Consider the following 72,089-nt stretch of genomic DNA (forward strand, 5'->3'; position numbering starts at 1 on the left):
CAAATACCTTTCTTTCCTTTCTTCATAAATGACTACATCTTCGAAAGGAGAAACTTTAAAATGGCCTTGTATATCTGATATTATCTTTTTGAGTGGCAGAATGACTAATGTTTATCCAAAAGAGCAAAGCTTATGTCATCTCTTTAACTCCAGTTTTTCTCCCCCAGAATTAGCAACTCAACACTCGCTATTGCCCCTGCTACCTGATTGCATCATATTATACACTGCTTTCACTATTTAAACTAGGGCCAAAAAGGGGTCATTAAAAAAAAGCTGAATTCTGAGCTCAGAAATTTGTCCTTCATCAGCAAATCCAAGTCTATTAATGTTTTTACCTACTATACTTTTCTATTAGTTCAAAAAGCTTGCTAGAAAACTGAGTTGATTTTTAAAGTACTCTATGTAGGTACTGTGGTGGTGCACAGAATTCAACAGTATCTGTTATTGATAATTTTTCTTCCTTCCAATTAGTAGAGTTTTCAAGTGAAAGCAAGCCACATTTTCACTGCCTGGCAAAGTGAGTTGTTGGTCCTTGCTACAAATTAAGTGACATAAAACCTTACTAGCTTCTATCTGTCTATGTGTCTTTAGTGCTCTCCTTGATTGCAGCAATACCATACTTAATTAAAATTTTCACATTACCAAAAGTAATGAAACAAGCAAATTGTTATCAGCCATTTTTTATGAAAGAATAAAATAACTTCTAAAAATGGAGGCTTGCAGTAAACACAGACTTTAATTTTAAAGTTATTTTACACATTAAAAAAAATATCCAGCTTGAGTAGTTCATATGGCAACATAAAAAAAAAATCACACAAATAAAATAAAATGACATCAAAAAGCCCGAGTCACCAGACTTTGTGTTCTTCTTTTAGAGGTCCAACTGCTCAAAATAGTTAAGCGAAGCATTTATTTGTTTCTTTATTGTCTTTTTGCTAAGGAAAACAAACTTGAGTAAACATACTACTGCATCTACTTCTTCCTTTCATTTATTTGAGCTCTTTATTGTCTCTCCTTTTTGCTTCCACTCAGGTGTGTCTCCACAAAATAGCAATTTCTCTGTTTATGCTGCATTTGCTTTTTTTATCTGCTGAGAGAGTCTTTCCTTTGATCTTTTAATTTGCTAATTCCAAAAAGTGTAATATATTAAATTAAAAACAAGACCCAACAAAAAAACCAAACACCATTTTGCTGCTACCTGGCTATTATAAGAAATTTTTTGCTCTGATTTGATGAATATTTTCCCCATTAATGAAAGTTTACTTGATTACTTGTATATTTTCATAAGCTTTACAAATAATATTGAGGTTGCTCTAGAGAAGAGTATACAGTGACTGGCAAATTGTGTGCTGCCAGACACAGATACTGAATATCTTACTCCAGAGATTTTATTTAAGTTCTTCCTTATAATGGAGCTTCCTGTTCACCAGGAGATGAATTAAGAATATCTAAAACATGGACAGATTAGTTTGTATCCTGAACTAGATGTTTAACAAGTAATTAATGTCATTGAGGTGTGCTAGAAGCAACCAAGCAACCAAAAACCAAAAATAAACAAAACCCCAAGTCTTTTTGAAGATGTGATCTCAGTCCTCAGACAGAAAAGCCAGGCAGAAGTAAATTGAGGAAAATTTTGAAATTTTGCATTTATGGAAAGGATGATTTTTGGATCTGAATATTTTTGACAATGAAGGAGTAAAAAGAGCTAAATGTGATTACATAAGAGACAAAATGCTCTAAATCAACATCAGATCCTCTATAGTTAGAATATAATTTCCTAAACATTAGGAAAGCAGCTAATATTTTGACAGGTTTTTTGGCCATTCAAATTAAAACAATGATGAAGCATGTATAAAAGCATGTTGTTTCCTGACCCACTGTTGAAGACAGAGGGAACAGAAAGACAGATTACTCTAAGTAGTGATTTGAAAACTTTCTCTCATTGTCTAGAAAGTTCTTAAGTCAGCTGGCCTTATGATACTCATTTCTTCATTATGCTAGCACAAAATAATTTGGGGTTTGAACTAACATAACATAGAGATATCTCAACTTATTTTGTATTATTAAGATATTGAAGTTATAAAATTTTTAAAGCTGCACAGTCAACCAGAAACCCAGATACTGGGATAGAATATTTCAGTTTCTGCTTCTTATTAATTACTTTTCCCTCTCCAGCTTTTTGTCGTTTAGGAGGAAGGGAAAGCCCCATAATTTTTAACAAGTTACATTCTTTTGCTAGCATTCAAATATAGAATAACATTAGAAATATAGAATCTGTACTTTTAGGAAAAAAATATTGCTTCTAAGAAGCCACAGTCTTCTCTTGAGATATGATGCATAATTACAGAAAACCAGCAGACAGCTGGCCATCAAAAAGCTGGAGATATTGCATTAGAGAAATGTTCTCAATTTTTTTTTGTTACTCTTCCATTTTTGAAAACAACCATTAATTGGCTTACAAAATTTCTCTTTAAGACACAAACTTTGACATAAAGATACAGCTTTACTTACAGAGATGCCCTGAGAACATGAACAGTACATTAGTGTTTTCACTTATTTCTTTTAGAGGAAATTGGATGTCAACTTTTCACTACTGTGAAATAGTCCATTAACTCCTGCTTCTCAAATTTCTCATCTTATCCACTTGCTCTGATTTTCACGTTGTGTTTGCAGTTATGAACCTATGTGCAGCACACAATTAAGTCTCTCACATGTTTCCAAAGTTTTCCATTTTGTTGTGGAATTCTCATTGTCCGCAGTCCTTTGTGACACAGTCTGCCTCTTCCATGTCATACACCTTGTAGTTCATTGCTGGTTTTGGGCTACCCTGTCACGGGTTACATTATGAAATGAACCATAGCACACACTATTACCTATATGTTCTTTGCTTCTTCACTATCTCAACACTCTTGGTCGAAGAAGAATCTAGAATTTTTTAAAAATTTCTTTAAAATTCATTCAATCATATAATTGTATTTTTTTCAACTGTAGATCTGAATAAATCTTCTTTATCTTATAAAATTATTTTAAAGACTAATACTTTATCTTATTCTGTGTTCTTATCGCTATCTCTCTCCCTTCTTCCTTTCATCACTTGGTAACTTTAATCTATGTCAATTCTCGAGAACTCAAGAGCAATGTGCAGCTTTTATGTGTCCCAAGTCAGGTCTAAATTAAGAGGAAACATGAAACAGGTCCATTTTCAGAAAATAATGATCAAATACACTTTGAAGGTAAGTCCTTGTAAAGAAAATCAACTAAGAGCCCAAATAATAACAAAATCTAAGTCACTAGTTATCTCCAAAAATCTTATATATTTATATTATTTATTATGCAGCATATATTGATTTAAGTACTGCAATTGTACGCTAACCATATTTTAATTTATATATGTTGATGTCTAAGATGTATTTTCAAAACTGTACTTGGTACTTCTAATAAAAAGATATTTCTTAGAACAATAAGGTGAATATTTTTTAAAATTGGAATTATCAAACCAAATTCCAAACAAAAGTTAAATTTCCTAAAATCATTGTTGGATATTCAATATACAACTCCCTTTTTAAGTTTCCACTTGCTTGTCATCTTAAACAATGATAGTTGTCTATACCAATAATTTTAAAATAATGCAATAAAAAAACATTTCATGCACAATTTTTTTCCCAAATAAGTAATTTAAGGAAAAAAAGTTGAAAGTTATTATGTAATGAGTTTCACAACAATTTCACACATTGATAACAGCCCAGAATATGTTATTTTCTCATCAAGTTTTAGAACAAAATATGGTTTTTTATTATTAATTGGACTGCATTTTCTTTTTTCCTGCATGCTATGCAATTAGAGGTCCACATGGGCAACAATTAATTTTAAAATAATCTCTCAGAACAGGCTATCATATACAAAAACTGCATCAGAGCAGAAAAAATACCTTGGCAACTATTTCCAAGGCCAGCCATTCTACACACGAATATGCCTGCTAATGAAGAAGGAATACCTTATGAATGTTTTGACCCCTTTACTGATTTCAAGCTCCAATAGTCAAGAACTTTCCTTATGGATTTTGAAGACCATTAGGTATGAATTTTGAGCATTTTGTTTATAGTCTTCTTAATAAACTTGTGGTTTGAGCATGAGCTGATGGTTAAGGGTGTAGTTCTTCCTGATTAGTTCTATGAATTCCTTTCCAAATCTTTACATTCATTATTGTACACTTCTTACCTGAGGTCCAGACAATACAGTTAATATTATAAATAGAATATACACCCCTTTGGAGAGCCAAATTGCTGAAGTTAACGCTGTATTTATTATGATTGCCCTCCTATATATGTCTCCTGAGGTCTGGTTGTTTGTAAAGTGTCTGTTCACTGCACAGTAACAAGACTTGTCTGTGTTTGGTGGGTGGCTGTACATCTTCTGCACAGAGGGGCCTTTCTCAGTGTTTCCACCTGTGGTTTTTCCCACTCTTTTTTCTAATCTCACAACACAAGGCCTACTGATCCCTTACTCCTTAAGCCAACCCTTCTGCATTCAGATTTGAATTCCAGTGTTCTGGCTGATTGGACACTGGTTCTGGTTGTCAGTCTTTGTTGTCATTAGAGGGCTTTGCAACAAGCACCTGATTGTCCTGTCCTGCTCTCCCAGCTACACAGCTGGGGCTGTTCCTTGTGTGAACTCATCTAGCCAAATTGTGCTCTTACCCTTCCCTAACAATAATCAGGGCTTTTTCTTTTGCAGGGTGAACAACTCCTCTTTATCCTTGGAAGAGAAAGTAAACCAGATGTCCCCATTCCTATGCTCCAGGCCCAGATGAGGACATTTGCTACAATGACCTCAGATATCAGGATGGCAGCACTTTTCCATCAGAAGTGCAGCTGTTTCATTTTTTTCCAGCAAGCCAGCTCCACTGCTGATCTCTCTGTACTTTTCTGCTCTTATACCAGTATGAAGGAAAAGTAGGATAAAAATCTTACAGTTTACTAAATGAAAAAGTAAATATGAGCTTTGCAGTAGGCTTCACCTCTTCCTAACAGCTGCAGAAGCATTTCTTCATGAAAATGACAATCAGGGAGTTATTTCATCAAAAAATATTATTTTGGAAATGTACATTAGTGAATTAAAACATTGCCTTTTAAATACCTGGATAACACTAGTATCATAGTCCTGCTCAGCATAAATATACACAGTTTAAGAATTATTATAATCATTAGTATAAGTGTTGGAAAAGTATTCTTTACAGACAATCCTGAATCACTCTTATCTGAGACATACAATACGTACATTGTGGACTTTCTTGAATCATAAATCATGCCAGCTTTGTCAAGGGAAACTTGCATGAGGTTATCTTAAGGCAGATGCCTCTGGAATGCTGCTTTGCCTTTTCTCAGCTTGTAGTTGCATAAACTCCTTTGGAAGAAAATGCTTCTGAGTAGAAACATAATACATAATCAGCCCAAATAATTACAACAAAAATGCTAACTTGCTGTTTTCACAACATGGATAATAGGCTTGCTTAAGGGCATGGAATGCAAAATCAGTTTTGCATGTCTTCTTGTATTTCAGAGTCATTAAAATGTGCTACACTCTGAGCACGGAAATAAATGCCTCTGCTGATAACAGAAGTGACTACTGGCACACTGGGAATTCAGCTGTTTCAAAGAGTGGCAGAGCTATCAGCCAGGGAGTAATGTGGATAATTTTCATAGTGTCTATTCTGTTGAAATATTTCAGTTTTAAATTCAGGAGGCATAACATGACAGCACAATATTGAAATTTAGAGATACAGAGAAATGAAACAGGAAAGATATATGCAATCATTGCTTAAATTTATGTTGAACTTGATCATATGAAATCAAGGGATTTCCATTTCAAAGCATTGTAAGAATATTATCTAACAGAATGAATTCTCTCTAAGTGATATTTCAGATATTAGAAGAGTTCCTAACAGTTTCCAAACAAGTTATTCACAGAACTTACACTGGTTTAGACTTGGATGGAATTATTTTTATTCTCAGTAGCTGGTATGAGGTTACATTTTGAATTTGTGATGAAACCAGTGTTGGTGACTCAAGGGTGTTTTTGTTGTTGCAGAACAATGCTTACACAGCGCCAAGGACTTTTCTGTTGCTCGCCCCTCCCGACCAGTGAGGAAGCTGAGGATGCCCAGGGAGCTCAGAGGGGACACAGCCAGGAAAATTGACCTCAACTGACCAAAAGTACACTACATAACATCTGGCATCACACTCAGATGAGAGAGTGCTCAGATGGCATCACACTCAGGGGGAAGAACAAAGTAGGGAAGAATGTTCAGAGTGATCACATTTGTCTTTCCAAGGCACAGTTATGTGTGATGAAGCTCTGCTTTCTTGAGGATAACTGAACACCTGGCTGCCGATGGGAGCTGTTGAATTTCTTCCTTTGCTTTGCTTGCATGAGCTGCTTTTGCTTTCCATATTGGATATATGTTATTGCAACTCATAAGCCTTCTCACTTTTAGACTTTGATTCTCTCCCCGCTCCCACCGAGAGAGAGAATCAGCAGCTTCCTGGTGCTCAGTTGCTGAATTGGGTTAAATCACAAAAGGTTAGTCTTCTACATCCATAATTAGTAAACTCATGTTCAAAGAACATAGGCATTTTGTACTGAAAAAGTGTTATTAAATAATCACAGTACTCTTTTCTATGGAAAAAAATCTGATTTTTTTTTTTTGTAATAGCCGTAACCATGTCTATTCTGCCATCAATTTAGTAAATACTGAATGTGTTGAATCTGGATGTTTGTAAATATTCAATAGAAACAACTCCAATATGCCAAATATGTACACATAAATACTGATGCATACGTATCATCATATATATGAGGTTGTTTGCAACATCTATGAGAAAAGGTATTTACAGAATATTTTCAGTTTCCTGTTCTTATTAAATTTGTCAAAATGCCCCCATACTATTGATGACTAAGCATTAATTAGCATACACTGATGCTCAGGTTATTTGGGCAAAGATTGTAAGGTAGTTCAGTTTCAGTTTAGTTTCCTCTCAATGTATATACTCCTTCTTCTCTACCCAAAAGAAACAGTCACGCTCCCAGACCTGTTTTCTCGTGTCCCAGATGAAGGTAATTCTTTTGCTCTGTTAAAGCACTTCTCCAACTCGTTCCTCTGCTCCTTTAGTTTTTTTGGAAAAATAAGTCAAACCCACTATGTTGTCTTCTTTCTTTCGTCAGTTATCTCTTTTTTATTCTTAGTATATTAAATAGAGTACCTTAGTTAGATAAAATATACAGAAGTGTTTGCAACCAGGATATGGCTCAGAGGGCTTTGCTGTCAGGGGCCTGCACTGAAATGAGGTAACCCAGAAAAGCGTAGCTTAGTAACCCCGAGAGGCAGCTGATATCTCCTTTGCTCAGAGATCCTTCTCTTCTTTAGGACTGGTTTCCCAAATACCAGTTCTTGTCATGTCTCTTCATATATTGCAGCTAAGCTTGTTTGCAGTACACAGGTGTCCAAAATCATCTGTCTGTGAGCTCTTTTTGACCTGACATATATAGGTTTTCACGAGAGTGCAAACTTTTAAACTTATGCAAATTGTCATAGTCCTATTTACTTTGATAGTTTAATCACTCTAAACCACTTGAGAATCTGACCCAAAGCAAGTAGCTCAAGTATTTCTTTACTTGTTGCATGTTGAATTGAATAATTTAGTGATACAACAGGGGTTAGCAACTTTAAAAAGGAAGGAGTCTTTAAAAGATTTCTTTCTTAAGAAGAAATTCTTTACTGTGTGGGTACTGAGGAATTGGAACAGGCTGTCCAGAGAAGTTATGGACAACCCATGCCTGAAAGTGCTCAAGGCCAGGTTGGATGGCACTTGGAACAATCTGGACTAGTAGAAGGAAGCAATCTGGCCCATGACAGAGGGGTTGGCAATAACTTATCTTTAAGGTCCTTTCCAACCTAAACTACTCTATATAAGTCTTTGATAGTAGTCACTCTCAAAAAGTTCTCTAAACCCCTGAAAATTCCTCCAGTGAGATTTGCCACTTGAAAAATTCTCCCGGCTCAGGGTATTGGATGGCATTTTACATTGTATGATATACAGAGGTCATCTTTTTCCTGCTAGGTACTATAATGTAAAATTTCTTCTAGGCTAAATAGGGACTTGTCTAAATTATGATAAGAAAGACTAGAGACAAACATAACATAACCATAGTTCACTGTGTCCTCACTGTAGGACTAAGCTTTTTGGAAAATTATTTAGTTACAAGTATGGTTAATTTAATCTAACATTGTAGAGAAGGTACATTGCAGTGAAGAGTTAGACAGATTTGTCTCTGTGCTGTGTTTATGACTGTAACAGAAGATCAAACCTGGCAAATTCATCAGTCTGAGATTTCTCAGGGTACATTTCACCCAGGCTTGTCAGGACCAATAGAAAGTGCTTACATGAACTGAAGAAAGCTTGATGGCTGAGATTTCCCTGCTGTAATTGGAACCTTGGAAATATAGAATCCTCTGTGTATTTCAAGAGCATAATTGTAGAGTAGCTCCAATGGAATTGTAGCTGCACTGTAGTACAGCTATAATGCAAATGCAAACAAGCTTAAGGTAGACAAGGACGTAAATACTTTTACAAGTGTCATCCTAAATTTTAGGACAGCAGCTACATTTTATGGTTGCTGAAATGTTAAAAAGAGACTGATTAGAATTTTAAATAAAATTTTGACAAAAATTTGCCAAGGTCCTGAGGATCAAAAATTCCTCCCAGAAAACACACAAGGCCAATAGATATGTTACAAGAGGAGGAGATAAGGCCACAGGAAAAACTACTTTTCCCACCCCTGCATGCATATATTTCAGGATGGGCTGGGGAGATTCCCATGGCAGAAACGTGTATCTAGCTCCTGAAACACTGAATAATTTTCCATCTTCTATTGTCAATGGGTTGGCAAGTCCTGTATAATTTGCCATATTTCAATTACTAATCTCTTCCAGCCTGTGTTCTCCCCTCAGTACTCATAGCCACCAATGTATTTCACTTGGATAATTAGTCACTTGATTCAAAGGCCCTATCTATAAATAGGTATTCTTACTTTTTATTTTTGCCAGATGTGGAATTTTTTTTACCCTTGTAATAGGAATTTTTATAAGCACATTTGTTTGATGCAAATGCAGTTGATATAATAGGATAAGTATGATATTCTTCAGACTGATCTCTTTATGGTGGCATTCAGATGCAGGAATTTGAAAATACAATTTTTAATGTTATGTAGAAAGATCACACTTCCTTTTTCTAATACGAAAGTGTTATATTATTTATTTATAGGAATCCTCTGTCATTTGCATTTCCTGCTTCTTAATTACCTGATATTTTATTCTGTTAGGCTCTGTGTTGCGAAAAGGAGAGATTTTCTCAAGCACTTTGTGTTTGATCAGTCTGTCAGCACCCCAGGAAAGCCAAGACCCTTGTGCCAAATAGACTGTCAGTATAACATTATAAAAACCCTTCAGTGAACTGTCCCACTAGGTTAGAGGGCAGTTCAAATGTCATGTTCAGGGTCACATACCAAACAGAAAAACCCCTCCTGGGTCTCCACACCTTTATCCCCTGCCAGTGACTGCCAGCGCCCTTGAAATACCCACATTAACACTTTACAGGGTAAGACTCGTTATTAGAGAAATTGTGAGAATTTAAAGTCCAAGAATTGCCAGTGATAATATCTGACTGCAAATATATATTCAAAGTAATACTAATTCAAAGCAGTATACTAACAAACTCTACTCCCCAATAAAAGCTGACCAAAGAGAATCATTCAGCATGCAAAGAACATATTTTTTTACCCAAAAAGAATCTCTGTGGGGGAGAAGACAGGTTCAGCCTCTCAACTGATCCCAGAAATTTTGCTGGAATCTTCCCCCACTTCTCCCCATTTTTAGCCTGCTTTTACACTATTTCTTTACATTTAGGTGGAGCTTGGGTATGTATGGCTTGTATGACTTTAGTCATACATGTTACTAGTGAGTGGTGGTCATATCTTGGGGATGGATATCTCAGGATAGTACCTGAAATAACCTTGGGATGGGGACATTTTCCTTCACCTCCCTTGGTTTTCAGCTGCTGCGTGGTTTATCAGCTGGCAAGTACCACTGAGTTGTCTCCTCTGCAAGGTTTTGGCAGAGCCTGGCCGTGTTGGTTCCACTCTGCTCCACCATCAGTTTAGTCCTCCTTGGACTGTATTGTGTGGGGGAGGTCAGACACACTGACTGCATTCCATACGGGGAGTAGCAGCTGCATGCTTCCCAAGAACTTCCATACCTTTATCTTTCTACCCTCAGTCATCTTCCCACACTGGTTAGGCTTTCCTTTTAAACAAGTAATAGTGTTTTAGAAACAGCCTATTCACTGTGTTCTGCAAAACCTCTGTATACTCACTGAATTTTGGGACAGAGAGTAGATGCCAATTGAGGGGAACGCAGGGCAGCCCAAAAGATGTCTTTCATTATACATGACTTGTTAATCACGATCCATATAACATTATTGCATCTGTGGTTGTATGTAGAACATGAAATTGAAATGTACAAATAAAACATTGAAGAGTGTCTATAGTAACAGAGTGGATATGTTTGTTTTTATACAATAAAGAAAGCTCTGGAAGAAACCTTTTCCTTGCTATTCAAAATAGCCAGCATTTATTTTTTTTCCCAGTAGAATTACATACTGGGCTTCTGATTACGTTCAGTCAAGCTATACTTAATTATCTTTATCTTGAAAACTAAGTAGCATATTTAGGCTTTCTATTGAGGACTTTAAGGAAATTTAGAACTCAGAAATATTAAAATGTTAATGAAATATTTTATTTTAAAAAAAGAAAAACTACAAGCTATATAGAGAAAAAAAAGAAAACTGCTATATATCTAATCTGAATAGTTTTGAGTGACATGTTAATTATATATGAAAAATAAGACAGCAAAAGGAAAATGGCTGTAGTAGTCAGAAACATACTTGGTCTCTGAGACTTTCTAATCATAGGAAAACTTAGTCCAATTACTGTGTTTGCTCACCAAAAGTAAAATGAATTTTACCTAGAAAATTACTATTTTTTTTCTCTGCCTACTGAAACAGTGAACAGTAAACTACTGCAATATTTATACATTGCAATTCAAAATTTCTCTGCCCCATGTTAATAAAAAAATACAAGGAGATTTAACAAACCTCACGTTTCACAACATTTCCCTTGAAATGTAACATATCAACCCAAAATTTCATTTGGAGATTTTGAGTTAAGCACCAAGTAAGAAGTAAATTAACAGGAAAAATTTGAACAGAGTTCATCCAACATAGAAGATGAAATATAAGTTGCTTAAAGATTCAGTCAATGTTCACTAATGCAAAATATACTATTCTGTCTCCAAAGCTTACTTTTACTTCGAAATCAATTTTTCAATTGGAATACATTCGCTGAATTCCTATTTAAGTGGATTTTGCACTGGTATTTGAAGACTCATTCTTTTCTCCTTTGACTTAACATGAATACAACAGAAAACAACAGGGAAAAAAGGTACACAAACACTTCTCATCCTGGAAGGTCAACTGAAATATTTCCTACAAACATTCATGCTGGATTATAACACTGATACACTTTCTGAAACATCACAAATTTTGAAAGCTTGCTTACAGCACGCATTTAAAAGTAAGTGTACATTCTTCCTTTCCTTGGGCTCAGTGTGCCAAAAGTTGTTTGATAGAGAAATGTTAGTTGACCTGACATAGTCCTACATATCCCTTAGTCTATCTAATACCTTTGGGAAAAAATAAATATCCAATTCTTTGTCTTCAGAGAGAGAACACTCTCTGGCAAGGTGATACTGGCAAGTAACCTAGAGATTATACAGAATAGTTTCAGTAATCAAAGTGCATAGGAAAGTTTAATGTACTGTAAAATATTTTAGACCTGAAAAGAAAAAAGGACAGAAGAAGCTGAGAGAACCTTAAGGGGTCATTTAATCTATCCTTCTGTCCCAAAAGAGAATCAGGCATTGCTACATCACTTCTGTCAGATACTCACCATCTGTTCTAAAAGGCTTTAATGACAGAGAAATCCACAGCCTCCCCAGGCAATTTATTACATTTCTTGCTATCCTTAGTGATAGAAAAATTTCTCTAGTGTCTAACCAGACATCCTGGCTGCAATTTATCCAGTTTTTCTTGTTCTATACCTCACAGAAAATGGAAAAAAACCCAAAAACCTACTCCATTTTGCTTGGTAAAACTGCTAAAAAAGTGATTAAGTCGGTCTTCCCTTTCTCCTGCTCTAGACTCTCCCTATCTATCCAAATCTTTCTGAACTTTGCCACTAAGCAATGCCCTTGGAGAAATTTTAGTCGTGTTGAGTACATCAGAAGGATAATGTTAGCAAATATTACTGCCTATTCTTCTATTCGTGCAACAAAATGAGACATAGTACTGTTTTACGCATTACTGTGGTTTTGATTCATGCATCAATTTCTGCAGAACTGCTACACAGTCGTTCATTTACTTTATAGTCTGAGCACAGTTTAATATTCCTCCATTCATATGGTGTAGCTGTCCCAAGTGAAATAAGGGAGTTTTTGGTTTGCTTGTTTGTTTTGAACCTATCTCTGATACAATTTTTTTAAGATTGTGGATTTCTAACCTTCTATTTCAGCCCATAAAAAATGTCCCAAAGTTTGATATCATCCAAATTTAGTCCAGAATTCTATTCTATTGGCCAGATTATTTAAGAAATTATCTATTACCTGATTAAGAACCAACCCATCAATCCCTCTGCTTTTCTGAATCTCTAGTAAATCTTTCAATATGGTTCCAAAGACCTGCACTATAGTTTCTATTAAATGGCTCTCAAACTTACTACCTGAATATGAAAAATTGTATTCAAGACAAGACTGGGCATCCATTGCTTCTCTTTGACATACAAGGCCAGCGGAAATGTAAAAAATTAATTAAACTTATTTGTCAAAAACTGTTCCTGACAGATCTGAGTACTATTATTTTTCTGTTTTCTTCCACTTGCTTTTCAAATACTCTGGTTTTTTAATGTTTTTCATTTTCCGTTTTCATTTTCTGTCACCTGTTTTTTTGCATAATATGTAAAACTATAAATTCACATGAAAATTTAATAAAATGAAGATACATGTATGAAACTACTTACAATAAAGCCAATAGAATACCTAGGAAAATGAATGGAAGGTTTAATATTTGTGCATTTTGTAATTGTATCATTCTGCATTTTACTTGCTCTATGTTTGGGCGGGGGTTATAAATTAGCTAGATGTTTGCTTTATTTAGATATTGGAATTATGTCTTGCAAAATCTGAGAAAGAAAGTCCAATAAAAGTTCAAGACTTTTTTTTGCAGTCATTCAAATACCATGTGAATTAATTTCTATCAAGTTCAAAGAGAAGCAAATAGCTTTTGAAGTCACATGAATTTTCTTTCTAGTTCCTTTTCTGAATTCCTGAGCAATATGCCAATCCATTACCTTATAGACAGGACTTTCCTCTCCTTATGAAAATGCTGATTTCTTTCTTTTTTTTTTTTTAACCTCCGTTTTAGACATTTATTCTGATTTGGAGAAGTTAAATTTGAAAATATTTCATCCACTAGCATTCTTTCTGTTCGCCATGAAATTTTCATATGTAGGTTGATAAAACATGACAAAGCACAGAGAGTATATGTTTTTTTATAGACAGGTAACAGGTACATGTGTGGGTATTCTGTTCATGAAAAAAAATCTGTATTTTTATGAATATATTGTACAAGAAAAAGAATAATAGTAAAGAATAATAGTAAAACCTGAACACAGTGGATTTGATTAAGAAAGAGAGAGACAAAAGGTAAGATTTTTACATTATTACATTTTCTAGTGGCAGGCTTATCACTTCAGTGAAAAATGTTTCTTTATCCTTGCTTTTTTTTTTTTTTTATTATCTCATAGTTCCTCTTCTCTGCTACTGAATATATAAAAAAATAACAAAAAAGCAAAACCAAAAAAACCCCCAAAACCCCAAAATTAAAAAACCCCAAACATATAATCTTGACCATAGTGATTATGAATAAATAGCACTACTAAATATACATCTCTTGTAGGAACCTATGAAAAGATACATGAATCAATTGAATATTAAAAGGAAAATGAATCAATAAATATGAAAAAAGGAAAATAATTATTTTTACCTAATTACTTTGACACTACCAAAGTAGTGTAGATTTTTATTCTGTGGACTTTATTTTAGTGAAAATCCGATGAAAGTGAAGCTCAAACTACAAAAGGAAATCAGCGAAGTCAGTAGAACAGTATTTGGCTTTATGATTCTGGATAAGAGATCAGCCCAATTTAGTAGTGGGAGTTTACACTTAAATTTAATTTCCAGGTGTTCTATCCAGTTTTTAGGGAAAGGAGAGAGGGAAATAATAATTTCAGATGTGTATAAGGGACTTTGTTTTCAACATTCTTTTACTCCTATGTGTCTCTGAAATGCTGTGAGACTGTATTTCATGTGTAATTTGTCCATAAATCAAAAAGAGCTGCTATTATATGATTGCAATGACTAAAAGAAGTCACTAGAGGTAGTGTCAAAACTGCTGCTTATCCTAGTAAACAAAAACCCCACAAATAACAAACCCCCTAAAACCTTTTAAAAGACCTTTAATATAATTTCTAAATATCAAATTTTTTAATGTGTTCTCATTGCACTCTCTCATTTTTGATATGTGCATATTTTAGACACTAAAAAGCCAGATATTCTCAGAGCCTGCGTGAGCATATTATAAAACTAGTCATCTAACTTCCTCACATACACTATTATTACTGATAATTTTCAGACTTGGACACTAAAATGTCTATGTCTCAAGTTAATTTTGCTCGTGGAAATGTTGCCATTTCTCTCTTGCCCCATCCTGATATACATAATCATGGTGTCTCTTCAGTTATGATATGCTGTTTAAAGGATTATTATCTTAGGTGTTTATAAATTCTCTGTGGTCAGTTAGATGAACTTGGTACCTAGGCTTGCACTGCATTGAATCAGAGGTATCCCAAGTCAGTCAAAATTAGAAGATAAACCTGTCAATAAGAAATACAGCAGTGTTGTGTAAGGTAAATTAAATGCCAGCCTACATGGGGAAGAAATAGAGACATTATCTCCTATTTTCATACAGGAGTGGCCCAAGCTCTTGGGTGGAAATAGCTACCAATAGTCCTTGAGGTGCATATAACAAACTTTACTCCTCTTTAACAACTCAGGGACTTGAGTTTGAACATTCCCTCTGCGTCAGATGGGCAAATATACTTTGAACTCAAAAAAATCTTGCTTCAGGCTCCCAGAGGACTACTTTTACATTCCTGCCTGCTTCAGTCTACAGTGAAGATGCTCCAATATTCACGTGCTTGCTGGCTCATAAGGAAACATTACCTTCCCCTTCAAATTCCTCACCTCAAGTAGAATAAAACAGTAGAAATATTTTTTATTTTGGAGATGCTGTAAATAAAGTATAAACAACTAATATTTAATAATTTAAAATTCTTTGCCTAACAAGTTTGTTTAAGATGAGAGAGAATAATTCTTATAATTCTATCAACAGAGTTATAATTTTGAATCACTGTTTAGAATCTCTGCTTTAGGAAGTAAAGGGTAAAGGTGGTTTTGTGAATCTGTAATCCTCTGCACAGGTGTTTTTAATGTATGCAATATGTTTGAAAATAAGCTAAAAAAGTGAAATTGTATCTGGGGATTTATCTTGGGAGTAGCTAACTAATAGGAAAAGGTACAGTTCAAATTTTGCTCTGGAAATATTTTAATATTTGCAGAACATTTTACAGAATTGCCATACGGAAAATTTCTTCAGTTTATCTTCCATTTCAGTTGTTATCTGAAATCATATTTTGACGTGTTGGAGCTTCAAGAAAAATGAACTATCACCTCATCTCATCCTTTGTCTGTGTTTTAAAAATAGCATTAGACAAAAAAAAATTAAGAATATTAATTACCAAAGAATCAATTCTGTAACAGAATGAAAGACACTATTAATTTTTAATGGAAAGGGAAATGAAAATTTGATGCTGTTAAAATCAATAAGTTAATTTGATTATTTTATATCCAAAAGATTTATTGAAAGCTTAGTTTTATTGTATTTTAGGAAATACTTTATGATCAATCATTACACAGATCTACTTGGAATACATGAGATGTCTCTTTCTCAATTTTTGGTTGTTTATTTAATGCAATGATAGTTCTGGGTGAATACAGACGCTTTATGAAACTCATATAATAGCTACTAAATATATCAAAGAAGACATAATCAAATTTCTTACTCTTCAGTGTTCTTTCTGAAAAGTTGAGGTAAAAATGTATATTAAATTTTTGACATTTTATTGTACATTTAGACACTATCCAAGGGATACAGTGAATTGTGACTTGTATAAAAAATTCATAAAACAATCACTAATGTCAATTTATAAATGAATTTCAATTATGCACTAATAGATCTAGGAACTGCAGCTTCACTGGAAGCTACAAATGAGAAGTTTTCTGAAAGAGGATAAGAGCACCTAATTTTTCTTTCATTTAAGCACCTTCATATTCACAAAAGAGTAATAGAAATAAAAGAAAAAAATGCACAAAGTGAATTGGATTAAAGAATGTAAATTACTCGAGGCAATCAGTCTACAGGGAGTTCTCATTATTTTTCTGTGACATTAAAACAAGCAATACTAGAGTAAATTAAGTCTTGCTAGGAGATACAGTGATTGAAAATACTGGCCCATGGCAGGGCTTTCCTAGAAGTTTGTTTTGTTTTAATGAATGCAGATCTGTCTAAATTAAGTCTTGTGCCTCAGTGAAGTTCAAGTCTCTTGTGCTTTTGCTTGTCTTTCTTCCTTTTAGAAGATCCTATATTTTTCTTCTTTGTCCCATTCTACCCTTTCACCATAACCTTTAACATCTTCTTACATTTACAGTGCTGCTATAAATCTGTAAATATTCTTTGCATGCAAGCCACTAGGAGCTCTGATTAAACCCATCACTAAAAAACTAATTTGAAAAGAGTGACATCTTACAGTGTTTGGTCTTTCTGTATAAGTTTTATAGAAAACAAGGCAGTGGATTTTTTTGCATTTCAATCTAAACCACATTAGTTGAAATATGTCTTCCATATTAATTTTAGGGAAATCCATGTTGTCTTTGAGAACTCATTAACAGAGAGCCCTTTCGGATCTTTCCAGAGGGCTAGCTTTAAGTGAAGTAGTTTTGTTGTTGATATCAGTTCAGTTATACATGCTTCCATAAAAGAAGAAATCCAGACATGTCAGAGTCTGGACCAAGAAGGACCATAAGCAGGGGCAAGCATAAGCTGTGACTGAACTGGCAACTTGTATTTTGATGAGGTATCCCAGGCAGAGACTCAAGGTGAAATGCTCAACTGAAAAGGGACTTCTCAACCCATGGATAGGAGACCCCAGTGCTGGGGTGGGTGAAGACCCCAGGTGAGACAGGTCAGGGCCATTAAGGTCTGTTCAAGCACTTGAGACCCTCACAGTTCTAATGGAGATTCCCTTTATTAAATAATGCAGAATATTTCACAAGTATTTTATCGTCTATCTAATTTTAAATCAAATCTATTCAGCTCCATACTTTCCTGCAAAATTTATATTTTGCAAAGTATTAGTGGTGCTTGTTAATTTTTTGCGCCATTGAATATCCTGTTACTGTGCTCCAAGAAAGAGAACAAAACCTTTCAGATTATTCTTTCTGTGTGACATATTTCAATGTGACCTTTCATTTGCTCCAGACATTGGAGTGTTTAATCTGTTCACCTGTCACCTAAAGATGTTTAGGTTCACCTAGTTAGTTTCTACCAGGACTCCAAACTTTAATCGTTGTAGTTTCCAGGAATCAAAATGTCCTGGTTTTTTTGGCAAGAAACCAAGGCTATGAGAGATAGAGTGAAATGTTCAAAAGGTGGAATTTTAAATGCTCAGTACAGGGAGTGTGCTCTCATTTTCCTTAGATATCACAGTAGTTCACAGAAGAGCAAAATACACTTGAGCATGCATAAAAATAATATAGTAAACAGAGAACAGTCTAATTTGACTAGTTAGAAAATATAATAAAATGTGATAAGTACCTTCTCAGAATTCACCCATATACAACAACAGCATTGAAGAGATCCAGGTCAAGCCCATTGGAAGATATTTTGGCCCATCTTCCACATGCTAGTAGTAAACTAATTTGAAAAACAAGATAGCACATAGAGGATCTAAGTTTAAATTCCTCCTCTCCCAAAAGTACTTTGAGATCCTGGGTCATTACTTTCCAGGAGATTCAGCAAAACATTGAGTTTTAGGATATTTATTAGGGACTTCCTATCTCACATTTAAATTATTTTGCTTTTATTGGAGCAATTTATATTATTTTATCTTGGTAAATAAAGACTCATTTTTGAGGTTAAGGCAGATTCACTAGGCGAGAGTCAAGCTCTATCTAGTGAACATATAAGTCTCATAACAGAAGCACACCAGTGTTTAAAAAACATCTTTCAAAGGACACAGATTATGAACCAGTAAGAGCTGAATATTTACCAAAACTACTAACAGGAGCTGAGTTCTGTGTTTAGAACATGATTATATGTAATTATTTCTACTTTCTTGGCAGAAAATTATATGCAGTATGGAATGGCACAGCAGAGTGCATGAGGCAATAGCGTAGAGGATAAAGAGCAGAATTATAGTTTGAATTCCTGGATTGACGTTTCTAGACTGTTGACTTCACTGCATAATTGTCTGATGAGTGTTAAACAAGTCATGTTTCCTACTGCTTTACAACACAAAAACAAACACCAAAGCTTGAAGATCAAACTCAGCATCGAGCCAACTTTCATGCTGGCAAAAACATAAGTGGCTTTAGTTCTTCAAAAATTCAGGAACAGGAACAGACAGTGGAAGCTTCTGAATCCTGTTTGCCAATAGTGAAGCAGGGGTCTACGGAGATACAAAAGCACATGAATCATCAAAAGCAGATTCAAGCAGGAACTGAGATTAAGAGCAACCGAAATACATAAAAAATACTTTATTTTAAGGCTGTAGTGATCTAAATTCCAACTTCACACTCTTGGAAATGATCATGCTTTTGATGGGTGTCTTTTCCATATGTTTATTTAGAGAATATATTGTTCTCCTACTCTCTTTTCAGACTTGTTTTACAGTTTCTGTGTCACTGGGGTGTGCTTTCTTTTCAATCTTGACAATTTTGAGTATTTTTTAAAAGCAAAAAGAAGTATGAGAGAGACAAATTCTTTATGTTTTTGACACAATGCCATTTACAGAAATAAGACCAACTTTATATCTGTCTTTTCAAAGAATCAAGGAAATATTTTTCTCTTTTTTTTCATAATTATATTCAGAGTTCATGATAAGGGAGCTACCTCTGACATCCTCACAATTTTTTTTTATATTTTAGCATGAATACTGGAAGACTGCTTGCATTCTTGGTTCACATTGTACTACACTGCATATGACTGTGTTGGAAATATGTTGTCTTACTATCTCTTAATTATAGAAAATTCTGCAAGAATATTTTATTTTATTTGTAAATTATTGTCTCACCAATCATCAGCAATTGATTCACACCAGCAATTGATATAATTAGATGGCTGACAATGATTTCTACTCTTTTGCATGTTCCTGTCAAGAAAAAAAAAAGACCTCTCTTTGCCTCTCCCCATCTTTTTAATTTCCCTACCTCACATTTATTTTTAAATAAAATCCATATTATTGACTGAAGCATATGAATTCATTTGAACCTTAATTTGGACAGAAGCATCCCTAAATAATAGGGTCTTAACAACCTCATAAACAATTTCTTGGTTTACACTTAATTGGAAAGCTTCTACTCTTTGTCTACTTTGTATCTCTTCACCACATTGACCAAAGACATTTGCAAATTCTTGTCCATCACAAAGCCGAATCTGTCTTCTTCAAGCTGCTTTAGAATTGGGTGTTAGCAATATCTATATCCCTTACACAGAATATGTCATTAAGGCACAATCTCTAGGGGGGAAAACAGCCCTCTTAGATTCCGGGCAAGGCATTCCAGGCTGTTACTTGGTTGGGGTGACCCTTTCTCCTATTTTAGCATTAATTTGTAGCTTTATTTTTCCTCAGAAATGTAGATGAAGATTCACTTGTTTAGTTAAACATCTTTGTTCAACAAGTTGCAGCAAGAAATTGGTTTCTCTTTGAAAAATCCAACATCCCTATTACCTATCCTCTGTATACACATTTAGACATGGTAAAGAACAAGAGAAATTAAGAGAAATCTGTTGGCCTCAAAGAACTTCGACCTATAGACTTCAAAATATTGGATAGGTTGAACTGAAGATTGATGCCAGAGAATCAGTTACGTTAAGTCTCATTTTCTGTAAGAATCAATTTAGGCTGATTGATATACAGATAATTCTTCTTTCATTTTCTAAATATTGGAACTACAGCAGAATTTTGGAATATCACCATTTTTCAAGAGTTATAGGAGGCACAGAATCATAGAACATTCTGAGTTGGAAGGGATCCACAGGTATCATCAAAGTCTAACTCCTGGCTCTGCACAGGTCAGTCCCAAGAAACCCAACCTTTGCCTAAGAGCATTGCCCAAAAGCTTCTCTAAATGCCCCTTGAACTCCAGTGCTGTGATTCCTCCTCATTCCTGCATAGCACCTGTAATTTTCTGAACTATCTTCAGCTATGGTCTACCTGTGGAAGTGCAGTATCCCTACAGTCCTTGTGTTTGCTTAATCCAGAATTTGCTATCTGTCTCTAATGAGATTTTCCCGGATATTAGTTGCAAAATCTTACATCCTGGAATAACAGAGGTATAGCCCAATCAGTAGCAAACATCCAGAAGGACACAGAAATACAACTTTCACCCTGCACCATGTTTGCGTTTGTGTATTTGTGTTCATGTCACAGCCTAACAAACTGAAGGTAACTCAGTGCAAAACATACAGGGTTTTCTCCAGAAAAAGTTTTATCTTTTATTATATATACACAGATAAACATTTAAACACAGTAAGGTAAAAATATGCAGTTCCCAGTATCCTCTTCTACAAACTTCAATTTAAAAATCTCTAACAAAGGACACTTTTCTTCTTCTGGTCTCTCATGGTCCACCCCTGGGTGACCTGATTGAGACTTTTAATGCCTTTTTTACTAATCAGGACAAAGCAAAGCTCTACTCTTAGTTTTCCTCAATGTTTTATAGCATTGGATCTTTTAACTGGTTTTGAGTTGCTGCCCAAGAAAAATTAGTCTTCTCACTAAAACCTAACGAACAACAAAAGAGAAGCAAAATCTTGTTGAGCAAATGTCTTATCAGCATGTTCCTGACAATGCTGCTGTACTTCAGTAGATGGTGTCCAGGCCCAGGCTGAGCCACCAGAGGTCCAGAGCAGCTGCAGGCCCCCCCTTGGGAACATAAGCCTCATGCCTTTTGCACTGAGTTCAGCAACCCACCTCACTGCCTCCCTATTAATTACAGCTGGAAAAGGTAGGATTTCCTTTTATAAAGTGTGTTTCTCCATCCTGTTTTGTTAAGACTTTACAAAGTGACTGAAATTTTTTTAGATGAAGAGTATTTTATCCAGGTGTTTTGATGGGTATTATTAGTGGGACATGCAGGTGTGGATTTTGGTGTTCGATTTCTGTTTTTTTTTCCCCAGTGCACTATCTGCAGAACAAAGTATTCCTATTAATTATGGAAGGTGGGGAAGTAAGTTTTTGCTGTCACCCTGGACGACACAGCCAAGGAAAGTCCAAATTCTTGTGCTGAAATGCTCTAACAGAGCACCTCTGAAAACGTCACAGCCTTTTCCTCTGGATGGCACCCAGAGTCAGGTCTGAATAGGTAAGAGCTGCTGTCATGGGTACCTGCCTTCCTCATGTTTTTATTAATGGATTATAACGAGTTGTGACTGAGAGAACAATAGACACAATCCCTGGGTAGAATGAACCAGGTCCAACAGTGCAAGAAAAGAAAGAACAGACTATGGTGAGCCTAGATACTGGCCACAGATCAACAAGTGGCTAAAGAATGATGCCTTAGCATTTTGGAATCATATACTATTTGTGTTGACACCCAGTAGTAAAAATTGGCGGAATATCATTGCTTGGCCATTCAGCACCATGTAGAAGTAAATTGCCTGAGGTAACTTCACACTGGTGCCAAGCCACTGTCTAGAGCCTGACTCTGAGGCTGGCTGCAGCAAGTGTTGCAGTTTCCCTAGATTCAACAATGTCAAGTCATTGGAGAGACCTATAGAGCAGTTCTCAGTTCTCAGTTAAAGATTTTTCCTGACACAGGTGGTCACTTGGACCATTTAATAAATTCAGCTTAACAGTGTAACATTTGCCTGATGTTCATGTTTCTCTTTAGTTAGTTTTACTATATTTGCTCAGGAAAAAAGTATTTTTTAAAATCTTTTCATGTTCCCTTTAAAAATAACCTCCTGTGATAGAGATGGTGTCTTGTAAGGTCCAAGTTGGGGACAAAATTACTATTGTTCTTCATTGTTTGCTTGTTTGCTGTTTCAAGGTTTCTTTGTAAACTTAGGTCACCTTTTCAATATACTGATATTTTATGTCATCATCCTTTCCACTATCTTCATCAAGTCATAGATACTTATGATTTGTGATTCCTGAGGAAGATATAGACAAAATCCCTAGCATCTAAAAATAAATTTCAATGGAAGCTACACGCTCAGTATTCTTTCTGTTTAGTCTATTGGGAACTGTGTAGTTATTAAGACTTGAAAACATATATCAACAAATGGCTAAATCATCTCTGTGTATCTTTTTTTTTAATTAATTCAGGTATCAACAAAAGTTGGGGGAAGAAAAATTTCCTTTCTAGACATTCTGATGGTAATTTTTCCAATTTTAAGAAATATTTCCAATTAAATTTTCTCCTCTTTAGAATCCCCTCTTAACTGCAACAAAACAAACAGTAAAATTCTCTTGGGAAAATCAGAGCTGCATCATAAATCCTGAATGAGTTGGAAGGAATGGAACTCCTTTTCACTCTAGACATGCTCTACGTCAGCACACTGCAAAAGATATTTTTACATCATAAAATTTGTACCTGAAAGGCCTTGTCTCGAAAATTTGTGGAGAACAGTTTTTCAAGTGGTAGACAGTTTCATCTTTTCTGAGACTTGTAAATGTGTCTCCCTGGATTTGCAAATTCCTTTACCTCAAAGGAACTTATGTGAGGAAAAGGAAAAAGTATTTGAAATTAAATTTGGTAAATTACTGAGGGTAATGAGAGTTCATTGTTTGTCTCAAATGGAAAGCAAAAGCTTTATATAATCTTGATCATCTCCCAGACAGTAAAAAAATTGCTAGAAGGTTAGCAACTGAATAGTGAAAGGTAGTAGGTACAATTTTATGGTGCTTTCTTGGAGGAATAGCCCAGTTTTGCAATAGTTTTTTAACTCTCTGGTCTAGTTACCACACATTTAATAATCTTCTCCACATGCTTCACAGAAAGAAAGCCTGCTCAATCATTTCTGAAACCAGCTTAGTCAGGCACAGAGTCTGTGATTCTCAGCATTGTCCTGTGCAAGTCTAGGAGCTGGAGTCAATGGTCCTTTTAAGTCTTTTCCAACATAGGATATTCTATGATTCTGTGTTTGTCAATGCCACTAGTGAGTTCATAAACCTGTTCAATAATCTTAATTTTTGTTTCAAATTTTTGGCTTAAAGCCTATTTAGTTATTCTTCCCAGACATTCCATACAGCTGATGACATTTACCACCCCTCTGCCATTTGCTATTTTACCTGTAGCTGGTTCCTTAACAGGGAAGAGAAAAAATAAATAAACCAAATGAGTTTATGGGAAATATTGCATATACAACATATCCCATGAAATCAAGAAAGCACAACAGTAAAAATGAAGACACAAGTTCTAGATATTGAAATCAGGTTTTTCCAAATAAATAAAATTATTTATTGCTATTTCTTATTTGCAATATAAGCTTATATTCTTAAGTTTAGCATTGGACTCCAGAGTGCACAGGTATCAAAACTACTTTTAGAGCAGAGTATCAAATCAATTCCTCAAAGATGCTTTTTATACAATATGAACCTCAAATTATTTTTTTCCTATCACTTCTTAACTCTTACATTATTAATGCATGTTAGACTATCGAAGATATGCAGTGGTACAAAAATAATATTAGCCCTTACTCTTATTAGTATTATTGATTTATTAGTTTTTCTTTATTTATTAGTATTATTTTGATTTACATTTTATTGTAGCTTACTAAACCAAAAATAAAACTAGTAGCAACACTAATACTCTATCTTTTTTCCCTTCTTTCTGACAGTAGCTTACTGTAGGTTCCTGGGTAAAACTGGAAGCTTTATACTTAGTATAATTTACTTACCTTACACAAGATTCTTTTCTAGATTTTGTTTTGCATATCTGAAGGTCTAAAATATAGTGGAGACCATCTTCTTAAATCACACACACCCTAATAACTGGTAGCTGGACTGAGGAAAGCACCTAAATGCAAGGTTACTGGAAAGACAGGTCTGTACTAATGAGATAGCTCAGGATCTACTGTTCTGGAAAGGATGGGCTTAGGAAACATGACCAGATATTCATATTTTGGAACCCATTACTTTCACAACACGCTAATTTCTCATTCAATTAGAACATTACTGAAAAACGTTACAACTTCAAGGCCATTTTGAATCAGTTACTTATATTCCTTCCTGAATGTTCAGGTGTTCCCAGGTACCACTGAGCCAGGCTTACCACAGTAGTGAATACCTTACAAGTTAGTACAAGTACTGAACTGGAACCTTGGAGCAACTGTAGCTTATGACATGGTACTTTCTGCTGAAAACCAAATTAGCATTTCTATCCAAGGGTATTAGGTTAGGCTGCCACATGCTGGATTAAGAGATCTTCTTAAACGTGGCCAATGTTAGACTTTGAAAGTTTTTCAGAAGAGGTACAGTTTTATTAGCTAATAAAACACAAATAGCAAGAGATAGCCCAAAGCTTCTATAAAGTGAAAACAATAGATCTGCTCATGTTGTGTTAATGGTGTTTGTTGATGATAAGATAGAGGAATCAAACCATGAAACCATGAAAGATTCATGGATTCAGTGATTACCAGCAAGAGCAAAAGCTCCCCCTTGTCTCCATTCATAACTAAACAAATAAATGGTGTTTGTTACTTTCACTTTTGCAGAAGTGTTAAGTATTGATCCCAGCTATTGATCCCAGAAGTAGGGCATCAGAAAAGATGTGATGAATGGCATTAGACCATTTAGTCTATATAACTCATGGTAGTAGTAAGTTTTGCCTCTTAGGTTTCAGTATTAGACTAAGACTTTGAAGATATTTCCCTGACATCAGGGTGGCCTCCAAACCATGTGGGCTCACCTCATGATTTACTTTCTGCCATTTCAGTAGTTCAAGATGCTGGCAGCTTCTTTGCCCCGCACACCTTAGGTTTGGGTTTTGTTTCATTTTTTTTTTTTTTTTTTTTTTTTATTATTCGTCCTGCATCACCTGAAAACTCCTAATTTTAATATGTGTTTGCTGCCACTACCAAACTAGATTTATTGTTCTATTGTACTTAGGTCTGCTGAATATCTGAGATTATTTTACAGGTAGGATTCAAGCGTCAATCTTTCCTTGAGAAATGGTTTATTAAAGGGCAATGACAAAAGCTTTTCCAACAAGAGGAGAAATGGCAAATGGTAATAAAAGATGAAGCTTTTAACTACACCAAAACTGAATGGAAAACGAATGCACTATCACATATGGAGAATAGGCTGTGAACATGAAAAGATAAAGTAGATCCTGAACTGGAAAGCAATGCTATACAGCTGAATTCCAAAGGGATGGAGCTTTTACTGGTGGATTTAACAGAAAACTCAGGAGAATTAGATGGATGTAAACAGGTAACAGTTGTTTTTAGACCTCCTGTTTTATGGCAAAGCAAAAAGACGTAATGGTGGCAGTTAAAACGTTTGGATATTAAATTTCAAGCAGAGTCAAAGAGTACTTTGTGGTGAAGGCAGTCAGCAAGGGAAATCAGAATTATAGAAGGGCTGGAGAGATGCAACATTTAACAAATTAGTTCAATAAAATTGCTGTCCACTATACAGTGAGGATTTCTTGGACTTCTGATTATGACATCAGTCTTTAAAGAAGAAACAAGTTTGGAATGGCACTTCATTTATAAAAAGCCCCAAACAACTTAGAAAGCTCTGTAGAGGTAGGAGTGGGAAGGAATCATGAGACAATATTATCTGTCCCACTGTGTACAAAGAAGAGAGGAGAACATCTATCAAAAGAAAAGGATGTGTTATTGCCATGCTTTATTGGGCAGTTGAAATAGACTGTTTCCCAGGAGTTTTAGGATTCGATAAGATCTGTTATATATTCTCCTTCAGGGATTCTTTAAGTACAAATTAACATTTTAGAGATTAAGAGACTTAACTTCTACTTGGAAGCTTGATTTTCTGTTTCAGCAATCTTATTCGGATACTTTCTAGGTACTTCTCATGAAGGGGGGTCGATTAGACTATGCTCACTGACCATGTAGTTCACGTCTTTCAGAATTATATGTGCTGTTCTTTTGACAAATATAAGAATCTATGATATACAATCTAAAGTTAGAAACCCTAAAGGTCTTCTTATTTCTTGTACTGTAGAACACAAAAGCATTAATGAAAAATAAAAGTGCTGTTGCACTAAACAAAACAGAGGCAAAGTAATGACCTCTCAAATTTAGAAATAAAATTAATACGTGGAGAAAAGTATCTTTGTCCTCCAAATTCTCATTAAACATTGTGAGGCTTAGAAGAAATGTAGATTTAAGGAAAAATAAAGAACAGAAGTTGTAGCCTAAATATTTTTCTAACCTTCATAAGGAGATCTGCCCTGAGTTCAATTACATATTTGCCAAGACAGACTTGAAGCCAGCCTTTCCACCACTGCAATGCTGTTACAACAACATCATGCCTCTATTCATGGAAACACTCTAAATATTTGCATTTTTAGGCTGTATTGAGACTGTTTTCCAATGAATTTTATTCCTTTCTCCTTCACAAGCCTGATTTCTCTAAAAACACATTAAATTCTACAAAGAGGTTTTTTTAATCTAAAACATTTCCATTTCTGTCATTTAAGTAAAGAATGGAAACTACATGGTTTGGAGCCAAACATTAACTTTTTCAATGATAATATTATAATAAAAATATATTTTAGCATCATTATGTTAATTTGATAATTTTATATACTCCAAATTATAGTTTCCTACAAGCAATCATGAACACAAAGCTTGTTTTATTTTCGAAACACAGCATTTTATTCCGAAGTATCAAGCAGGCTCAACAATTCCTTGGGGAATTATTCTCTGAAGGGAAGGTAGCAGAAGTAGTGATGTAAAGAATGTAAAAAAGTGGGGAAAAGCAAAAGAATGCAAATTGGATGTGTAAGAGAGATGTAAGCTGCTCCATAAATAACCACATGGAAAAAAAAATACACAATGAAAAACTGCGGTTTTTAAACCGAGCAAAAGCAAAAGGTCTTAAAAAGTGGTGTAAGACTAAAATGGGAAATGAGGCTGATGAAGAACTGTTCATGAGAAAAGATCCAGGCAGAATCTTGGCAATTAAGGTTAAGGCATTTCAAAAAATGTGCTGTAAAAGCACAAGCTAAATGCTGAAGGTATAAAAATCCCTGCTGTGACTGTAGGCTAATGGACTTTGGACTTATTTTGCGGAGAAAATAAATGTTGTATGCCATATTCATTACTGAGTCCCACTTAATTAACTATGAACTTAATCATTAAGTAGCTTCCAGACTGTATGCCCATTATATAACATATGTGCACACATACAGCTATGTTTTGACTTAGGATTAACAGCTTTCCATTTAATTCTTCTCCACTTCCTTCAAAATAGGTGCTAGAATAATGCACTACTGCATGAAAAAAACGTTAGCAAGAACCAGTGACTCCAAGTTTATATGTGTACATATATAGTACATATAGAGTGCATTTCTAAAACAATTAATTATTCTAATAGCTTAAGGCCAACTTGGAACTTATTTTCTTTGTTTCAAAATAAGTTTTAATACTACTAAACACCTGATTTCAAACATTTTTTTTATATTTCTGTCGTGACAATTTCAACCTAACCTCAAATTGAAAAAAAAATCTGTCCATTTAAACAGGAAGAAAAATCGGAATGTGTTTGCCTTAATCAATGGCAATTCAAATCAGTGTACTATAAGAAAATACTAATTTTCATCCACATACTGTTTTGCAATTTAAGAAGAATGACAAGGAAATACTAATTTCATGTTACCTATATGGTATCATCACACATAAAACAAGACTTTCTTAGTCTCAAAGAACAAAATGATAGTTAACAAATAGCTATACTATAATGATAAAAAGTGAAAGGTGATCATGACTACCATGATAACACTTTTAATTTCTGGTCACACTTCTTCTCTTGAATGAAGTTTAAAAATAATTTCTTTAACTTGTGAAAGCATGGCAGACTCCCTGAAATACTTCTTTTGGTGTGTTTTCACACATTAAAATATTCTAAGGCAAAAAATCATTTTAACTTAAAAGGAAAAGAGGTAAAAGGCCTAGATTTCTATCTCTAATCCCATTCTTCCTGTCAGCCTTGACTGTGAGATGAAATTTCTGTTTGTTTCCAAAACACGTCCAATATTCATTGGAAATAAAGTTGTTTGACAATGGTTGATACCTGGATTCCTACTCCACAACTAAAATATACAAAGAATTGTGAGTGTCTGTTCTCCAGCTGTACAGTTAGGAAAGTGAACATATGTAGTTTGCTATTAAATAGAATTCACAGGTCTTCTTCCTCTTAGTGACACCAGTTATTTCTAGCAATTTCCTTTTGAAGAAGCAAGTACTTACATGTTGTATAAACAGGTCATAGACTACAAAAATGAAAAGCCATTCAGAACAGAAAAAAAACTGACAAAAAGGAAATACAAGAACACTTCAAAGATTCTTCTGTTTAATTTTTTTCTCCCATTGAAAAATGTGTCAACTGAGCAGATATGTTGCTTTGAAAAATATGTAATCTATATCTATTCCTTTCATTTTTCTTTTCTACTACTTTAGGAAAAAAATCATCTCTTTTTGATCATCCCATTTGACTCTTTAAGCACCTATAAATACCATTTAATGGCAAGTCAAAGATTACCCCTCTATATGTGGAACTGATTTTCCTTATTCATCTTATGATTTTGTTTGTTTTGAACTTTTTATTCCCCTTTGCTTATAAGAGGAAATCTAGGGAATTGTTATTTTCCCTTGATATGACTAAGAAAAGGTTAAGGACGTATTCTTCTGTATATTTGTGCAGATGAGTCTTGGTTGAAGTTTATCTCCAATGTAACTGATTTGAATTAAATGAGATTTTTTTTCTTTCTGCACCAAAGACCTGACATTTTATCTATGTGCACAGTGGGTTTAATGCACATTTTTCTTTTATAACCACTCAGATCCTGTGTTTTCCCAATGATATAAACTTTGTTTCTTTTTCAGTCTCAGTTACAGGGAAGTAAAACTTTACTATCAGTCACATTCTTACAGAAAAACTACAACAAAGACAAAACTCTCCCAACACAGCAGAAACTCCCACAGAAGAAAGCCCCTCTCAACTCTTACATGAGCACCTGTAATATCATTGGTCCACTAGAAAGCTTGGGGCTCCAACTGATAACCTGGCATCCACACATTTCTGTGTCCAATGCAGAGCTTCCAGCCTCTGACAACTAACTGAGAATTTTTAGTATGTCAATGAACAGTATTGTGCTATCATGAAATACTAATACTAATAAATACTAATACTAATACTAATACTTAGTACTAATACTACTGCTACTAATACCGATACCACTAATAATATCAATATAAAGTTCTATTATATAAAATTGGCTTTATGGTGAGTAGCTGTGTCTTAATGGAACGAATGATAATGGAAGTGCTTATCTTTTGCTCATCATCCAATTTACTTAATCTGTCATACTAGAGAGAACTACTTGTTTTTACATTTTTTGTAGCTTTGCTCAACCTTTGCATTTGGAGTAAAAAGGGAGGTGTCTCTCATTATTGTTTTGACTAGCCTGACACTTTGGGCAACCTTCTCATGACTAATTTGCAACAGAAATGGCAAATAAAAATGATCTGCAATAGTCACTCTAAAGAAAAATCTTGATGTGAAGCTGGCCACTCATGTTAATGTCCTACTAAAAACCTGAAAAAAGTCAGTGAAGTTGCCATAGTAATAAATAAACCTGAACTTTTGCATAGAAAAATAGTGTATGTGAGCTGGATATTTGATTTTAGGCATAAGAGATAAGTGTAGTCTAAGAGGGGTGGACCTAGAAGAGAAATTCTGAAGACTCATTTAAATCAGTGAGGAATGGATTATGAGAATAATTGTTGACATTTGCTTTAATTTTTCTATATTCATTGGCTGTAGCAAATATTTGAGAGGATTCCTCTAGAGGCTCACAATTGCTCTTTTTCCTAGGTTTGGCTGAGAAAGCTTAAGAGAAGTAAGTTCAGAGACACGCCAGGAGGGGTCAAATAGAAAAAAAAAGGGGTCAGAAGGTAAAAGAAAAAACAACTGGGAACCAGTGCAGAGTAGTTACCCCTGCACTTTGGGTAGCTTTTATAGAGTTTGTTGCAACGCAGCCACTGAGACCTCTGACAGTCTGAATGCAAGGGCACACTTGAAGAAATGTTCATGAACTTTATCTTACTGGTACTCGTCTGGTATAGTTTATTTGAGATTTCTCTGCTTAGAATCTTAAAATACCCTAGTTTGGATTCCAAGTCAAGCTATTTTACTTGGAAAATTTTCTGCCTTGTTTTGAGATGCTTAGTGTGAGGAAAGTAGTCAGATAAACCTCAACTCTGAGCTAATAGTAATAGTATTAGGTATTGACAAAACACCAGCAGAGGCAATCATCTGCTGCATAGGTGGTGATACACATTTGAAACACATTACTAAACATTTTATCATATATAAATTATAGATGACCTATTTTTCTAGTTTCTACAACTGTTCTTTTTTTGGTGTGGAATCACCCTAGGAACCCAAAATCAGTAAGGAATTTATGCATAAGTAACCTACAGATAAAATATTTAGAAGTCACTGGTGACAATCAAAGAATATAGCTGCAAAACACGCAGAGTACCAAAATTTGTCTTTATGACTGGTTCAAGCTGTGTTCACTGCAAATAAACCCAATGTCACTATAGTCCTTCAAGATGATTAAAAAAAAATTAAGTTGATGTTACTAACCAATTGAATATAATGAGAATTCTAGTAACCATTTAGTAAAACTTACAAGAATGTATGGCTGATCTTTGAGTGTTATATTTCTTCACTGAGTATGCTCTGTGGTATTTTACAAAGAGGTTTGGTCAGTCTAACATATAAATTACTATAGCTCATATATGCAACATTTATTTAAATGTTAATTTATTTTGAAATGAAGTTAACATAGTATAATGTTTATAAACTAAATTAAAAATCACCTTTCAGTAATTTCACATAATAAATGCTTGGTAAAAACTGTAAAATTTTTTGGAAGTATTTCAAAAAACCAAGCAACTTCTATATTTGACTTAATTTATCACAGCTTATTTTAATATAGAATCAGTTTTAATGTCTGCTATGTCAAAATAATTAAGCCTCTTTTTCTTAGATATTATGCTGAGAGTTCATTGTGAAAAATTCCAATTTTCAAACTCTTTTACCCATTTCTTGAACTGTGGTTTGGATTCAATCAAAATGCATGTAGGGAAATTTAAATTAATTTATTTTCATTACTTTTGCTATATGGTGCAAAACCTGGAAAAGCCTATTCTTATGTAGGAATTGTGCTCATGGACAAAAGGAGGAAGTTGTTTTATATGAAGGTTCATTGGTAGCCAAAAATCAATTAGATTTGATTCTTGCATGCCTAATTTTACTGCTTTCACTGAACCAGACTGTGTTTTCTTTGAGGTGAGAGGGAATATTTGAGAACTTTAATGTGAAGCAGAATTGTTACATGAAAGCAAAGAAAACCAAATTCACTTGTACAGGAGTACTGATTTTACAGGCAACATGAATGCACATAGTAAATACTTAACTGTGTGCATATCTCTTCAATATATCATAGTTAATTTAATTGTGGTCTATAAAGTGCCTTCTCTCCAGTTAAAAAATAAAAAGGAGAAAAAAAGGTATGAGGGGGCAGTTTAAAAAAACTTACTTGCTTTAAGACATTTAAAAAAACATGACAGCTCTCAGAGGGAACATTTAGCTTACATGTTAAAAGAAAATTATTCTTTTTAGTCACATTAATGCAAAAGAAACCTGAGTGGTTTACATAGGACTCTTCTTACAGTTCTCTGGTTCAAAGAAGTGTAGTGATTTCTAATAATTGATGAGATATGCAGCAGCTCCCTGGTGCAAACAAACAGATACAATGCTGAGGAGCTAACATTCTTTCTCACTTTTTCCTGGAAAATTATTTCCACCACAGACAACAACAGAATTTTCAACCTTTTTTAGGATCTGGGGAAAGCTTGTTAGTTCTAAGTCACCACAGAATCAGCAGGGATATCTCCATATTACTTTTATAAAGTTTGAATTGTAGGAGTCTGAAGTCTCTTTTGGTCCATAAGTGTTTTAAATTTGCATATAAATAAGTGATTTTATAAAAAAAAATACTTTGAGTCAAGCTGTAAGCTACAAAAGTTAAAAAACAAATGCTAAAGATTTTTTTTGATTGTATATTTTAAACTAGTATATTTACATTTGGAAATATACAGTAGAAAATATATAGTAAATGCCCTGTAAGTTATCACCAGTATTTCAAAGTAGATAGACATTTTAAAATGTTTAACATCCAATTCCCAGGGGCAGTTTTCTCAAAATAAAAACAGATGAAAGACTGATTTTTACACCCCAAAATTTTGGTAACATTCAAAAGTTCAAAAATTGATTTTTCCTCATGTGAATTCAAAGTCTGTCAACTTACATAGACAACTTCTTGTTCATTATTATTTACTTAATTGTCTAAATTGGAAGTTCTTGCCTGTCACAGTGTAGAAAACAATAAAACACTAATGAAGCAGCTTCCATTTCTCAAAGGTCTTGCACTGATCAATATCAGTTTCATATTTCTGAGGAGGAATATTTTGTGGTTCCAAAATAGCTGGAGTGTGAATAAGGTTTAGCTTATCTGAAACCTGAGGATATCTTTCATATAGGTTTTGATTAAAGAATTCCTCAGACCAATTTAAATAATATCTTTTCTCCAAGCCCCATACTTTCTTTTTGCTATTTTTAGTAATTATTGCAGTTGATGCTACTGCAATGACATCCAATAAACAAGTTCCCTATCAATGTTTTCTTGAATTATCTGCATTTTATCTGGCCAAAGTCAATTTTCTAGGCAGGGGTTCCAACTTGTTCAGTGTCTTGCCAGCATTAGTCAGCAGTGGGCAATATCCAGCACTACAATGGTTACTGCAAATGCAACACACTCCAAGAAATGAAGTGCAGTCAGAAACTGTTTTTGAGACCATTGGGTTTGGCACTAATTCAGTTATAAGAATTCAAGCAGTAGCTGAATAGAGGCAGCAAACTCATATCTCAAAACGTGGCATGAGGCAATATTGAAAGTTCTCAAATAAAGATGGAGATAACCTATCAGTTCTCAGGCTCTTTGTTAAGCTGGAGGGATTCTATGAAGCATTCAAGTATCAGAGCTCTTGTTCTGTATTGCATAAAATGATTCAGCATTCAAGAAAGTGATTGAGATTAGAGAGTTTTCCAGTAGTGAAGATTAAAGGCTGTTTTCTGTAGATTTAAATACTTTAGTAGTACTCCATTTAAGATCTGTCACAGTTTTTAACTGAGTTTTGAAAGAAACTACAATTTCATTTTCACTGCTGTCTGAAAATGGTGTGGGAGAAAATTGAAACCAAATATGGGTATTCACATAACAGCTACAAGTTACACAATGAAGAAGCAAGAGTCCATTTAATCTTAGTCTTCAGGTTTTGGGGTGGGGGAAATATTCACATTTCACTTTGAAAATTTTCATTGCCTTTCTATTACTCTTATTTTTGAGATATTTAACAAAATAGTATTGAACCCTTCTATCGTCTCATTCATTTTCTTGATTTAACTAGCTCATCAACATTATTTTTCAGTAATCCAAAATGGATGGCACTGTTTTACTGTTTGTAGTTTCCTCTTATCTTACTCTTGATCATTTCTTCATCTATGATGTACCACTGAGACAAATGTTATATATAATTTTAAAACTGGCAAGTAAATTTTAGACAACCCTTTGATATATTTGTCAGAAATTAGTATTTTAGTAGATTTTATTTTAAATAAATCAGGTTCTGAAAACAGGTTCCTACCTTCATGAACTTTGGACTTGAATATTTCACTAACTGCAACTACAAAATATTTCCCATAATTTCATAATTTCAAGTATTTTACTGTATCAACAAGAAATTAAAATGACCATTTGTTAGCTAAAAAAAATTCCTAAAATTCCCACTTAGTATTAAAAATGTGGGTACTTTAGAAAAAGTATACTATTATTATTCTTACATTGTGTTTAATGGAATTTTATGAAAAGTACTGGCGCCTGTTAATCTTTATTATTATTATTATTTCTGGAAAAGAAAAATGAAATCCAAGTTGTATAATTATACTCTCACCACTACCGGAAAAAAATGAAGAATAAATCCATTACGGTTACTGATAATGTCTAGAGTGGGAGCACATTAATTCAGTTGAAAAAATATATTTGAAAGAACTCTGAAAAGAGTAGTCTAAAACTGGTGTTGGTAGATTGATAGTTAAAATCACTGTTTACTTCAGCCTAGAGATAACATATGTACATACAACTAAATTAAAACAGATTAAATATTAGAGTGAAGACCTTGTTGAAGGCATGGGGTTGGAACTAGATGATATTCAAGGTCCCCTTCCAACCCAAATAATTCTATAATTCTATTATTCATTCTATGGATCTATGGCCAGAGATTAAATAAGTGGGGTGCAGTTAGGCCTCTCTATTCTCATTTTATTAGTTTACATTAAAACCTGGGTTCTCTGGAGCTTGGAAATGGATGTCCCTGCAAGGGGGCAGAAGCCTCAGTGTCCAGCTGCCTACCTGGCCAGCAGCTGGCCAGGGCCCTGCCTCTGTGACTCATCTGACATGCATGGGAAGGAGATCTGAAGCAAAACATTCTCCTTTCTGTTCTCTGCACGATTTTTATTGACTTTGTTATATGCAGAATTTGCTGGACATTTAAGACTAATGGTTCTAAATTTTAGATGACTGCATTTGCAAAATCTCATTATACAGAATGAACATCATGCCCTGATGCAAAAGAAAGTGACAGATCAAGACAACTAGTTCTGCATCAAGAAGAAGGGCTATATGGAATTATGAAATCCTTGGGAAAGGAGTATGTTTCAAGGAGGTAGAAAGACATGTTTCCTGAGTATGAGCTTCTTATCTGAAGATATTATGTTAAAAATTATTCCTTTCAGTAAAATATTTTAAAACATTCACTAGCTTCTCCAGAAATGTAAACAGGTATTACTGAAGCTGATTTTAATTTGAAGAAAAAAAAAAATCAATGAATTGTCATTTCTAGTTTATTGTTCTCATTTTTGAAAAGAATTCTCTATCCTTACCCTGTTAAGGTAAAAACTTTCTTTGCTTTATTGCCTGCCTTATAAGATAAATGTCATATTTTTAATAAGCTCAGTAAACATAGTACTCTATTTTGGCTAATAGCATTGGTCTAAAACTCTTCATGGAAATGCAAGCCTCTTATTTCATTCTGAAATAATGTAATTTGGCTGAATCTCACTCAGGTTTAAGCCTAAAGAAATATATATAATTATATATAAATATATAATGTCTGATGTTGAAAATCTGTGATAGATATTAGCAAGGTAAAAACTAAATCTCTTCTGCATGCTTTATTTACTGAAAGACAGATATTCAGCATATTTTTAAATCTTAAATTTCAATTTCAATTGTCATATTTCTTATCAGCAGATAGCTACCATTAATGGAAATGATAAGGTACTCATAATAAAGTAAATTAAATTAGATGGTATTTATAACTTTAGTCAATGTTCCAGAACACAGAAACCAAATGATCTTAGCCCCAGTGTGCTTTACATCAGAATTCTAGATTCTAGGATGTGAGAGGAAATGATATTAGCCTGTTTTTATGATATTAACCCTAATGGTTGTTTATGATTCACAAGGAGCCTTGATTACACAGAAACTGAAGGTTTGGTAGTTTTTTGGGAGGTTCCATTCTCTTAGCAGTCCATGCCAATTTCTCTTTAATTACTGAAGAGCTTAAAACAACAAAATCTGACAGACTGTTAGCTGAACTCAGCCCAGACAGATGGCACCATTCTATTCAAGCCAGTTTTGTGAAAGTTCTGCTGCACCATATGCTAGAACCAGTTCAACAGCTAATTAGTGATTTTTACAAGACAACCACTCTCCCAAGGAAATTTCTTATGGACTGGTCACAAATAGAGAGTGAGAAACCCTGAACTGCATACTGTTCACCGGCTTGTCTGCTCCAGTCATAAATAAAGGTTAGCAGAGTAAGGCATCTTGAATAACCTTTCGGCTCAATCCCAGTAGTACTGACATTCCTAGGCTGTATTTGGAAAATAAATATTGAATGCTGTAGTGACTTAGAGCTTTGTCCTTCCTTTTTCTTAACAGCTGTGTGGTAAAAAAATTGGTATAAAGTTGATTACGCAACTGAGTTACCATCTATTAAAACAGTCTAATTAAAAGAAAAGAAATTGCAACAGAGAGTTATAAAAGTTTGGAACCACCAGCTCAAGAAGAAAAGTGATTATTATAATCATGAAGCACAGCTTACTTAGACATTAACTTTAGTTTACCAAAAAAAATCCAACACCAAACCAGAATGCCAATATTTTCCTAGGGCAAAAGCAAGAGGAGGGTGAAGAAAGATGAGATGACATGGTAATATTATACTATCTGCTACCCCCTTTCTTCATATGATTTAATACGGTTCTCTGAAGTCAGATTTTTTAAGACTTATCTGTTGAATCAGTGTGTTGAGGTTCAGGCTTTACAATTTCACTCTCTGAGGCATGTCTTCTGCATAACTAAACTGATATGCAAAACACTTCAGTAGTCCTGATGTTCAGAGAAAATGTTAGAATGAGAAGTCTGTAATTACACAGCCTGGGAAGAAAAAGAATTTTATGTGCAACAGATGTAGAAGAGACCTATTAGAATGATAGGAAGAGAAAGTTAGTTATTACAGGAACAAGTATCTATCTGTGGTATTTCATAGGCATTTATGAGCAAGCTCTCTTTGCACATTTTGTGTGATTGTAAACTATGCTATGATGCTATGTAAATAAAACTGTTTATACCCCAGATTGTTCATGCCAAGAAGAAAAAAAAAGCAGCTGCCTCAGGAAGAATTTACTTTTTATTAGAGATGACAAAGAGGGAAGTTTTAAAACAGCTGAACATCTGTCTGATGGAACATCAGAGCCAAAAACTATAAATTTTTAAGAGAAATTTCATCACCTTTTCAAAAGAATTTCTTGAGAAGATAAGTAATTTGTTTAATATTTTGTGTGTTTTTTTGGTTTTTATTCATAATCTGGTTTCCTCAAACATCCTATTATGGCTTTCTAGAATACATCACAGGGTTTTTTCTATTTGGTAATTCTAGACATATATTAAGGTGATTTTTAAGTACAGTTCATTATGAGTTGGAAAATTTCTTTAGATGCTCAACTGTGACCAGATCAAGTAGACCTCAAATAATAGGGTCTACTACTGCTTAAGCTACCTCTGTTCAACCAAGAAAAGCACTTAATTTCCCTGAGCAAATGAAAAAAAACTCCTACTCTCTCAAAAAACTGCTTCTGGCAACATATTTGAATGCATTGCACCTCTGCAGTAAATCTCATGGTTCAGAAAACCAAATGAATGTTTACAAGCATGCATCTTGAAGAATATGCACCATGGGATCTCTGCATGTACATTTATGTTCAAGTCCTTCTTGGAATATTAGCCACACTTGGGATACAGGTGTTTTTCCAAAAGGCTGCCTCCTGCTGGGAAAATACCAGTCAAGAGCTACCTACCATTGGAACAAACAGTATAGCTGACTTCCATCTTTCAGAACCATTTTCTTACCTTGTGTTTGATGAATTTCTTTGTTTATAAGGAATTTTGTTTTGAACTGTTGCCATTCCCAAACCCACCCCTTATTTAAATAACTCGAAATGCATCAGTAAAATGTGGAAGACAAGAGAAAATTTTGCTGCTATAGGAATGATTCAGTGGTTTATTTTATACTTATGAACACTCTGAGACCAGATGTCTCAGGTTAATCTATGCATATGCCACCAGAAGAATATGCAACTTGATTTATAATAAACTCGAATTAGCATTGTTGACCTTGGCTAAGGTTTGAATTCCCATCCAGACACTCTCTCATTCTCCCTCCCCAACAGGACAGAAAGAGAAAGTAGGATGAAAAACCTTCTCGGCTGAGATAAAGACAAAATCGCTTACCAATTACTGTCTTTGGCAAAACAGGCTTTCTAGATTTGGGGAAAAATATTTTAACTTGTAAATAAAAATAGATTTGGGAAGTAAATTCTAGTTGTTGATGTGCTGGTGTGAAAGGGGGACTTCAGTGAAACCAGAGAGAAGTAGGAGCACAAAAGCTATGAAGGGTAACTATACAACTCTTTTATGAGTGATTATAGACAGCAGGTATTCTCTTCAGTGCTTCTCCTCACTTCACAATCATCGCTAGAATTCTCAGCTGGTCTCTCCATCAAAAAAGAAAAATCCAGCTCTGTTGACTTACAAGGGTTTTTTTTACTTTTTTTTAAAGGAAGAGGGAAGAAAAAGATGGAAGGAATATTCCTCCAGTAAGTATGTTGCAGGAGGTTAGATATCTGTAGCTATGGGGAAAACAGGCAGTGAAAAGTAAGCCCTTCACCAAATATGCCTGTTTGATAGCACAGCCTGGCAATGGGGTTGAAATACTTTGCATGGCAGTTGTTGTCAGCAAATAGCAGCAAATCACCACATAGAAGAGAGTTGCAGGTTTTAGTAAAGAATGTTTATGACAACTAAGTATATTTTTGCATGTATATTTGCTTTTCTACATGAAAAATGTACATGAACTACTTTCCAAACTGATCCATACATAGTCTTGGCAGGAGGTTTCTGTGGGTGTGCAACTTTTGCTAGTTGTCCCAGGGCATTGTCATGCACACCAACATAAGGAACACCTGCCAGCACTTTGGAAGTCATGCTATCTTCTCAGTCCTCCAGGGATATGGTCCTCAAAAGAATGAGTTGCCATCCCACCTGCTCTGCAAGCTGTCATCTTGTGATGCCTGTGAAAAAGATGTGTGTGGGAGAAGTGCATTGCATTACGTGTTCACCAGACACTGCACTGTATAGATGACTTGATTCTTTTTCTTTTGCAGCATGTCTAAAGGGGGCAGTCTGAGATGCTGCCATCAGCCTTGGGACCACGGTGTGAATAAACCATAACATTACAAAATAAGCCCAGGAGTGCTACCCACAGGACAAGGAACTTAAACTTCAGTACCAGGGGACAGAATCTGTCCTAACTTGCAAGCATGAGAACTTGTACAGCAGTAGCAGAGCAGTCAATTTCTCCATGTCATGCACCATATATAGAAGAGCTTATACTAATACTGCAGTCTACCTAAGAACTCCTGAATAACACTGCACAAACTTGGGTATTAAAAGCATGCAAGATAAAGAACACTAGCTTATTAAATTTTCGAGTAGCTTTAGGATCTATGCTGCATTACAAGCAGGAGTTGAACTAAAAATAAAAATAAATATCCATACTTACACTTATTACCAATCATTATACTTAATAAATGAAATTATTTTTTTGAGCCATTTATGACTCAACTGTCATCTCTGGTTCAAAAATCTAAGTATCTTATTCCTGAACATTCATGCTTTTATTTTGCCTTTTCTTTGAGAACTACAGTAAATACTGTAGATCTGATTGTAATTATTTAAATAAAAATGAATATAAAATTAAGCTTTTAGACTTCGCTTGCAAAAAACGTTTTGTCCTATCAGTGCTGAAATATGATGTTGTCATTTAGCAAGTGAACCAAAGCAAGCACGATGAGCAGTTTCTAATAATCACTGATTTTTACAAGGTTGTTTTGATAGTTTCAACTTTGACACAATTTTGAAACAATTAAAGCTGATTGCATATACCCCTTTCTAAAGTTTGTCAATTCATCAACTGAATTACAAATCTCTACTCACAGAAAAAGAACACATTACTTCATATATTCTCTGCTTATGGTTTAAGATGTTGCAATTGTTATGCAGGTAATGTTGTGCAGTATAAAGAAATGTCACTCCATTGATAGGTATATATATATATATTTGTTTCAAATTTCAACATAATAGCATAACGCATTTTTACCTCTAGGAAATTTGCATGTGTGTCCCTGGAATTCACAGTTAAATAGCTGCTTATTGCATATTATATTTTAGACTTGATGAAATTACCTTTTTTTCATAACAACTACCATCCCAAGATAAAAATTGTAATGGTGTTTTATTGATGAGATATGTGGGTTTATAAAACTAAAACACACTGTTTTGACCTTGAAAATGGAATTCCCTGGAGTTTCAGGTGTCCATAATATTCATGTGACTGATTATTCTCAAAATACTTTTACCGAATGTTGCCCTGTCCTTATATGTGCTCCACTAATGGAGAACATCTGAGAACATCTTTTCCATTACAGCTTTTTTCTCTTCTTTCTTTTAATGTCTCACAAAACCAGCCATTCAAATCAGGCTGATATCTCCTTGCTCTCAAAACCTTAGAAATTCTTTTCATAACAGAAAAAAAATCATCAGCTCTGGATGGTCCAAGTGAGAAATCAGATCTTCCTTTGGTTTGATTCTAGGCAAATTTAGGACTTGCGTGTTTTTTTTTTATTACAGGCACACACAAAGATAAGAGGTAGGGAAATCACAAGTCACATAGTTATGCTGTCTAAAAACTAATCCAAGCAAATCTTCTGCCCATTTTGCATCAATTCTAATTTAGAGGAGACAAATTATCTGTTTAAATTGGTAGAAGAGTAGATTAATCTCATGTGTCATGTCCTACATGCCTTTCTCTCCATAAGTCTGAAATAATATTTTAATTATGCATGCATTAGTTTGTGTGTGCATAGGGTGGTATTTTTATGCTGAGTCTTAATAGATGTTGAGATTGTCTGAGAACGTTCATGATACATGACTGAACCTAAAGCTAAAATATGTTTTACAATGGAATAGTTGGTCTAGTGCATTATATTATTTCATCCTGTACAATCTGATTGCTGTATATAAGTGCAAATCTTTTTAAGGGTGATGATGTCTCCAGGCAGTGGATGTCAAGATGCTTAATGGCTGCAGAAAGCCCTATGCAAACTAATTGTGTAGGAGTTACCATAATAGAGCTGTAACTGCAAACATCAGCAAGGCAAAAATATATGAAAATTCTGAGTTGCAGATTTGATTGGGGATTTGTACAAAGCAACAGAAATAAAGCCTGGTAGGTAACTAGAGGAATGACCCTCTTTTCCTTAAGCATTTCCCAAAAAGAAAAGTGTTGCCACCTGCACTTAAATATGATCAGTAGTGCTAACACAGAAACACCTGACGTTTGATTGATGTAATGCACTCTGATACATTTAAATCAAACTTTAGGCTTTGTTCTGTAATCCAATTTAATGAAGTGATGCCTTTTTCATAATTTTCCAAACTGCCATCAATGATCCACATAACCATACCAATTAAGATCCTGAAACACTGTATGTTCATAAAATATCATAATTCAGAGATAATGAAAGGAACTTGGATTACAGTAGGTTTTAGAAGTGGAGATTGATGAGTCCAGTGAAAGTAAATAAGTATTTTAAATAAAATTCAGAAAAGAAATGCAAAAAAGGACTTGAAAGCAGCATCTTTTTGTTTTCAAAATATTATGGTTGTAAGTAACGAGTCATACAATCATAGAACACCCTGAGCAGCAAATGAGAAGAATCATCAAGAATCCACAAGAATCATCAAAGTCCAACTCCTGGCCCTGCACAGGACAACCCCAAGAGTCACATCATGTGACTTTAAGTGTTGTCCAAATGCTTCTTGAGCTCTGTTGGGCTTGGTGCTGTGACTACTGCCCTGGGGAGCTGTTCCAGGACCCAAAGACCCACTAGAAGACCTTTTCCCAATATCTAACCTAAATATACCATGACATTTCTTTATGCCATTCCTTTGGGTCTTGTCACCTGTCACCAAAGAGATCAGTGTCTGTGTCTTTGCTTCCCTTCACAAGGAAATTGTGACTGTAATGAGGTCTCCCCTCAGTCTCCTCCAGGATGAACAGACCAAGTGATCTCGGCCAGTCCTCAAACATCTTTCCCTCAATGCCCTTAATCTTCCTCATGGCTCTCCTTTGGATGCTCTCCAAGAGCTTAATGAGTCCTGTGCACAGGACTCGAGGTGAGAACATACAAATGCAGACAATCCCCTCCATTGACCAGCTCATGATGCTGTTCCTGATATACCCCAGAATGTGGTTGGCTCTCAAAGAAGTGAGAGTAGTCTTCTATCAGGTATCTTGGCAGTAAAGAGAAACATTAAATATTCATTTAAGAACCTGTCTCCAGGGGCATATGAGGCACAAACTGTGAACTGTAGACACAAATCTAAAGACAGTCATTGTCAACAAAACACACCTTGTATAGATAAAAAAATCCAGGATAGGAAAAAAAGGCCAATTTTTTTTGTTTTCCATGTTAGTACTAGTCTCTGTATGCATCTGTCATCTGGCTATTCTGACCTATGAAAGTTGAAAAAACAGTACTAGTACTAAAGAAAAGTATGTTTTTCAAATCACATTATTTACTATAGAGAACAGGTAGGAATTTCTAGCTGAATTAATCTGTAACAGAAATTACCACCAGGTTTATTGGTTTCTCTGTTTAGTAGACTGCCAGCAGTGCATGGTTTGTAGGGATAATTCGGCATTCATATGCTTTTACATTATCTTTGTCTGCAGTCTTTTCCTTATGAAATCCTGCTTTGTGTTTTTTACTGAGGCTCTGCTCTATAATGGAATCAATTTTGCTCTTACACACTGTGCTATCACTTTGAATCCAAGACGGCTGCTCCTCAAGATTCTCATCCCACAATCTTTCTATAAATATTATGCTCACTTACGGAGAGAAAGAAGTTTTGGTATATTTTTTGTCATACATGCCACATATGTGCAATTAAGTATAGGTTCCTTGAGTGACCAAAAAATATAATTCTCATTTATGTAAGCTACATAGCAAGAAAATTATAACATGCAGATTATGATTTTTATCTTTAAATTGAATCAGACATGATGTGAATGAAATTTCAGAAGAATTCTACAACATTTTAGGAATTAAAATTGTTCCTGACCACCTTATCCATCCTTATGCAAATTTGTGCATGTTATCCCAGCTGGTTATGGCTGGGATAGAGTAAAATTTCCCCATACTACCTGATGAAGTGTTGTGTTTTAGATTTCTATTGGCCCACTTCTTGAGCTTGTCATAGAATCACAGAATTCCTAGAATTATCAAGGTTGGAAGAAGTCTTCAAGATCATCCAGTCCAACCATCCACCAGTACTGTAAACCCTAAACCATTAAACCAGATCACCCAGTGCCAGGTTCAGATGCCTCTTGAACTCCTCAAGGGATGGTGATTCCACTACTTCCCTAGACAAATTATTTTAGTCCCTGACCACCCTAACAGCGAAAATTTTTTCCAGATATCTAATGTGAATCTCCCCTGCACAGTTTAAGGCCATTTCCCTCTGGTCACTGTAGGCATGGCAGAAGAAACCAGTCTCCACTTCACATTTTTTTATGTATTATTGTACTTGTTTTCAACTTTTAAACTGTTTCTGTCTCAACTCGTGAGTTTTAGGGGGTTTTTTCCTGATTCTTTTCCCAATCCTTCTGCATTCAGTGTCTCCTAACAGTTCATTACTCAACGAAAATGGAGACAACAAAGAAATATATTTTGTATATCCTGTCTGAACTTGGGTTAAGGACATGATGAGATCACAATAACTGACTGGTAAACCAGCAGAAGACAGCATACTGTGATGAGTACAGCATGGCAGTTACCTGCTTAACCCAAACAGTGATGCTATGTGTGTATCTGTGCTCAAAGAACCAAAATGAAACAAAATGTAGGCTTGCCTTAGTCATCACAACCCTGAGAGAAGCAAAAGTTAGAGAAGGTAGTTTCTGAGTCCAAACATATTAAACCATCTTCTTCCTGCTTTGGGGTGGTTTTTCTTCCTGCTTCTTGGGGTTTTCCTTCTTCACTGAAGGATAAAATGCAACAAAAGTTTTAGACTGGCTCATAATTAGGCAGAAGAAAAACCCCTATCCAAAACATACACAACACAACACACTTGCTTCAACTGCAGGTTTTATTACTACAAAAAAATGCAAAAGAATGTATTTAGCTGAATTGTCTTCTGCTACACAATTAGAGCTTATTCCTTTGTAGAATTTGTGGTCAAAATAGCTTTTCATGAGTCACAATTACTTCAGACACAATAACTGACTGAAATCCCCATGTCACAACCAGTACTTGAGCACACAGGCAACCTGATACCCAGAAACTTATCATTTATCTAGAAAATTTGCTTTCTATTTTCTTATTCTCTCGGATGATATCACATTTGGGAAGAAAAGATAATTTGCCTGTTTTGAATGTTGATTTTCCAGAAACCCAGTCATGGCAACAGCCATGCCAAAGCATTCTGCTTTTTTGGAGTATAAGGGGAGCAGCTTTACCACCAGTCTGACCCATCAGTCCTTTTCTGCTTCCTCCACATTTTGTGCTTTTAATGGGAAGGGGTATTAACACTCTACCTGTGACAGCAGCTCAGCAGACTGTCATGTTCAGAAGGAGATTTTGAAAGAAGTTCATGCAAATTACATGCCAGCTTGTCGTCTTCAGTGGAAGAGAAAATTAAGAGTATAAAAGTCTTCAGCAATGACAGTTAAAAGAGTAAATATGAAAAGTTCCCTGTCAAGACAGAAAAGAGAAGCAAGGTGACAAAAAATAGAAGAAAGTAGTTTAATTCTCGTGAACAAGGTACAGCTAGCAGCAATGGTTAATAAGTCAAAACTTCTGAATATCTTAGATGAAAATATGCAAAGATAAAGAGCAAAGTAAATCTTAGAAATCAGTAATACTAATGAGACTATAGAAACTGAATAGGATGTCTTATTAAGAAAAGAAATAGACAAATGAAATTTGATGGTGGGGGAAAATTAAATCCTCTTGTTAAAATCTAAAAAGATTGCATTTAGCATAGGGGAAACGAATACTGAACACTTACTGATACTTTCTGAGATTTTTCTTGCATGAAACAAAATGTCATTACCTTGGTAAACCTACATAGGTTGATCATGATTAGATACTGCATAGGCTTGTTAAAGGAGGCACTAGAGAAAAACCTCTCAGACATTTTCCATACCTTCTGAGAGGCAAAGAGAAAGCACCAAGGGGCAGCCTTTGCATCACTTGTGGGAAGAACACATTCTGTCTACAGGAGCACAATGTTCTGGGCTCTTTTGAAGAAAACTGCCTCTGGAATTAGGCTGTGATGCTCAGTGTATCACAGCTAAACCTAAGAGACCATTTTTATAAAGACGATAAAAACTTCTTGCTGTGTTTAGATGATGGAATAATAGGTAGCCAAGTGATTTCATGCAATAGCCTTTTTCCTCAGAAATACTATCTCCGTAAAAACTTTGTGTCTAAATAAAAAAAGGACTGTGAGGAAGACTCATAGCTGAAAACTTTCCTCTCTCCTACAATTTTGATTAATTTCTTTGTTTCTCACAATGAGTTGGTGAAAAACCTGCTGCTATCAGATCTTACCTATCCTCCTCCTACAGAAGAAGAAATCAGCACACTTATTTATTTTTTCTACTAAGTACAAGTAAATTTCTCAAACCTGTGAGGTCACTCAGACTTGTGAGGCAATCACCATTTAATGCTTCTCTTCAACACACAAACACTATTTCCCTTGTCTCAGTAACTTATCCTAACAAGAGAAGAATTAAATGCTATAAATTCATTTAACTTGTCCAAATAATTCACATCTAAGCAAAATTAATCAATAAAAAGCATGCAAGAAATAGCTTTAACTTATCCTCCTTCTTCTTCCTGCTTCACTCTAATTTTCTTATTTATTAGTATTTAATTCCTCCTTATTGCAAATAAGAGAATGGAAGGATAACTGCAGTTCATTTTCAGTCCTAAAAATTGCTGAAAGTATGGTTCTGTGGAAAATATTAGCAAACTGAATGTTTTTTGTATTATGCAGAATGCTTTATTTATTTCAGTAGTTAATTTTCCCACTAGGTATTTTGCAACACTCCAATACAAACATAATATTTAATACCTTCAAAATCTTTACAGGCTGATATACATCACACTTCAAACTATTACTCCTTCCTCCGATTAAATATGCTATAAACCTTATTACTTTCTTAAAGAAAAAGTTCAAGCTATGATAAAGGGAATGGATTTACAAATTTATATGTGTGTGTGTGTGCATGCAAACTAATTATGGCAGAATTTTTTAAACATTGAAATCTCTAATATATCTTTTAGAAATGTTGCAGATGGAATATATTCATATGAAGTAAACACATAAATTTGAGTTGAAGTTGTTATTATTTAAGGTAGCTCAACTTAAGAGTCAAAAAATTTAATCAAAAGTTAATTAAACCTCACAATATAAGAACTACTCTTTTTCTTCCACACTGAGGTAATTTCATGTTCTATCAGCTGAAATATCTTAGTCTCCAAGTTGAATGCTTCAATGTGTTTTCCTATATTAGAGTTTTCACTTTACAGAGGACGGAATTTCTTATTCACTTGCCTGTTATAGGTGGTTTGGTATCATCTGTATTATCACCCAGCAAGATAATCTTGTCAATCCAGCACTGACTGCTTTTAGGGCATTTCCATCCTCTTTTTAAAGAGATCCTGAATTGAAGATCAGTATCTTCAATGAGAAGATGAGGAAATGATGCATACTCTTAAACTAACAGTGCATTCTTCATGATTTCATCGGTTTGCAACATTCACTTGAGGGGTTGGAGTTAGGCAGGTAAAGGTTTGAAGTAAGCTTTACTTCTATGCAAGCCGTAGAATTAAGGGAGAAGAAATGTGCTCAAATGCAAAAAACTCAACCTCTTTTCAAGTTTAGCAAATGATAAAATGAGGATTTAAAACTGAGTTTACAAACTACTCAAAATCAGAGAAAGATGAAAGCTGCATATTTATGCATCTGATTTTTATTCTGAAATGGTTCCTTGCAATCTCTACCACTGTGTTCCAAAATTAGATGAGAGATGATTAGATTAGGTTAGAGATTCCAAAACTGTTTTTTTCTTACATAGGATAATGTCATAACAATTACCTGGTAGTTTGAAGGTTTTTCCCTAAATGTACTAGATACAGATAATTTAAAATAAACAATTCACGTTCTGTTTCTGAAATATATGTTGTTAATTGCAGACAACAAATTTACCTACAGAAAGTTTTCAAGGTCATAATACAATTTTTTAAATTATAGCATTCACTTCATGATAGCTAGAAATAGTTGTTCTACATGAGCGAATACATCTCTGTCTTAGAAATAATGATTAGTATGAATGGAAATTCTTCTAATCTGCTTGTATGTCTTTTAGTACTTGAAATACTCAATTTCAGGTTCATTAAAAAAATAAATACAGGTGACATTAAGACCATTTCAAGGGCAAGTTAATCTAGAATGAGTTGTCCTAGTTTTGAAATATTCAATGTTTGTTACTCTAATGTGATTACTTTTAAGGAAGGAGTGGCATGAGCATGATTGTTAATGTTCTCTAGGAAGTTAATACATTTTGTAAGTTAGGTTTTCTGAATCTTTATAGCTTAGTTAAATATTCTTTTGTTTAGCATGCTAAGGAGAAGACACAACAGGAAACAGTATATTTGGCTTTTTTCCCAAATTTCGTGTAGCTCTATAATAAGCTTTGTGATGCCTGCCAAAGATGAAGCTTTCATTTGATTTTCAGTTCGGTTGGACTGGGTAGTAGCATCAATAGAAAGGTCATTTTGAATCCATTGCTAATTTGGAGGGAAAATAAAGATAATTTTTTTCCTTGCACTCACATTTTGAATATTTAAAAAAGCACAATAAAGAAAAGTAAAAAAAAAAGAAAAGAAGAAAACAAAAGAAAAGAAAAGAAAAGAAAAGAGAAAAAAGTGAAAAATCGACATCTAAATTCCTCTCTTTCAACATCAGTCTCCTCCAGTTATATAAGTTTTCAAGGGAGGTCAGACGATCTGACTCTGACTGCAGGCAAAATGTAAATCTTCCAGAGAGACCAAACCATCAAAAAATCTGAACCCATAAGAAATTGGTTATTGAACAACATATTTCTCAGATTTAATAATGTTTGTATTCAAAATTATATTAAAATTTTTATCTCTGACCATCATTTTAGGCCTTAAACTTCATATCAAAAATGCTGTCTGTAACTAATTTGGCCCATTTTATTGCCAGTCTTCAAACAGTCTTGGGTATTGGGTGTACCTTAGCATCTGCAGTTATTCACTAGTATGGTTATACATTTCAGTCTAGCTGTGTGCTATTCCTGCCTGAAAAAGTGAATGGCAAATCCTGAACACTGACCAGCCACAAGCATTTAGCAAGCTGTTAGATCACAATGAGGAAATACAGAATGTAACATAAATATTTGTATGTACTGATTGCACTAACACAAAATATCTTAACATGCATCTAGTAAATTGCTCATATTAATTCCCACCAAACATAATATAAAACCCGAATAATGTCTCACCACTGTGACCAGCACACATCAGATAGGGTGCACATGATCATAAATTATCTTCCTGTTAATCTGCCCTGTAAAGTTTAAGCCCAAACATTTCTCTCTTCATCTTGTGAAAAGGAGGAAAAAAGTATAGAATATTAAGAACTATTGGTAAGGAAAAGAAACCAAACTGAAGTTTTTCAGTCACACTTTAAAATTTCCCATCCTCAAGAGTTATAGCAGAAAAAGAACAACTGAAGAAAAGTATAACAAGGAGAAACCAAGGTCCATATTAAAGCTCTTTCTCCATACAGCTCCTGAAGGGATGAGGGCACTTACTAAATAAAAAGATGACAAAAGAAATTCAATAATTGATTTTAAAGGCATTATAGACAGGACAATAAGCTGAAGAGGAGTTGATTGCAGATTGCCTCTAAGAGTATGAGGAAAATGTGGCGTCAAAACAAAGTAACAGGAGGCACATTGAAAAATAAAAGGTGTACTTCATTTAACACATAACTAGATGGTACCACAGAGGTATATGATGACAAAAATGGGCATGAATTCAGAAAATAAGAAAACTAATGGTTAAAAAATAACTACTGTGACAAAAAAAAATTACATCCAATTCATGAAGTACTTGGTTTACAACTCGCTGGGAGCTGGGAGATCGTAAAAAGAGAATGACCATTACATTCATGTCTCATTTGCTTTCATTGTTAGTCTAAATCTGTGTAGGCATACTATTAATTTTTCTGGTATATATCATGCCCTGCAATATTTCTGTTCAAATATGTCCAAAAATAGCAGTCAATAGCACTTTATATCCACCCACGTACATAATCATCCAGAATTAGGTGACTGCAGTAAACTCTGCCTGAGGCCATTTTCAAAGATTCTTTATCATTTCAGTTGCAGTTCTATGCTGCACTCATTAGATAGACATACGTATTTCAGAAACTCTGTCAGGATACAGTTTTGCATCTCAGTTTTGACATAAACATAAAAATACTAAATAATAAATTTGGCTGTTGTTCACTTTACTTTGCATGACCTAAGTGAAAAAAATATTAAGTAATCAGATCACAGTAAACTCAATTGGGATTTTAAAGCACAATCATTAAGCAGAGTCAGACATATATTGTTCTAATGGCAAAAATTTATCTTTTTTTTATTCCGAGCATTTGACCATTTCTCTAACACAAGAATCTAATAGCAGCACCCTGTTAAGTTAAAAACAAAAATCACTTCAACAATGGTGTGAATTCACTAACTCATAAGATTAATAAATAGGACAAAGTCTTGCAACTGACTGCAAGATTTTTACCTTTGAGTTTTGCAAATCCTTTGACCTTTACAGTTTTGAGTACTCAGTCATAAAAAAAAAAAGAGTGTTCTGAGTGGTTTTGCTTCACTGGGAATATCTGAAATGCACGTCTTTTTCTCTGTTTTGATTTTGCTGTTGTTTTTGTTTTGTTTTGTTCTTAACTTATAATTTACAGCTAACACAAGTAAGTTAAAATCAGCAGAATCAGACAATGAAGATAAGAGCTGCCATCTCTCACAAGATCAGTCCTTTATATGTAGCACTGTGACTTTCATTCAAAAGCTATAACAATTCAAATATAATGAAATGCTTTAGCAGCATGATGGCATTTTCAGTTTCCAATCTGAGAAAACTACTGTCCAGGACATTCCAAGGTTTCAATATTACTGAAAGCACTTCACAATTCAAAATGCTTTCAAAAGCTTTCTGCAGAGACTTTGGCTAGATGTGAAGCAGTGAACTGTTAAAGAACTGGGAAAAGGAATATGCAAAATCATTTGGCAGATAATTTTCTTCTCTGAGTGTACCCAAGGCTTTTTAAGAACTGCACAGGTATTAGCTTCTGCCTACTCATTTTTCCACCATGGACTTCTGCTTCTCTAAACTGTATTACAGTAAAGGAGAAGATGGTTTTCCCTTGGAAAAGTAAAAATTTTCGAGAAGCAACAAAATGTAATTGGTTTATAAACTCCAAACTTTGCAGTTTTAATTTACTGTATGTGGATTATAGGGAGAAGACGCAAGTGTAAAATAGACAGGAAAATGTAAGCAATACATTATAAAATTATACATAGCAATAGGGAACCTGCGAGTTCTGGTCACACTCACTCAAACAGAGTCATAGTCCATTTCCAAATTAATGTCATGTTCTCTCTCTTTTTTTACTGTCAAAGATATTGAATTTCACTTAAACACATTACTAAAATATATTTCTAACCTTTTATATGTTGTTGAATAATATGAAAAAAAGGCAAATTGAGGTACAATTAATGCAGGTGAATTCTCTTCTTCACCGTACCACAGTCATCTAATGGCTATATCAGTAAATGCACACTGAACAATCTCAACTTTCTGGTGTTAGCTAGTGGGTTTAAAAACCCCCCAAAACCCCTTTTGTTTCCAGTAGTTGAAAGTTTAAAGTACACTACTTCAAAATAGAATAGAATTAAAAGATGCCATCAGATAATTTAGTATTGACTCTCTCAGGAAAACAATAGAAAATTATTGCCATTTCTGAGTGCAAAGAGCACAATGACTGGATCACATGAACTTTTAAATTGATGGGCAATCCATAATTCTGTAAAGCAATGGGACAAAATTGTATAACAGGAGGACCTTCAATATAAGGTGAAAATCTGTTTTCAGCAAGGGTAGACACTGTTTCCATCTATTTGTCTTGCACTTCAGGAGTATGTAGCAGAAGGATAAATGTGTTTCAAGACCAGCCATATAATACTCAAGGCTCATTTGAGCATTTAATTAGCTTTTTGAATCAGTTTATAGGAGTCATATGAATGACAGATTTTTAGTGTTCCACAACAGTGGATTGTCAAAAGCTATTTCTTTTCACTTTAGAGCACCCTGCCTTTTTATTTCCTCAGTCAGATGAGCAGCTGATGACCCAGTGCTGGTAATCCAGAGACTGTTTGCCTGCCTTTCTGCTCACTGCACAGAACAGAAACCCCTGCAGATGTACAGAGCCTGTAATAAAGAATTGCAAAGCAGAGCCTTGCTGCTTTACCACCAGTTTTTAGAAAACAGCACACGATAGTCTTGTAAATCACCATCAATTTATCTGCCATTCATGCCACATGCCACTGGCCAGCAGTTTTATTAGGAATGCAATGTTGTAAGTTTATACATGCAGGGAGAAATCACTTGCTTGAGCACTTAGCATATCTGATTTGCACTGCAGGAGATGCATTGACAGGTGGTACTGGTGAGACTAACTGTACAAAACCATTTTTTTCTATTAGCTAATTCAAGTATGCAACAACTGTACTTCACTAACAAATCAAGCAGCACAGAGCAAGTACGAATTGATTTTTATGCTTCAGAACTTGGATATTATAAACAAAATGCAAGCATAGTTGAAAAATCAAATTTATACTGGAAATAAAAAAACATGGATCTGGAGTATGTATCATATTCTGTTCTTATTCAGTATTAATAGAGGAGAGGAGTATAGCTTCATTTAGCTCCATTGGCAGCACAAAGTTTTAAGAGATGATGCAATTTCCTGGTCTTGTAAAGCTGGCCAACCTTTCTCTAAGGAAGAACATGATGTGGAAAGAGATACAAAGTCAGAATCACAAGAGATGTAAGATTTCCATGTTTAGCAATTCTCTTTTTGATGACCTATGACCCTGATATAGACTCCCACCTCAAGTGATTTGGCAGTCCACTAAAACCTTTGAGTTATCAGTGCTGGACAGTAGGGTGCTCTCTCTTTTACCTCTGTGTTCACAGACTTTACTTAAATTAGTCTTGTCAGCAAAAGAGCACAATTGCTGTTTTTTGGTTACAATCAGGAGGTACATATACGTATCTGACTGTGCCCTGTCACTGGCTGAAAAAAGCTAGTATCTCTTCCCAGTACCAAAGACAACTTTACTTGAAGTCAGTTTAATTATATCATATAAGATTCTTGTCAGGAGGAGTTTAATTTCTGTCATATTCCAGATTTTGCGTGTATGTGTGTGTAAGCATGAGATCAACTATTAAACAAGTCAATGTGATGGTAAGGAAAAAACATTTGTCAAAAGTGCAGAATTTTTGACATAAATGTAAAAAAAATTATGGAATGGCTGTGATGAGGGGAGCAGCTGTGCTGAATACACTTCTGTAGTACTGTAAACACTTGGAGAAATACCTTACAGAATAATAAACTATTTTGCCCTGCTTCCTTTTCTTAAAATGAGCCATATACTGCTAAAGAAGTCTGTGAACCCTGCTGTTTGTTCCAAGTCTGATGAAAATTTTAGCTCGGCATTTCTAATTTTACAAGCTGAGGCATATGGATTCCCAGGTTTTCCAATGTATACTTGTATGCAATTGCCAGAGATCAAACAATCTATTAACAGGACAGCTCTTCCCTACCATCCAGCAGAAAGTAGCTAAAGCTCCCACTATGAAGCCTTCCTGAGCTTTTTCTACCCAGTTATTTGGCAGGCAGTTCCAGAGAAATCTGAAAGTTTTACTAAATTTTTTTACCTTAAGGGAAATTTTTTTTTTACTCCAGAGATATATGTTTAAAGTAATTAAAATACAATTGGAATTTTAACTTTTTTACATAACATTAATTCAGAAAAATACTCTGCAATTTTTTTTAAATCCCTGCAATAGTTTAAACTACAGTGTTCTTAGTCATTACTAATCTTATTATCTAGAAACAGAATAGATTTGGTGAAAGGATAAAGGGGATATAATGTTTGGAGAATTTTTTGTGATATTCTAGATGAAATCTGCTTCATAAGTTCCCCATTTTCTTGCCTGCTAAAAAGTGGTCTTTTTTTCTGAACTTAGGATTCATAAATGCTACATTTTTAAGTAGAGCCAACTGGTTTTCCCAGAAGAGACTTTGCAAAAATTAGTCTCTTTAAGGTCAGAATGTTTTAATAATTAATCTTATTCCACTAAATTCTTTCCCCCCGTTCTTTATTACCATATTAAGAACTAAACATTATCCAAATGTAAAGAAAAAAGAAAAACTTTAATTTGCTCTCTTAGACAGAAAAATTTGAATTTGATCATATGAAAAAGAGTGTTTTAAAATTTATGGTAATTTGCAGTCAAAAGCTGAATATGAATTCCCAGGAATTTATTTAATGAAACCGTTTGTAATAACTAAACACTATTTTAAACTAAATACCCTGATAAAAGACCTGAAGACTCTGGAATTTAATCTCCAGAGCATGGCCTCATCAAATTAATAGAATTACCTGAAATTATATTGGCTTTTGAATCGCAGTGAATTTTTGCCTAAATCTTTTTACATTTGCAGTTCTTTTCCAGTTCAGACACATTTAACACACTCCAGTGACTTTACCTGAAATGTCTGACCTTTAATATAAATGATGAAGTGTAACACCATGAAAACATAACAACAACAAAAATCTGCTTCCAAATCCTAATTGATGTTGTGATGAATTCATATGAATCAACACATTCAACCCCTTACAGGCACAGAGCTTTCAATAATATTGCAACTACATTTAATAGGAAGAGATTGAAGACGTGATGTCCCCTCTGAATTGCTATTAACATACTCTCTAACATTACTCAAGTAGGTTTCACAGTGACTAATTTTATACTAGAATGTAAAACACCCTTTGACTTATTTCTGTTTTAGAGTTTAATATTTAAGAGCACTAAGAAAAATATATAGAGCACTGAAGTGGTAGCACAGGTATACATTTATTGCCACTGAGGATAACATTCATTTAAATTTCTTTCTTAGATATCCTCAATATCAAATATTACCTAAACTGAGATACCTTCAAAAAAGTGAACTTTACAGTTGCTTGTAGTTTTTCTCCACAGGGATGGTCAAGTATTATTTTTTTCTGACCAAGCTGTGATATTGTACCAATGTCTCCATTTGTTCCTGAAACATCACTAAAAACTGTTTTTGTTTTGTCTCATTATCCACACAGTACAGGTGTGCAGTTCTGTAGTTAGTTCTCCACCTTCTTCCTCAGGTGTCTTTTGGATAGGTCTTCTTACATCATTGCACTTGCATGGTTCTTCCTTCCTCTCTTAAATTTATGTATGTGGCAAATTCAAGGCACATCCTTTCAGATGTTCTTTTTAAGCATATAATTCTCAAAACACTTCACTGCACATGATTGGTTTCACTATCAACACCATACGTTTTGACATTTTTGATATCCTATAAACCAGTCTTTGAATGATTTAGTAAATGTTTGATCCTCTGTGGTGTCAGATATGAAACTGTGGTATCAGAGGAAGGGCTAATTGAAGTACAAGGGACTCTTCTGCTCAAAATGCTTCCTGTACTCTGGCTCAGCCCAGAAAAGGCTGTCTGTTTTCTGCTCAGCTAATTCGTAATTCCTCAAGTTGAACTAATAGCTGTATAATACCGTGACTAAATCCGAATTCCTCAAATATGTTTGATGAGAAGTTTGATGTGTTCTATTCCCTTCTGCAATTAAGCAAAAGTTAATAGCATCTATATTCTCTGTTCCAAAGCTTTCCAAGTAGGAAAGGTAACACTTTTTCAGGATCATTTACATTTGTGAAGTACACATTATTTTTCTTTAACTATAAAATATCCTTTGAAACAGTGGGCTGTTCCTAACCTCAAAGCATTTTGATGGATTGGAAGCTACCGTCATGACAAGTAGTTAGATATTTATGATTGCGTGTTCTAGTTCAAAAAGTGTTTCAGAAAATAAACTCTCACATTAACTCATAATCCACCAACCCCAAACTCATAATCTTATGGATGTAATTTTTTCTTGATGGTGCTTCTGATCCATTATGACAGGCATTATAGAACTATGTCAGATATATTTCCGTACTAGCAATGCTTTGTCCATCATTAAAATAATTTCTTTTCAATAGAAAAGTTTCTCTTATGATATAACTACTATGAATTCAGTAGAGAGTCTTTTTATGAGAGCATGTAGAGATAGCACAAAGGGGAATAGTTTTAAACTGAAACAGAGTACATTTGGATGGGATATTAGGAAAAAATTCCTTACTGTGAGGCTGGTGAGGCACTGGAGCAGGTTGCCAGAGAAGTTGTGCATAGCCCCTCCTTGGAAGTGTTCAAGGCCAGGCTAGATGGGGATTGGAACAACCTGGTCGAGTGAAAGGTGTCCCTGCCCATGGCAGAGGGGTTGGAACCAGATGATCTGTAAGGTTCCTTTTAACCCAGACATTCCTATGATTCTACGATTAAACTTTTTTTGTCTAAAAGTTACCAAAGGGCACACCATTACTGATATCGAATGTACTGGTTAATAAAGTGATGTTGTTACCAGAACCAGCAAGAAAGTAGATTCTCTGACATTATAGTTTTAGTATTAGGGAACAGGCATCCTTATTATGGCACTGGATATATGAGGGATAGCTCCACCCATTGAACATGTTGAGTACAGAAAAAGCTCCTCTTTATATGCTATGTTTTACACACATATTCATGGTTTCCCTAGAAGAAACATAAATATGATAATAATTTCCCCCAAGTGTTTTGCATCTGTTCCCTCTCATTGGTGCATGCATTCTTCTGTTGTAGGGTGGTCTCTAGTGGTTGGCAACCCCACAGTCATGAATGACTGCCCAAGGATCTGGTGCTACTTTCCAAAGGAGGAGAAAAGTTGGCATAATTGGCCTGGTTCATTAATTTGTGAGTCCTTAGATCAATGAAAAGCTGTTTCTCATTCCTTTCTTTGGATAATGTTTATAGCCTAATGGTTTTGCAAAATGATAATTGTATTAACCCTCCAGTACAAACAATTCATCTGGCAACGTCAACAGAGCTCTGTGACCTGGAGTGGCTATTCATGTTATCTAGCAGAGGGAACAGAGCAGTGTTCTCCTACAGGTTCAGAGGTGCAAGGCTGCCTGAGGCTATCTGCTTGCATGTCTAAATACTGTTAGGATATTTTTAAGGAGAAACTTGGGAACAGATCATAAAGACTTGGAGCTGGCGATGATATATTACTTACTTACTTCTTTGTAGATCTCACCTTTGCAGTTAGTGCCAGGTCAGAAGCAATTTCTGGCTTTAGGTTTTCATTGCATAGTCTCCTCTATGTGGGTTAATGTTCATAATTTTGCCCAATTAAGTGCAACTTAAGTGCAACTTAGAAAGACAATTGCTTGGTTCTCCAAAGTGTTAGGATGTTTTCTTTATCTCTTTTGAGTGAAAAATATTTATGGTAACATCTGGTGAGCAAGAGTTATGATCTTTGCTACATCCTTAAAAGTATATCTGTATATTGCATGGAATACTTATATTCTGGAAAATAAAATAAATATCTAGGTAGGCTGCTTCATTTATATTACCCAATTCAACATTCTTTAAAGTAAAAAAAAGATATTGTGCTGAGCTCTGTTGCTCCAGGATAGAGTAAGAATGATAACTAAATACAGGAGTAGATCTAAAAGAGGATGGAAAACTGCCATTGTATTCCTCTAACGTGTCCTGAAAAATTAAAGAAATCAAGCAGAGGTAGTAGTATAACCAATTAAATGTGTAAAAGCTTAAAATCATGTTCTGTTATTAGATATGTAAAGTGTGACAGACTAAGTTTTCATAATTTAATATTTTGTTTGTCAGACAAGAATAGAGGAACCAAAATGGTGAAACCCAAAGACTATTACTCTTTGCCTGTTAAGCAAGATCAATACATAAGGACAGTTAGTTATGGAAACATTAGTTATAGCTGTTTTTATAACAGCACTTTCTTTACAGCTTCACCTATTACTTATCTCACTATTTTAAATGTATTCCTAAAAAACTCTGATATAAGTTATTAATCTCTTCTGCTCTTCATAATAAAAAAAGACTACAAACTTTGAAAAAGTAGAAATCTTTTCAGCACTAAATTTTAGAAAATGATGGATCAAAAAGAGATTTGCATAAGTTTTGTTTGTAAGAAGAATCACTTTTAAGATTTAAAACCAATACAAATTAAACTTTATAGATAATTTTTCAAAGAAAGCTTTGAATTTAGTTTGTCAGTCTGTTGTTGGTTCAGTCTGCTCAGTATTTTGTGCAGCTTCTCAATGCAGAGAATAACTCCAACTAACAGTTTACTAATGTTTGAAATTATATTTGGTTTCGGTAACAAATGCTGCAAATGAGAAAAATGTCTTTATTAGAACGAAAAATGTCTTGATTTCAAGATTTCATCTATGTATCCTAGCTTTCCCCCTTGTTCTTTAGTTTTCTTTATTGATTTTTTTCCTGGCACCCTTCCTCTATTTTACTTTGTCATTTTTTTTCCATGTTCATTGTGCTTAATCTTCTTTTGTGTATAACACATCTAGCCTGTGCTTCATGTTTAATGGAGAACTTCTGAGCTATTGTTTTACTAGAAAGAGGGGACAAACTCTACTGCAAAATATGACTTCACAAGAGTTAAAATCTGAACTTATAAGTCAGGCACGAGGAAAGAAGCCATGAAAGAACTGAGCTGAGTGAATAAGTAGCATTTTTGTAATTATACCAATTTGTTATTTATTTATTTATTGTACCAAGCCTAATCTGTATAGAACCCTGGTTTATATCATCATCTAGTTTACTTCCCCAGAAGTAAGCAAGTATTGTTATGTGCAATTAAAAAAAACCAAGTATCACAAGTTTTTCTTACAGGTACTCACCTCTGTTCTAGAGAGTTTATATGGGCAATGGATTAAACATCTACAGTTTTAGCTAATTTCAATATCTTTAATCATAACCTCGGTATATCTCTTTACCAGATTACTTCTACTGCTGGCCCAGCACTGTGATGCAGACAGACTAACAGCTGACCTAGATCCAAAGCAAAACCCTAGTGATTCTTAAACCTGATAGGGAGGTGGCATATATTAGCCCATCCACCAGGAGCCTTTGACTGCCACACTCCCCCTAAGAAATGAGCAGCTATTACTCTAAAATATCTCTGATCACCCCATTCTTCACAACCTGCAATAAGTCAAGAAGCAAATAATAGGAAAAAAATTAACCTATTTCTCGTATTGAGGCATAAATCTTTTGTAGTGTTTAACAGTGAAGATACTTCTTGGTACTTTCTGGAGAAGTGATAATCATATTTTGCTGAAGTACCATCAGCCATCTTGCACACAACACTTACAGCAAAATCCAAGAGGAGCAGAAAACTCTGCACAGGGGTTGCAGTGCTCACTCTTTAAAAGACCTGGAAAATACATTACTGCCAATATATTGATATTTTCAAAGTATCTAGTAGACTTATCCTGTATAAATTCTGGTTAGTTACTTGGCCAAGATTTTCACTTAAAAGTGTTACTTTGTCCCTAGGGTAACTCTCTCCAAGGATATTTGTGACAACTCTTGCAGTTTGTTTTTTTTTTTTTTTGCCAGAAAAGCATGCGATGGAATTCAGCCGGTTGTCCACACAGAAATTGAATTTCTGTTTCCTTTGTGTGCAGTGTGTTACTGGTTGAATATATGACAGTTACTTTTCAGTGTCTATATTTACTTTAGTGGAAGCTTTTCACTACTGCAGTTAAAAAATAAAATTAAAAGTGCCTATTAAAGATTTTCAAGTGGGTAGGAACATTGCCAAGTATCTGCTTGTTTAAAGAAAAGCTATATCCATTAATGCAGTAATATGAACTTGCTCTTTTATCTAGATTAATAGGAAGGAGTTTAGCAAGACTAAGACATTAAAGTAATTTTTCTAAAACCTGGAAAACAAATAAGAATTTTTTTGAATATGAAATTTCAGTTCACTAGAGATTTTTCAAGACTTGCAGAAGCTGACACTTTGAATTGCATTAAAAAATTCTAACTGGATAGAACATATTGTTTGTCTTCAAGAAGTGTGACAGTTGCAGAGCGATAATGGCAATTAAACAAGAAAGAGCATTCAAGGGGCACATCTAAGAGCAACATAAAAGTAGACATCAAAAATCACCTTCTCATAGTAAAATTCTTCCTTGATAAAAATATAGAAATTCATGCCCTGTCAGTGGAAGAGACATAGAAGAGACCAATGCACTGCATCAAAACACTTGAAAAGGCACCCTATAAATATTTGCCAAAGTATTGATGATGGAGTAATCAATTAACAGTTTATGTAGAACCTATGTGGTGAGGGAAAAATTATTTTTCTTCTCTTGGCTTTGCTGTAATTAATGTTTTCATTAACTATTTTGTCATAAAAGTAGGAGCTTGCTGATTACATCTGATAAAAATGCTAGGAGGCATCATCACTGTGACAGGCAATGGATTATTATGCAGGAACAACTTGATAACTTGAAAAAAGGAACTGAAATTGGACACATTCATGCTTCTGATATTAAGTAATTGGAGTGTGACATGGGAAGTAAAAGGAAAGGGACTAATGAGTCCATGTTTTCATCACACAGAATCTGCATGATAAGGTAATGTCACCATAAAAAACGAAAGTATAAGCCCCTTGTTACACCAAGAATTTGTTTCTGTGCAAAATCAGATTCCATATAGAAGGGGAAAAAATGAAATTAAATTCACACAAGTATAGAGAAAGGCAACTAAATTAGACAGATTCCCTAATGGCCCTCAGCAAATCAGAAGACTTTCTCTTGTCTAACTAGTGTTTTTAAAACCAAAAGAAAGAAAATGTATACTTGAACTGAAATACACTGTAACCAGACCAATATAATCAAGACAGCCATGGATACATTCAAACTGAAAATTAGAAAACAGGTTCCCGCTGGCAGTAGAGCGAAATCATTAAAAGAAATAGAAGGAACCCAGGCCTAACTAATTTCTAGGATATAGGCTGTAGTCAGCAGAGAACAAACATTAAAAAAAAAAATTAAAAAATCAGGATTTCTCTTCTACTGCTATGCAAAAGTATTCCTTCAGCCTTTTAACATCAGCCTTTTAACCTCAGGTAAGGGCAAAAATTGCAACAAAATGATAGCTGTTGTGAGGGCATATTTTCTATAATCATTCTAGTGAAACTCTGGAGGTAGTATAACAAAAGTTCTTCCACTGATGGTTTTAGAGAAGGAACACGGATGTCTAAGGTCTTTCTTTTTTTTTTTTTTTTATTTTTTTTTTTTTATTTTATGCAGCCACTTTGACCTTTATAGATAATAGCATGCCAGATTTTATTTGGTAATTAAAAAAAAAAAAAAAGGTAAAGAGAAAAATCATATTTAGAAGTCACATGCACTTCACATAGCAGTCTGTCAGTCACATATTTGAATATGTAGATCTGTATACTGAACAGCTATAAACTACCTTCTAGCAGTGTTTCAGCAGAAATTTTGGCCAAAAAAAAGAGTAAAAAGTCCTACCTCTCCCAGTAATTTCTTTAAAAAACCTGGCAGTATTTATATTTTTAACTTCTGTCTGAATCTTATTTACAGAACTGATTTATGATTCTAGAAACTGTCTACAATCAATATTAATGCAGAATAAGTCAACTAAATACAATTTTTTAAAAGTAGCTTTCTTTTATCAAGTATTATCAGAAGAGCTAACTTGCCTTAAAGTTCAGAACAATAATATATACCTTTCTTTTCCTTAAAACTACAACTTACTGTGAAGTCCAGGAAAAGAAATTTAGTTCAGCAAGACCATTCTTCCTTATGTTTCTACAGGGGAAGCATGCACAGTAAAACACCAATGAATAAACTTCAAACATTCTGAGTGGGATGGTAGGCTAAACTTGAAATATTCAGAAGGGAACCTGACTCTGGCATTAGTGAACTGCTAAATTTTCTGTTTATCAGAATGATTGACTGAAATACTGGTGTCAAGGTTGTATATTTATATGAACTTTTTTGAAGAAAAAATAAGAACTTTTATGAGAAGATACCATTACAGGATACTGTAAAAATTTATCTGATCTACTGAATAATGAAGATAAGAAATATTAAAGTTCATTACTCAAAGGCTAACTAATTACATTTTAATGAGAATTGGCCTCACTTTTGTTTCTATTTCCACTAGAAAATCATGGGATCGCATTTAATTGAAGGATGATCTATGGAGAAATTTTAATTTATATGAATATTCTTACCCTTTGATGTAGTTTTCTAAGCCTGTATCATTGGCCAGACTTTCTAATGGAAATCTAGGCAAGCAAAATTTTAGTATGTTTAACAGTCTACACAGTATGGAAATTACTCAGAAAGAACCTGCATTAAGGGAATGTGAAGAATGAAAAGTGAAAATGCCTCTGAGCTGCCTTAAATCATCATCTGAGATTTATGCAGTACAACAAAGAATTGAATTATATTCTTGCACATATTGCCAGAGCATTAGTATGTTGATTAATGCCAAGATTTTTTTCAGAAAGGGAAAAGGATTTCACAAAGAAGAAGGTATTTCTACTTTACACAGTGATCTTATATGAGATTTCAAAATGGCTTATAAGGGAAAATGAGCATTATTATATCCTGTTTCACACCTCTAAACTCTTTAAAAAAGGAAGTTTCTTGGCTTTCATCCCATAAGAATCACTCAGTAATCTTCAGTGCCAGATTGAATTTTATACTGCAGTGATATGCCATATCTATGTGAATTACTTTTTTTTTATGAAAAGCTTTGTAAAAATATGACAATAATTTGTGTGGGTAAGAAGACCATCTCAGAGAACCAAGTATTATCCCTCATGAGTATAGGGTATGTATGTTGGTCATTCAGTCAGCAAGATGGTGCCCCATATACCACACTTTTAGTGTTCATAGAATGACTTCCACAGCTAACTTCAAGAAGATGAACATTTACCTGGACTTGGTGGCAGTCTTTAAATTGTAAATTTTCAGTTGTTTCACTACCAGTGTTGTAAGATTTGTCTCTCTTCTGCCAGGCACTCTCAGTTTTAAGATACATAACTGTATCTTTAACAGTCCCTGTCATGAAGCAAACTGCAGGCACTTCAGAAACACCAAGGTCAACAAACAAATAAATAAGTGAATAAATAAGCCATTCTTCTTTATTAGATACTGGCCTACACTTACTTGCAAAGTAATTCCCTTCAAATTCTGCCTTCACCTTTTATTGTTTCAATAGTTTGGCATTATTGGATACACAGGGATTTGGTCAGAATTAGTTCTGTGAAGAAGTTACAGACGGGGGATGAGCAAAGTAAATGGTCTGCCCACAACAGCCAGCCTTTGAAAGAAGCTGACCCTTGATCTCCATTTATGCCTTAATCACTATTCATGCACAGGGCCTTCTTATTTCAGTATATTGCTTATGGCACTGATATGTACTATATTTGAATATAGCTCTCCTGATTCAACTTCTACCTGGCAAACATTCCTGGCATTGCCCAATGCCTTTGAAAGATGAATAGCAGCAATTGGCCAGTTGTTCTTCTATGAGCAGGTGCCACTTTCTGCAATATTCATAATGCTAAGAAGGTTCTCCTTGGCCCAGGGGGATTATGTTTGATGTACAGGTGAAAATCTTGGTTCCCAATTCTAAAATCAGACTACAGAAGACAGCAGTTAAGAGAAATCAGAACTTTTTAAAAGCAATACTAAAAAATAATCCCCATCCATACTGGACTCAGCCTCCCGTTCCTTTTCAGCATCAATAATACTTCAACTGAAGCTGACGCCTATGTTCCAAACACACACAAGAAACATTTAGCTGTGAAAAACATATTAATGTTTCTATCACTTAGCATTGTGCATCTCTTCATAAAAACAGCTGTAAATACTGCTTCTCACAAAAGAGAATTTGAATTGTCAGCATTAGTGAAAAATCAGAGGAAAGTTATTGCAGAAGTCTATGCATGAAAACTAAACTGGGTAACTTTTTATGTCCTACTCAAAGTCTTTTTCCATTTTAAACATTCTTCAACAATAAAAAGGGCTGAAATGGTACAGCAAAATCTGCTCAGTCTTTTATTTATTATTTCTTTATTTATTTACAAACTGTTGTGACAAGTACAATTCTTTTTCCTTAAAGGAATAGTTTAACTTCATATAATGTTTTGCATATATTTGTCAAAACTACTACTGTGAAATTCATATATGTTTCTTTCTTGAGAATATCTTTTGCATAATTGAAAAGTAAAGATGCAGAAAGAAGTTCTGGTTGTTGATAAGGGTGAGGAAAATATCCTGAAGTGAAAGCTAATTTATCAGTACTTAAAAACATAAAATCAGAGTTTTGGTTGTTGAGGTTTTTTTTAAATTCCTTTTCAGTCCCATGAAGAAATGCAAATGCAACAATCACTTTAAAGTAAAACCATATTATAATAATCAAGGCCACTGAATCATCAATTATTATTCAGGTTAAATTTATTCATTTGTAAGCTTAAACATACATATACAGATTTTATAATATACACCTTTCAAAAGTTATTTTTACAAATCCAGATATGAATTTTCTTATTACCATATCAGAAATGTTCATTTAAAAAAAAAAATTATAATGTCTCTGCAAGGTTACAGAAAATGTCCTCCATCATTTGAAAGGAGATTCCAAATTCTCAAATGGTAAAGAGGTGACCAGAATAAAATTTATTGGGACAACATTTCTGCAGCATTCACTTTGTAGTCCTTTCTTCACTTAAAACACAAGCACTTCACATAACATTTTGCCTACAGCCCTCTTAGCCCTTCAGTCTGCTTTCAGATTTTTATAAGGAATTATCTTTCTTTCTCATTTACAAACCTAGCAGCACAAACAGCTCTGCTGAAAGGACTAATCTCAGGATAAAACCAGGTCATCCTGTGTTTGATGAGTTAGGATAAGGAAAGTAGAAGAAGGGTGAATAGAAAATGCACCAAATGCCAGTGAGCATAATTTTCTACCATCAAATACCAAACCAGGCACATTACCAAGAGGATAAATTCTCATAAATTTCTGGCTATTTCTTTAAAGTTGAAGAGAATTAGTTCTTTCTGAATATGAAAGCCCCTGAAAAAAAATTCTGACAATTAAAGTTATTTAAGAATGTGGATTTTTGCTCACTTTCTTCTTCACATATATTTAGCTCTCAGGAACAAAATTTATGGTAGACTTCGGAAAATAAGTATTAGTTCAAGAATTTTGGGTAACAAAGACAAGGAAAAAAACTAGGTCTTCTGAAGAAAAGTTCCAGAAATCCTCAACTAAACAAACTTAGCTCTTTCTTACACTGTACTTTACTAGTTACATTTCCTGAGATTTTGGACATCCAATCTTCACTCACTTCAGTCTGTCACAAAAGGTTTTGTACAGACATAAATGTGACCCCCCTCATTGTGAAGGGTACAATGATAATATCTTCTGTCAATAATCTGCTCCAGGCAATAGGGAGCATTTTATCATGTCTATCACAGTGTCAAAATAATTAAGCATTGAATTAATTTTAGCAGTCTAAAGTAGTTATAACCATATACAAGTAAATATCTCAAAGAGCTAAAACAAAAAAAGACATGTAGAAATATATTCAGACCTCGTGCTACCTCTGGTGCACCTCCTGGAAAACATATGTCCTAAAGTGGGATATAATTGAAGTCCTTATCTCTTTAAATACTTTCCTTTTCCACGTAGGATTTACAGCCTCGAGAAGAGGTCTCTAAGAAGGTCCTAAGGCATGCTCCCTTCCCTATCCGGAGCTGGGGTCTGGAGAATGCATTGCACACTGTAATGAACTGAACACGTGCAAGGGAGATGATGTTGGTTCTGGGATATTTTATATTATTTCATTATATTATTTTCTATTTCCCACAACAGGGAAATTTCAGAAGTGCAAAGGCAGAGCAGGAGTGAGTGGCCAGCAAGCAGTGAGCTCGCAGCACAGATGAAACCCCGAAATGCAGCACAAGGTAGGCACAGTCAGGACCTCATGAATTAGAGTGGGAAGAGACTTTGCTTGGAGATACAGAGACTGCAGAGTTTGCAAAAGCTGGAAGGTCCTGGCAACTCAGTGTAAACTTGAAAAAAAAGATCTATCCCACAACAACAGAGGTAGGGAAAATTTCATTTATAAAAAAATTGTTCCTTAGGTACTTTCAGTCATTCATTTTGAGTTCAGTTTCTAAAAAGTTGCCTATTTGTGCTTGAGTTTGAAAAGCAGAAAAACCCAATCAACCACAAAAACCCACAAAATCCCCCAAATCCACACAAAAAAAAAAAAACTGGCTTTTTACTTTAAAATATTTTTGCAGTTTTTTGAGGGTACTATACAAAGCTACCTTGGCAGACCAAACTGAAAGTTCGAGCCATGCTGTAAGAGCTTTGTTATAAGACTGGTGAATTGCTTCTTTTCCCTGAAAATATCTTCCCTCCTAAAAAATGCCCTTCCATTCCTGGGAGCTGCCCAGCTCCATCCATCCACTTCTGGCCATCAGGTTTGTAGAGAAACAGACTGTGGAAGAGATAAGGAGCAAGAAAAAACATTATCCTTTACATGCTTTCAGAGCTTCCATAAAGTAAAAGAAAACTGGGGACTGAGCCTTATTTTGGGAAAAGCAATTTCAATGTTTATTATTTAAGAACTGTACTACTAAAGGAGGGGAGGGGGGGAAGGAAACGAAGGGAAGAGACAGTTTTCTTGGAAAAAATTGAATTTCTGTCTGACATGGTAGATTTAATGTTTTTACTTCTTCCCAGCTTTTCTCAGTGCTGCAAGATATTGAAACCAGTATTACATTCCATAAATCTACCATTCACTTTAAGTAAATAAGTAAGTATTTATACTTTTATAATTTTATACTGTTTGGTTAAGGAGGGAGATGCATTTGGCAGGCAAACAAACAGGTAACACGTGCTTGTAATTTCCTTTGGACCAAAAATGTGTGGTAACAGAGTAACTTTTTTTTCTCTAATGGGTTACCAGCAGCAACTAATCACTTTCTGAAGGGGAATGTTTAGCAGTAATTAAAAACGATTTATATTTTTTTACATTGTGGAGGAAACAAATGATAAAAATGTTAACTTGAAAAATAGTTAGAACAAAAGTTAAGAAAACACTAGTAAATTTAGAGTTTGTAGCTGTCTGATCATTCAGAATCTGAGCTTTTTGATATCTGCAGTAAAAGTTTAGTCCTTGTCCCTGAAATTCTCTTGGTGTTGCTCAAGGACAAAATGGACACAAGTTACTGTATTCAGCAAAGCAGCTACCCATGGAGCTCCGTTGGTGCTGTGCTGGGCTCTAGCCTTTCTAAGTGTTGCTGCTTACAGTAGAAAATCCCCCAACCTTCTTTCTCATATTTCTCTCTCTACAGTCCTGTGATGGGAATACTGCTGTAGTTCTGTGTGCTTTTTCTCTCTTTCTTGATCTCTCTTGAGAAGAGCAGTGAGGAAGGAACAGATGTTAGCTTACACAGTGCCTGTAAAAGTATTTCAATATGCCAGGAATCCAGTTCATGCAGACTTCCATTTCAGCCAGTGTAGTACCAGAAGACCTAAGCAGAATTCATGTCCAAACAGAAGTAGCATCATTAATTTGGACATGTGAAAATTCATAGTTAAAATCTATGAATACTGTTATCCTGGCTGAAGAAAGGAATAAGGTTCTCACTTTGTAAGGAGCATCTAGCTCAGAATTCGTATATTTTGACAAGAAGTGATAGAGGGCCACAGAGCTGGTCAGAGGGCTGGAGCACCTCTCCTGTGAGGACAGGCTGAGAGAGTGGGGGTTGTTCAGCCTGGAGAAGAGAAGGCTCCAGAGTGCCCTTAGAACACTTTCCAGTGTCTTGTGGGAGCCTACCAGAAAGCTGGAGAGGGACATTTCACAAGGGCAAGTAGTGATAGAATAGGTGGAAATGGCTTAAGCTGAAGGAGAGCAGGTTTAGACACAGATATCAGGAAGAAATTCTTTACACTGAGGGTGGTGAGGGACTGACAGTCTTTGTGAACAGAAGCTGGGGATGCTCTGTCCCTGTGAGTGTTTAAGGCCAGGCTGGATGGGGCTCTGAGCAACGTGGTCTAGTGAAAGGTGCTTCTGGCCATGGCAGAGGGGCTGGAGCTAGATGACATTTAAGGTCCCTTCCAATCCAAGACATTCTTTGGTTCTATGATTCTAAGATATGATCAGTAAATAGTAGCCACAGAGAGGGAATAGACCATTACATTTGAGCAGGTCATGGGGTGACCATGTATGTATATTGAGGACTATTGCTTTCCAGGACTCAATATCCACAGGAGTCCTCTAGGCTAACAAACCCCTTTGTCCCACCACCTCAACACGTACATGCAATAAATCAGGGCTTGCTCTGAATAATTCTGCGGAAACACTAAATGTTTCTCGACAAAAAAAAAGGCGCCTCTACATCCTGCCAAATTACATAGGTGGACTTGATCAGTCACTGCAACTATATAAAGTTTGCAATTATATAAAGTTAGAAATGTATTATAGAAAGATTAATTAAACACCTGGTATTAATACACAACTATTTCAGGAAAAGTGCTGTAAACAATCATCAGTCTGCAAGGTCTAGCATTAATCTCTTGAAATGAGCATATATCTAAGAGACTCTGAACATACTGGGGTTTCTCATGTCAGTCTTTCTCCTACATATACAAAAGAACAAGCTAAATACCTTTGTAGTTTACTGAAAATTACACATTTTCATCACAAACATTTTAATGAAGTTTGTCTTCTTTGGAAACTGATAGTAAGGAAGGTTGCTTTACTTCCCTAGAGTTACAATTTTGAATCTTAAACTCAAGGAAAACTGAGAGTGTGCAGCCCATTGTTATAGCAAAACACAGCTTTGCCAAGACTGTTCACACTGTATTCCTTGTGAACCAGCTGCTAACAAGCAGTTAGCACAATGTATTCTCTCTTGAAGGCTCAAAAATGATGGCAAACAAATGAGTGTTTGGCAGATACACAGGTTTGCAATTTGTGGCCAGCAGAGCATTCACATCTGTATCTAATTATAGGATGGGATAGACAAATTCTCACTTTTATCAGTGTATGATTAGCAGGGCCTAGCACACTTGCTCCAGCATTACTTATATTAAATATAAAGCCACAGAATCAAAGATAAATGTACCACATTTCTCCTAATATATTTTTTATCATTATCACTGCTGTCAGTGGCTTGTAAGGACATGTGGGAAATGATGGAAAGATTGAGACAGGTTTTTCCCTTGTAATGTAATTAATTGAAAAAGCAAACATACAAGATTGATTATTTCAGCCAATTGATTTCTTATTTTGTCACCTAAGCCAGAGGCACTTGACTGGATGCAATTTTTGTTTGGTTCTGTTGGATGTGGTTTTGTTTTCTCCATCCTTCATTTGGACACATGATTCAAAACAATGTTATTTACATCTAAGAAGGGCAAAATTTAGAAGGCAAAATATGGAATCAATACCCTATTAACAGGATTTACAGATGCAGGAAATTAATTTAGTGGCTGGTCATAAGAACAAGCTTATTGGAGTGATTAATACTAGATTTCTCTGTAATATCTTTCTGTGAATCCATCTTCCCAAAAACATTGTTCTTTTACCAAAATAATTTGTATTTTAGAACCCTCGTTCAAGTAACATTTAAAGCTATTTTAAGTTTAAATAAGTTTACAATGCTTTTCAAGAAATAAAAAATGCTATACTTAACAAACAACATTTTCAAAAACACATATGTACACCAAGCTGAATGAGACATGCACTTTGATATTTTCCCATGCTTCCCTGTGGTCAAGTACAATGTGATGTTTTAAAGAAAACACATTTAATACTGAAAGTCTGATTTTTATCAAAGCTGCTTGTGTTGCATTGTCTGAAGTACTGTCAGTTGTATTCTTAACACAACTCAAATGAGCCCATTCCTTGCAAGGCTAAACTGCTCAGCCTTCCTGTAACAAGGGGTTCAGACATGAGATGTCCTTGGGACTCTTGGCAGAGATACCCCATATCCATGTGTCTACTCTCTGCCTGGGATGAGACAGTTAGGATTAACAATCTTAAAGCTCTTTTTCCACCTTAACTGTGCATTACCTGCATTTAAATAGTGTATACTTATGTTTAAATATTTCTTCTAATTTTGTGCAAAGTTTTATTCTCTCTTGTTCTCTCCCTCTGCTGTCTGTTCTACATTCACTTTTACACCCTCTGGCTATCTTCCCTTTCTGCACCTCATCCTATTGTCCTCATCCTGGTTCAGGTTTATTTGTTGTTATTTTGTTGTGGGTTTTTTCCTAGTCTGTCCTGCTAACTGTTCTCTGTTGGAACTCCAAAGCCTGGGAGTTTTGAGCTTTCTGTGCTTTCTGACACTGACCCTCAAAAGAACACTGCTTTTGACTTGATGTCTTGGAGAAAGTTTCCAAATTTGAGTGATGGAGTCAGAGTCACAGGTATGTAGTTGGAATAGAAGTGTGTGATTTCACATGGTGAAGGGTTTTGAATTTAGGATTTTTAGAATATAGTAATAGGTATGGGACAAGATGGAGGTTTTCAGGTGTTGTCTCTTTCTCTCTTCTTCTTCCTTCTTCTTCATGATTTCAGGTAGTAGCTTTTAGTTCGATGGTTAGTGCTGCACTGCAGGTCACAGGGGTTTGGTTAGTGGCTCAAAAGTATAAATAATATAGGTGTTAGTTCTTTATTGGACTGTTTATTTTTAAAAGACCTTGTAACTAGCTAGATTCACCTCCATTTTGCTCACTTTTAAGCTAGAAGTAGCTAGAAGTGTTGCAGAACTCTCTGTACTTTAGATAAGATTTAATAAACAACCAAGTCTGAACATGAGAAATTTGTTTCTTTCATGTTTTTAATCCTGACTGTGAGTGAAGAAGAAGAAAATGAAGACAAGCCACTAATTAGATGGTGCAGTTACCCCATTTACAGTTCTCCTTTCTCCTTTAAAAGCAGATGATTATCTCTCCTTTTCCCTATCTTTTTCAAAATTCCTTGAACTCTTTTTTGGGGGCAGCTGAGCCACCACAGGGAAGAAGCAGCCACCCTTCTGAATGCTGCCAAGCAAACGCCACACAGGTCATTACAGATTCACAGGCAATGGTCTGACGCTAGTGTGCCATTACTGCAGCCTGCTTTATTTGTTGTCAGGCGTAAATAACTTTATGGAAATCAACGAAAGACATTTTTGAAAATGCAAGTAGTCAACTTACTGTGTTATTTAAACCTGATATAAAGCCTGCTGCTTCACGCAACTAAGTGGTGCTTCAAATATGAGCTGATAACTAGCTTTACAGAATTGTGGGAGCATTGGGAGCATGTTAGTTTCCCTTTCTGTGTCCCCGGGGAATGGGTGCAGGTGTGCGGGTGTTGGCTCTGGGAGCTCGGCGCTGCCCGGCCCGGCCCCAGGCGGTGCCAGCGGCTGCAGCGGCCCCAGCGCAGGGCACGGCTGAGCCCCTCAGCCCCGGGGAAAGCCTGGGCAAGGGAGGGCAAAACGCTGCCCGGCAGGCAGGGCTGAGCCAGGGGAACCGAGCGAGAAACAGCCCTGCGAGCCCCGAGGGGACAGCGGGAGCAGGGACGGGCCGGGAGAGACCCGGCAGGGATGGCCCTGCGGCCACACAGGGACACGGCGGGACACGGCTGGGCCTGCGGGCACTGGAGCGAGTTTGACTCTGCACTTACGCTGTTATCCTCGGAGATATCGGCGCCTCCAAGCACCGCCATCACCAACAGAGGCAAAGTCCTATCGCCTCAGCTTCGTCCGAGCGGGGCGACAGCATTCCTTCCCCATCCCACTTCTCGCCGGACATAATTAACATGTCGTAAAATTATGTAAAACTAAATCAACATTTGGCAGGAAACATGCAGATATTACTGTGTAACAGGTGTTAAAAGCAATCTTCCTGCGCTTTCTAATCCCCATGTCATATATCAAATTCCCCATTCATTACTGTCCATGATGATAAAGGGAATTAGTGTTCCCTGATTAGTTTTGAGCTGTGAAGATGTGTGCTTCAGTTTGCCTTAAAGCTGGATAATTCATTAGTTACACTGTTGAAAGTTCCAAGTCTATTATATCCCATAAGATATTTTCCCAGA

Source organism: Sturnus vulgaris, chromosome 1 (assembly GCF_052056855.1).
Source record: "Sturnus vulgaris isolate bStuVul1 chromosome 1, bStuVul1.hap1, whole genome shotgun sequence".
Taxonomy (NCBI): domain Eukaryota; kingdom Metazoa; phylum Chordata; class Aves; order Passeriformes; family Sturnidae; genus Sturnus; species Sturnus vulgaris.